At 34.6% G+C, this 72,089-nt stretch overlaps 2 protein-coding genes across 8 annotated transcripts; one reads left to right on the top strand and one right to left on the bottom strand.

Annotated features, from left to right (window-relative positions):
* Positions 1 to 23,767: 23,767 nt before the first annotated feature.
* Positions 23,768 to 31,094, bottom strand: LOC103495715 (biogenesis of lysosome-related organelles complex 1 subunit 2). The gene is made up of 2 exons (XM_008457345.2): positions 30,810 to 31,094; positions 23,768 to 24,060 (listed from the first exon to the last, which is right to left on the bottom strand). The coding sequence occupies exons 1-2, from the start codon at positions 30,909 to 30,911 to the stop codon at positions 23,797 to 23,799; spliced, it is 366 nt and encodes a 121-aa protein (XP_008455567.2). The 5' UTR covers positions 30,912 to 31,094; the 3' UTR covers positions 23,768 to 23,796.
* A 7,645-nt stretch (positions 31,095 to 38,739) lies between these two features.
* LOC103495716 (WPP domain-interacting tail-anchored protein 1-like) lies at positions 38,740 to 57,772 on the top strand. Of its 7 annotated transcripts, none has more exons than XM_051087937.1 (6): positions 38,814 to 39,204; positions 40,835 to 41,396; positions 41,610 to 42,601; positions 44,973 to 45,173; positions 56,926 to 56,988; positions 57,113 to 57,772. In XM_051087937.1, the coding sequence occupies exons 2-6, from the start codon at positions 40,865 to 40,867 to the stop codon at positions 57,206 to 57,208; spliced, it is 1,884 nt and encodes a 627-aa protein (XP_050943894.1). In that variant the 5' UTR covers positions 38,814 to 39,204; positions 40,835 to 40,864; the 3' UTR covers positions 57,209 to 57,772. The 7 variants fall into 7 exon arrangements, 5 of the variants coding, with proteins under 5 accessions (XP_008455571.2, XP_050943894.1, XP_008455569.2 ...); XR_538902.3 differs by lacking the exon at positions 56,926 to 56,988 and adding an exon at positions 47,670 to 47,759 and having other exon boundaries at positions 38,815 to 39,204; positions 57,145 to 57,293; XR_538901.3 differs by lacking the exon at positions 56,926 to 56,988 and adding an exon at positions 47,670 to 47,759 and having other exon boundaries at positions 38,815 to 39,204; positions 57,142 to 57,291.
* Positions 57,773 to 72,089: the final 14,317 nt, after the last annotated feature.

The raw sequence follows: 72,089 nt of genomic DNA, 5'->3' as shown, positions 1-72,089 counted from the left end.
AATTTAAAAGATAAGTAAATTCTTAAATTTAAAAATAGAAAATAAAAAAAAAACCTCAAATACTCATTAAAAATCATAAACAAATGTATGTAAAGATAAAATCAATTAAAATCCTAACTCGAACCCTATCTAGTTTTTTTAACGAAAAGTAAATAAAATAAAATAAAATAAAATGAAAAGTGCATCAAATCAAATGACATAAAGAGAAAGCAAAAATGATCCCTATGGCTCGCCACGGTCACTTCTTGTTAGTCGCCAGCTTCCCTTTGCTCTTACCTCTACCTCTTTCTGTAAAATTAAACAAGAAAGATTGAGTATAAAAATATACTCAGTAAGGAACTCACTACTAGTCCCGCTAGGTGCCTGTTAACTTCCTATTAGAGTCCTGTAAAGTGGTACCCTTAAACTGACACGTTTCCAAATACATGCAATTTGTGATCCCGTAGGAACATGTCTGGACTTCGATGAACCCAAAGGTACCCTAAGACAACTGGTCTTTAGTGTACCCGAAGGATACGTTAAGACAGTCGAGCTATTAGTGACCCCGTCAAGTCGCTCATAATCATGTCTATGTCTATGTCATACTAGACTAGTGATCTCGTCGAATTACGCAGTCGTAAAAGGTGGCGATCCCGAAGAACACCCATGTAGGTACGACTTTAATAGCTAAAGCTAACAGCACAACCTAACCATAACATGCAACATAACATACATACATCATAATCATGGCATAAGTATCGATCATAACATTTCTAATCAAACATTGTCATCACATACATAACACCGTAGTCATCCTCAAAATACTACCAGTAATAAACATATAAACAACCATCGTCATCAATCACACAACGTCATGAAAGTCATTATCAATAGTATTAAGTCAGGCATCTTAGCTAACATTAACGCATAACCATAAAGTACATGCGGTCTCTTAAATTCATTTCGAGGGTTTAGTAGTAGAATCTCTTACCTAGAGATTAGTTAAACCGAGATTTTCCTAATAGTCGTGGTCAAGCTTCTCAAGGGAAAAATCCTAAGCCACAAGGGTAAATAAATAAGTTTAAATAATTTAACTCGCAGTTGATTAAGGATCCAAAAATCCAGTTGATTTAACTTACCCAAAAATCGAGATCGAAATCGATTTAGAATTAATTGGACAAATTCCCAGCTCGGTTTCCAGTTAAATCTAGCCAATTTAATCCAACAATAACTTAGTTAGGGTAAAAAATAAACCTTAATTGGGTGTGTTAAAAACCCAAACAAACTTACAAAAAGTATAGGTGAAAAGGCCAAAATAGGCTTGGCGGCTAAAAAATAATTAGGTGGCTCAGCTCGACTCAAGCTAAGGCTAAAAGTGGATCAGACTGCTCGTGTCCAGCTGAAAGGAAAGGGCAGCTCAAGCGGTTGGGAGACGTTGCTCGCATACACGCACGCACGGCTCAGGCGGCTGGAGGCGCGACTTACACACGCACATGCGGTTCAGGTGGTTAAGGGCGGCTGCTGTCGGGTCAACTCGGATTTGCGCCTGCTGACGGTTCGTTGATAGAGAAGACGAAACGAAAAAGACGACGACGATGCTTTGCAAACGGCAGAGGCGAAGACAAACAGAGATGGAGGCAGACAAAGGCGGAGACGGCTCGACGACGAAGGCGATTTACAGACGACGAAGGCTCGTCGATGGCTTTTGAGTGAAACGGTGCGACAGGAGACGAAAATGATACGGCTCATGTTGTGGCTGCACGGTGCGGAGGCTCGTTGAACGGAAAAGTGGCGACTGCAGAGGTGAGCGACGACTAGGGTTGATGGAAAATTATTTAGGGTTTTTAGGGTTTGGTTGAAGAAAATGATGGGTTAGGTTTTCCACGCATCCCAAAGCCCTATTTAATAAATATATTTATTTTTTATTTTTTTCCTTTTTCTCTTTCCCAAAAATCTTCACACTCTCTCTTCATTTAAAACCCACAAAATCTTCTCTTTAAACTTAAATTTTCCTCTCTCTCTAATCCAATCACCTTTACCTTTCAAAAAATAATTATCTTCACCTAATTATATTATCCACGTAACATAATTACTCTAACTTAAAAAAAAAATCCATTAATTATACAATCAAATATAATTAATCAAATTCTCTCAATTACAAATAATTAGATATTTTTCCAAAATATCTAATAAATTCCAATAAAATTCAACAATTAAATAACACCTAAAGATCAAAAATTTAATCTTAAGATAATTAAAAATAAATTACCTTAAATTTGGGGCGTTACATAAGTACAATATCGAAAAATTATGTATCACTAACAATCGATTTAAAAAAAGACAACCAACGTAATAGCATTGAAACGAAATGAAATATAAGAAACAAATGTTTTTCTTTTCGAATGCAAACGACAAACTTCAATTATATCGTACAACTCTATTTTGAAATATAGTATTAAAATAATAAACATATTAATAATAACAATAATAATAATAAATTTCTTAATTTAAAATAATAATAATAATTATTATTATTAGGGGTCTTTTCAAAAATATAAAAAAAGGCAAAATATTTATACTCTATAAAACAATTTCAAAAACGGAAAAAGTCCAAAGGCCCACCGTGTAGAATAATAAAAATGACCCGTTAACAACACGCGCATAATATATTTGTGATCGTTTAGATTTGGTTATTGTTTGATATGCGATCGTTTAGATGTGGCTACAATTTATACGCGATCGTTTAGATGTGACTACAATTTATACGTGATCGTTTAGATATGATTTTTTTTCAAAATTTGCTACACGATTGTTTAGATTTCTTTATACGATCGTTTACTTTTTTTACACGACCGTTTACTTTTTTTTACATGATCATTTACTTTTTTTTAAATGATCGTTTACATTGGCTACTTCAATCTAAATGATTTTTTTAAAAGATTCTTTATACACAATCTTTTATTTTTTTACACGATCATTTTCTTTTTTTAAACGATCGTTTACATTGGTTACTTCAATCTAAATGATTTTTTTTCAAGATTCTTTATACACAATCTTTTATATTTTTTCACGATCGTTTATTTTTTTACACAATTGTTTACATTTGGATACTCCAATCTAAATAATTTTTTTTCAAGATTCTTTATACACGATCTTTTATTTTTCTTACACAATTGTTTACTTTTTTACACGATAGTTTACATTTTGCTACTCCAATCTAAATGATTTTTTTTCAAGATTCTTTATAAACGATCTTTTAGATTTTTCTATTTTTTGTACACGACGTAAAAAAAAAAAGAAAAAGAAGAAAGACTATGGAAAGAAATCATAGCGAAAAAAAGAAGAGGAAAAGTAGAAAGACGATGGAAAAACGAAAAAAAATGGAAAAGAAGAAAAACGATGGAAAGATTAAACGACGTAAATAAAGAATTGAAAAATAAGAAAGATGATGGAAAGAAATTGCAGAAAAAAAAGGAAAGAAGAAAGATGAAATCGCACGAGGAAGACGATGAAATAAATACACTACAAGAATTTTGGGCTCTGCCGACGGAAAAAAAAATGTGGGCGAAGATATGATGAGCTGACGAAATTTCATTGCGTGGGCACATCTTCATTTGTGCCGACAAAAATATACACATGGATAAAAGGTTGTAATTGCATGGGTACAGAACCGTTTTTGCCGACGAAAATATATATGTAAGCAACAAGTTATGTGGTCGAAAAGAAAATTTTATTGTTGGATTTCTGCCGACGTTTATTTTAGTTTATCGCCACATATCGAGTGTCAGTAAAAATTTTAAACATTTTCCCACGTAATTTACGTAGCCAAAACCCCACATTTTTATATTAATTTATGGCGATGTAGGATTTATACATGTGGCGACTTAAAAAACGTGGGCAAAAGTTAAAAAAAAAAAAACTAATTTCACACATTCTTTTAACTTTTCATTTTCCCTCTCTTTCCTTTCTCCCACACGCATTTCTCCCCCTTCTCTCACCATCTCCCACGACAAACTCATCTCCTACGACACACCATCTCCAACAGCACCGTCGACCTCCTTCTTCTTCTTTCACTGAACCTCTCCCGTTTCGATTTCTTCTTGGCCGCTGAAACCCCACCTTCATTTTTCATCTGCAATGGCACACCCATCTCCAAGGGAACCTCTCCCTTTTCCGATTTCTTCTTGATCGCCGACCGAAACCCAGCCTCCTCCCTCCCTTCAGCTTTATTCTTTGCCCGAAACCCTTATTCCCTTCAATTTTTAGCTCTACCCGAAATCCCCCTCTCTTCAGTTGGCCGAAAACCCCCCTTTAGTTTTCTTCCTTGCCCGAAAACCCCCTTCACTAGGTCGAACCCCTTCCCTCCAGTTTTCTTGTTAGCCCAAAAACCACTTTCCCTTCATTTAGCCGAAACGTCCCCCTACTTTCAATTTTCTTCATTGCTAAACAACTCCTTGTCGGAACCCTCCCCCCCCACTTGGCCGAACCCCCCTCCCTCTAGTTTTCTTGTTAGCCCAAAAACTCCCTCGTCCCCCTTCAGTTGCCGAATCGACCCTCCCTTCAGTTTTCTTGTTATTCCGAACCCCCCATCATTATTTTTCTTGTTGGCAGTAAACCCCCTGCCGATTTTCCCTCTCTGTTTTCCTTCTTGCTTGAACGCACCTGATTTAATTCTATTTTTGCCCACGTTCTGCAATCAGGTGCTCTTACTTTGTTAGCTTAGCTTATTGTTCTGTCTCAAAGATTTTTGCCCACTTAGTTGTTGTTTTCTTAATTTACTATGTTGCTGTCACTTGTTCTGTCACCCCAAACTTGTGCATATGGCTAGACAATTTTTTTAGACGATACTGAAATTTTGATAAGCCTTATTTTTTACCTGTATTTTATTTGTTATTACTACTATTAGTATGAATTGTGAGAAATCTTAGCACACTTATATTTTTTTTATTAATTGACCACATCTTGATAAAAATAATGTGAATCAACTATGATTTATGTTAGTTTTTTAGATAGAAAACAAAGGAATAAAGCATAAGTAGTAGGTTTTTACACATTTGCTTGCAACTTTCACAAATTATATAAAACGTGCTTTTAAGTTTTGAATGTTTCAGTTTGTGGGAATTAATGAGATATCTTTTGGTAATAGTAATAGGCTATCAATAAGAGCATAGTGATAATTAGCTACAAGTGCTTTGGTTATAAATAAGATAACATTGAGCTGTTTGACAAGGTTATAAATAAGATAATTAGCTATAAGTGCTTTCGTTATAAACAACTTACAAATAATGATAATTAGCTAAAGTGTCTACATTGATCATTTTTAGAGATTTTATGTATGGTTTTGAGTTAGAAAGATAAACTTAGACATTTTGGGTGTTTTTTAGGTCGGTTTGACATTGAATTATCCCTTATCCACTTAAGCTAATATTTTGTGGTAATTCCTACAGGGTTAACTTTTTGTTCATTCTATTTGAAGATGAATAGGGATTGGATTAAACTAAAAAATAGATTTTCAAGTGATTATATTCATGGGGTTGCTCAATTTATGGAAGTGGCTAAGTGTCATGTAAACGATATGGGGAAAACTAGGTGCCCATGTAAGTATTGTTAAAATTCAATGACACAAACATTGGACGGAGTAGAGCGTCATTTATTTACGTATGGAATATCCTCTATATATAATAAATGGGTTTATCATGGAGAAGCAACAAACTTAGCTCGATTTGAACGGGGTGCTACTTCATCAGAAGGAGATACATTAAGTAGATAGGCTAATGTTGGCGATAGAAGACGATGATATTTTAGATCTTTTAAATGATTTGCAAGGATCAACAATACCAAGGGAAGAAGATTTTGATGACGGGGATGGTTTTGATGATGAATTTCCAGAAGATGTCGATGAAATGGATACTAGTAACGTTTTTGAGGAGTTGACGAAGGAAGCACATAACTCGTTGTATCATGGATGTACCAAATTTTCATCGTTGAATTTTTTGGTGAAGTTAATGCATATCAAAGTTTTGAATTATTTGAGCAACAAATCGTTTGATATGCTATTAGAATTGTTGAAAGATGCATTTCCAGTCGGTACATATATACCTAAATCATTTTACGAAGCTAAGAGAAAATTATGTGACTTAGGGTTAGGATATGATTCCATCCACGCTTGCAAATATGACTGTGTACTATTTCGAAAAGAATTTGCTAATTGTCAAAGTTGTCCAATATGTGGTGAATCTCGATATAAAACAAATAGTGAAAAAGGAAAGAAGATTCCAAATAAGGTTTTGCGTCACTTTCCATTAATTCCAAGGTTAAAACGATTGTTTTTATCAAAACATATTGCTTCTGAGATGAGATGGCATAAGGATAAACGAGTTGACACAAAGGATGTTTTACGACGTCCAGTTGATGCTGCAGGATGGAAGCACTTTGATAAAGAATTTCCTCAATTTGCTTCAGAGCCAAGAAATGTTTGTTTAGGCTTAGCTTCAGACAGTTTTAATCCATTTGGGAATATGAGTACTGCATATAGCATGTGGTCAGTAGTGCTTATACCATACAATTTGCCCCCTTGGAAGTGTATGAAGGAATCCAATTTTTTCATGTCTCTGCTTGTACCTGGACCTAAATCTCTTGGAAAAGAGCTTGATGTATATTTGCAGCCCTTAATTGATGAGTTGAAAGAGTTGTAGAATAATGGTGTGCGGACCTTTGACTGTACAGATTAGGAGTACTTTCGTTTACATGCATGTTTGTTGTGGACCATCAATGATTTTCCTGCATCTGGTGACTTGTCGGGATGGAGTACGAAAGGATATCAAGCATGCTCTACTTGTAAAGAAGATACGTCATCATTTGGGATAAAAGGAAAAATATCTTTTATGGGACACCGGTGTTATCTTTCTTCTGATCATATTTGATGTCAAAGTCGACAACATGATGGTAAGTTCGAACACAAGTCTCCACCAGTTGTAATGAATAGAGATGAGATCTTACAACAAGTAAACTCCATCAACTTTTCAGTGTTAAGTAAGCATCCATCCAAGACGAATAAGAAAAGAAAGCGTACTATTAATTGGAATAAGAAAAGTATATTCTTTGAACTTCCGTATTGGTCTAAACTTCTTTTGAGGCATAAGTTGGATGTTATGCATATTGAAAAAAATGTTTGTGACAACTTGCTTGGCACTTTATTAAATATTGATGGTAAAACAAAGGACACAATCAATGCCCGTTTAGATCTAGAGGACTTGAACATATGAAAGGAAATACATTTGCAAAGACAAGGAACTAAGTTGATAAAGCCACATCCTACGTATACATTAACTGGTAGCGAAAGAATAGACTTTTGTAAGTTCTTAAAATCAGTTAAATTTCCTGATGGATTCGTCTCAAACATATCACGATATGTAAGTGTCAATGATGGAAAATTATAGGGACTTAAGACTCATGACTCTCACATTTTACTCCAACGACTTATTCCTATTGCTGTACGAGTATACTTACATAAGGATGTGTGTACAACTATAGTTGAGTTATGTAATTTTTTTCTGTGATTTGTGTGCGAAGACAATACGTGTCAGCGACCTGAATCGTCTCGAAGCCGATATTGTGCTCATTCTCTACAAACTTGAAAGAATTTTTCCACCTGCATTTTTTGACGTAATGATACATCTTGCAGTTCATTTACCGGCTGAGACAAAGATTGTTGGTCCAGTAATCTATAGTTGGATGTATCCTATAGAGAGAGAAGCTTGCATGCATTAAAACAATATGTACAGAACAAAGCTCGTCCTGAGGGTTCCATAGCAGAGGCATTCATTATGAATGAATGTTTGACCTTTTGCTCGATGTATCTAATAGGAATAGAGACAAGATTCAATAAGAATCCACGGAATGATGACTCAATGAATAGACAACTTGGTTGTGGGGACTTTGAAGTGTTTAAACAGAATGTGCGACCAATGGGGGGGTCAGTTGTGAGGACGCTATCTGAAGATGAGAAGAGCATGTGTCATTGGTATGTTCTGAACAATTTTTTTCAAATAGAATCATATCGCAGGTAAATTTTGTCAATTCATATATTGCATATGACTAAGTCAAAATTCTTTTTAATGTTGATACGATTACTAAGCAGAGAACATTTGAGCTTGATAAACACCAGAGGAAAGGATGTATTAGATTTATTTCGAAGGCACCAATTAGAATTTCCTAATTGGTTTAGAACACATGTAAGTGTTGTTTTTAGTTTCAAAGTATAGTGTTTTACTATTAAGCTATTACTAGTTATTCTAACCTACATAACATTATTTAGATGTATTCATTACATGAAAAAGGTGAAGCATCTGATGATCTTTACTTCATAGCATTATGGCCTATTAATGAAGTTTGCACTTACAGTGGTTGCTTTGAAAATGGATTACGTTTTCATTCAATAGAGCGTGATAATCGCCGGACTACTCAAAAAAGTGGAATCATGGCATATAGAGAAACCAAAGCCGAAGAAATGAATTATTATGGTGTATTGCAAGAGGCCTTGGACTTAGAATATCCTAAGTGTAGACGTGTATGTCTTTTTAAATGTAATTGGTTTGACACAGATGTCAAGAAGTGCATCGATTTAGGGTTTAAAATAACCAATACTTCTCGTTTTTGGTACACGGATGACCCATACATATAGCTACTCAAGTTGTGCAAGTTTTCTACGTTGACGACCCAAAACTACGCAGTAATTGGAAAATTGTGCAAATTGTACAAAATAAACAAGTATGGGATATCCCAGAATCTGAAGACGTAGAAGATGATAGATTTGAGTTATTAGAAGCATGTAGTTCAATTGGGGTTGATGAATCCATACACGATATCTCGTTTTGTAGAGGCGATGTTGAGCCTACTGTTTTTGATCATGAAGAGACAGATAATCAAGATTAGTCCCGAATTGACGATGACTTTATAAATGATGAAACTGAACAACTAGAATCTTCTAATTCAGATGGTAATGAATAAAAGATATATATTATATTCTTATGACATAATTATTTTAACATCTAACCACTAATTGTTTATTTTGCAGTGTAATGGTACGTCCAAATCAAGCATGATTGACATCGACTGAAGTTGAACAAACAAACACTCCATCAGTCGATCCTTCCACTTCATCAGGTATTAATATGATATGTAAGTTCATTTCTTATTCGTTGCTTAAATTATCTAATTTTTTTTACTTTTAGGATCTCAATTAGGAACTAAAAAGCGAGGAAGAGGTGTGAGAGGGTACGGTCGAAATATAGAACTAGATAAGTTTGTAGAAAAACATGGGAAGATCAAGACAGAGATTAATGAAGAGGAAGGAAAACCAATAACTACTTTTGCCCCTAAAATTGTGTTAAGCATTGGTACTGCAGTTCGAAACACTATTCCATTGAGTTGTGAGAACTGGAAGGCGGTACCTATGGGCGTAAGGAAGCTTGTGATTGATCGATTGGAGGTACGTTTATGATTCTTTTATGCATTCATATACTATTTTACATGTAAAAGCGATCCATTTATATATATATATATATTATTGAATATGTATACACATTTTGAATTTGATCCCACTAACATGGTTGTGAGAAAATACTTGGAAGAAAATATGCATAATACTTTTTGAGAATTTAGAGCAAATTTGCACAAATATTACTATGAATTTGATGATCCGGTTGAAGCCCGTGCCAATCCATCAAATAGGATAACACATGAGGATTTGAACATGATGTGTGATAGATGGGAAATAGATGCATGGAAGGTATGTTTTCCTTAGTTCAAAAAATTGTTTTACATGTATATTATGTACTTGTTCTTATCACTACTTTAATGAGAAAAAACGAGAGACAAACAAAAGAAGTCGCTCTACTGTCAAGTTCGACCATGTCACTGGGGCTAAGTCATTTCTCCAAGTTCGACATGAATTGGTAAGATGAATTGTAATTATCTTTTGTTTTATTGTATGAGTATTGTAATCTTAATTGCATTCTTTTTGTAGAAAAAGAAAAAAGGTTGTGATGTTGATGAGATAGAAGTATTCCATGAAACACACTTTCGTGATAAAGAAGGATGGATCAATGATGGCAAAAGATGCATACGTAAGTTTGTTTTATCATGACAAAGTAAATTCATGTGTTGTTAAATATATTTAATCTAACTATATCTTTCATATAGCTGGAAATGCAACCAATCATTACAGAGTCAACTGAAGCTGGTGTTCAGACGATTTCTAGTGCAAAAGCATGCGAATTTGTATTAGGGAGTCGCTCAATGCAAACTGTCAACCCAAGAAGTGGTGAATCGTTAAGAAGTAATGTGTCATCTACACGTGAGAAAGAGAAGAACGAGATGGCATACCTTAAAGAAGCTAATGAAAAGTTAACCCATGAACTTGCAAAATGGGAACAAAGGTGGGCTGACAAAAGAAAAAGTTGGATCTACGAGAGGAAGAGGAAGGGGAAGAGGAAGAGGATGCACCTTGAAATACTTAGGTATTTTCCTAAACTAAAAATTAAAAACTTTTATTGTTAAAGCATGTCTCAATATTATGTGTGGCTATCCTGCAGTTACGGTAGTCAATCATGCATATAATGACATTTAACACCTATTTAGCACACTTTTTAACACACTTTTTAGTTACACTTTAGTTTCAAAGTTGCACTTGGGCATGTAAAGGTCGTTTTAAGATTTAAAATATCACCTAGACACTTTTTGAGGACTTTTTAGGTAGATTTTGGGTTTGAAAATCATACTTAGGCCATATAAGTGTTTTTTAGGACTTTTTAGGTAGATTTTGTTGTAAGACTTAAAGTTGGACTTGGGCATGTAAATGTTGTTTAAAGACTTGGGCACATGAGCATATAAGGAATTAGAGATAATACACCTATTTAGCACACTTTTTAGTTAGACTTTAACTTCAAAGTTGGACTTGGGCATATAAGCGTCGTTTTAAGACTTGAGCACTTAGGCATATAAGAAGTTAGAGATAATACACCTATTTAGCAAACTTTTTAGTTAGACTTTAATTTCAAAGTTGGACTTGGGCATATAAGTGTTGTTTTAAGACTTGGGCACTTGGGCATATAAGGAGTTAGAGATAATACATCTATTTAACATACTTTTTAATTAGACTTTAGTTTCAAAGTTGGACTTGGGCATATAAATCTTGTTATAAGACTTGGGCACTTGGGCATACAAGGAGTAAGAGATAATACACCTATTTAGGTATATAAGGAGTAAGGATTTTTTCTATCTTAAATACATGTCATTTGTTTTTACTTGTTTCATACTTGATTCATTTGAAACAAGTAGTTACTTGTTTCCTTATTCATTTTAATCTATCTTTTTCAGGTTTATGTAGTACGAAGAAGTAAAGAAGATATTATTTTTTTTAAGGCTTGACTGAGTTACGTTAACCATTTTTTGTATATCTAATATATTTTTTTGTTCATTTTGGTATGCCAAAATGAAATTTAATATAGCTTAGGTTTATATATTTCGTTATTGCAATAAAAGAATTATGGTTTGTCATATTTTGACAAAGTATTCATGTTTGGAAATATTTTCATATTTGAATTTTTTGTTGAAATGTTTGATATATTTTGTTATAACCAAGAAATTCATTATATATTTGAAAATTAATTTAGAAGCATACAATATTAATGATAAATATGAAAAATTAAATTTAGAAGCATACAATATCAATAATACCTACAATATTAATTGATATGACACATATCTGCCGACAAATTTAGCGTGTGGAGAAAAAAAAAATTCGATGACAAAAATCTTTTCGTTGGCAGAAAAAACTTTTGCCCACGAAACAAACGTAGCCGAAAGGTTTATTTTTGCTGACGACATGATGATTGTGGGTAAAAACATCTTTCTGCCGACATTTTCTTCGTGGGCAGAAAATCTATCTTTGCCGACGTCATGATGATCGTGGGTAAAAATAGCTTTCTAGCGATGTTTTTACCGTGGCCATAAAGACTATTTTTGCCGACGTGATGATGATCGTGGGCAAATATACCTTTCTGCCGATGTGTTTTTCATGGCGAGAAATTTCTTTTCTAGCCACGATATGAATTTGCATGGGCATTTCTGCCGACGAAACGAAAAAAAAACGTGGACAAAGGAAAAGACGACGGTGTTTTGGCCATGTACCATGCCCACGCAAAAAAAAACGTCGGCAGATTCTTTGCCCACATTTTTCTTAAGAACTGCCCACGTTTTTTTTGCATCGGTAAAGACGAAAATTCTTGTAGTGATAGCAGGAGGAAGACGAAATGTTTTGTTACATTTACAAGAGTTTCACTTATTAGTATTATTTTATAATAATAATAATGATATCACACCTTTTGAGAAAGAAAGAGAATGAATAAGAGGGGATTGAGAGAAAGAAAGAGAAGGATTAAGAAGGAATAAGGTGGATTAAATATATTCCTTTCCCTCCCCTTATTCTTTGTCCCAAACATGGAAAGGACTTCCTTTCCTTTCCTTCTCCCAAATGGGCCCTAAGATGTTTTATTCCCCCCCCCCCCCCCAGTAGCGAAGGACATCCAATGTTTGAATTATCATCTTGATCGTTTGTTGTACTATAGTTTCATTACATCTTGTTATGACACCAACTCTGTCGAATAACATATAGACTAGTTGGGTGATAAGGGAATATTGTGTACTTAAGTTAATTGTACTTAAACTACTTTGTGTAAACTCTTACGTTGTTTTGAGGTACTTTCCTCCCAATGTTGCCCTGCTTCCAAATGTCTAATGTGTTATGAGCTAGTCATGTGTTATGATACATATCTTATGCGAAATTAGTTCATGCGGTACAAACATTAGTCGTTATAACAATAAGTTAGTGTCTTAAGTGTTTTACGAAATGAAGTCTTTAGTTAATTTAACTAAGTGTTAAAGAGGAAAGGCAATTTCGCTTACTAGGCGTCTAGTGTCACGAGCATGCTTGTCCAAGGCATTTTTTACCCATAGCCGCATGCCCGAACATCCTCAAATCACCTTATCTTTATGCTTTGTACTTAGTTTAGCCTATTGCTTTCATTTTGCTGTCGTCGACCTAGGAAGTGACGTTTCGACATTTTCATATGAAAGCTTGTCAAAGCTAAAAATGTTTAAAATGTAGTATAGAGGAGACATAATAGTTGAATCCCCGAGCAAGCCTTGTTGTACTCTTTGCAATCTAAGCTTTCTTTGCAATTTATAATCTTCAATGCTTTCTTTAACGATGTTTTCAATACTTTTCTTTCTCTCTCACGTTTTATAAAACCATTTTCTCTTAAAACATGAAGAAAGACTACATTGTACCGTGAGTTTGTCCTTAACTTCGAATTTTATACGGCTGACTTGCTCACCAAGTTAGAACAAGTGTCGCACAATCGACCATCCCGTGTTTTAAAAGTTGCAATTGACAAGTGGTATTAGAGTTTTGTTAGCTTCTTCACTAAGCGAGACACAAGTATGTCAGCAATTAAACAACTTTAGAAGTTGCAATCTAAGCGACTAACCGAGATTTAGGAGCAATTCTTGTATTTGAGAGAATTGCCAAATGAAATCAGATTTCTTCAGATTGACTAGAGGGGTTGGAAGAAAAAAGTCAGAGAAATAGACGCCTTGAATGCCCGAGTAGACAAGCTACCCATAAGTGAACTAATGCTGAGAGTTAATTCGTAGGAACATAAAACCGCCCAAGTGGGCTGTTTTGACGTGGGAGTAGTTCTTCGAGTTCTGTTGAGCACATGGAATAACAAGTCGAAGAGCTTGACTGTTCCCAAAAGACCGTGCTAAAATTGTTCAGCAATCTGTCAGACAATTTGAGAGCAATGGTTGAGACAATTAAGGTCGAGATGGCCGAGATGAAAATGCAAGTAAATTTAATGATGCAAGCAATGGGGAACCAAACCCCCGAATCAAGCATGTGGTTTTTCGAGCAGGCTCAAGATCCCAAAACCCAAAGCCTTCAATAGAAACTGCCATGCTAAAAAGCTTGAAAATTTCATCTTCAATATGGAGCAATACTTTAAGGCTAGTGGAACCAATTTTGAAGAAACCAAGGTGACATTAGCCTCTATGCATTTGTCTAATGATGCAAAACTCTTGTGGAAGTTGAAAGTGAACAATGTCCAACATGGTTGATGTACCATTGATACGTGGGAAGATCTTAAGATAGAATTAAGGGCTCAAACTCTTTCCTAAAAATGTTGAATTTATTGCTAGAAGAAAACTACAAGAAATTAAACACACTAAAACCATTAGAGAGTATGTGAAACAATTCTCTGGTGTTATGTTGGATATTCAAGACATGTTGGAAAAAGATAGTATTCTGCTTTGTAGAAGGGCTTAAGTCGTGGGCCAGGACTAAGTTATACAAACAGAAAGTTCAAGATCTTGTCTTTACTCTAGTAGCTGCAGAGAGATTGTTTGACTAGACTAAGGGTCCCAAAAGAAGAATGTGACCACACTAAATACCAGGAATAAGATCTCAAAGCCTAATCCCCAAGAAACTTCACAAACGATAAGAAACCACATATCTCAAGCTCTAGTACTCCTTGAGGAGCACATCAGTCAAATTTGAATCAAACAAGACCTATTTCTTGCTTCATGTGCAAAGGCCCTTATCAGGTAGTCGAATATCCACATCGAGGCTCGCTGATAGCTCTGCAAGTCTCCTAACAGTGTTCTAACGATTTAGAGACAAAAACAGAAGTGGAATGGAAAGATAAGGGGGACACCCCTTGAATGGATGCGTTAAAATTCTTATCGACAATTCAAAAGAAGGCATCTCACCAAAAGGATGCTTTTGAAAAGGGATTAATGTTTGTCAACACAGTGATAAACTCTAAAACCACAAAGAGCACCATGGTGGACTCAAGTATAACTCATAACTTTATTTCTGAATAAGAAGTGCATCGATTGAAGTTGAAAATTGAGAAGGATACATGCATGATGATAGTTATAAACTCTAAAGCCTTGCCAATTGTTGGAGTATTAAAAAGGGTATCTCTAAAATTAGGTGAATGGAGAGGAGTAGTCATGGTTCATATGGATGACTTTGACGTAGTACTCGGTATAGAATTTCTCTTACAATATAAAATCATTCCTATGCCACTGGCTTAGTGTATGGTAGTAATGAGTAGTAACCCGACAGTGGTCCAAGCAAAGATCAAACAACTGAGTAAGGTGATAATGGGTGATAATGATTTCAGCCCTACAACTAAAAAAATGCCTCAGTAGAGAAGAGCCAACCTTCATGGTCATCCCATTAGTGGATGAGCAAATGGAAACTGGTACTGTCCCAGTAGAGATCCAGAAAGTTCGTAACGAATATGTTGATATCAGGCTGCCTGAACTGCCAAAGACACTGCCTCCTTGATGGGAGATTGATCACGAGATCGAATTTGTCTCAAGAACCAAGTCTCTAACAAAGAATGCTTACCAAATGGCTCCACCTGAGTTAGCTGAGCTCATAAAACAGTTGGACAAGTTATTGGCTACCGGATTTATCAAACCTATTAAAGCAACTTATAGGTCCCCTATACTGTTTCAAAAGAAGAAAGACGAGACACTTCGATTGTGCATATACTATCGAGCTTTAAACAAGGTCACAGTTCGAAATAGATATCCCCTCCCGATCATAAATGATTTATTTGACCAATTGAATGGAGCTTAGTACTTCACGAAGCTTGATCTCTGGTTAGGAGACTACCAAGTTCGGATAGCATATGGGGATGAACCGAAGACTTTGTGTGTAACAAGGTATGAAGCCTTTGAGTATCTCGTAATGCCCTTCAGATTTGACCAATGCCCTAGCAACCTTTTGCACCTTAACGAATCAAGTATTTCGTGAGTATCTAGATCAGTCTGTAGTGGTCTATCTCGACGACATTGTGGTTTTCAGTTCTAGCCTTGAAGAATACCAGGTCCATCTTTGGTTAATCTTTAACAAGCTCCGGTAGACTAGTTGTATGTTAAGAAAGAGAAATGCGCTTTTGCTCAACAGCGTATTAATTTTTTGGGTCACGTCATCGAATGTGAAAAGATTCAAATGGACGAAGATAAGTTGCAAGCCATTAAGAAGTGGAGAGCCCCCACTTCCGTGATAGAGTTGTGTTCCTTCTTTGAATTGGCTAATTACTTTCATCGGTTTATTAGAGGATTCTCAAGAAAGGTTAGACCATAAACTGAGTTTTGAAGAAAGGTACGACTTGGAGATGGCCAGCCGAATGTCAAACTACTTTTGATGATTTAAAGGTGATAATGACGATGGGTCTTGTCCTTGGATTTGTGGACGTGTCTAAGTCGTTTGTAGTTAAGACCGACACATTAGACTTTGTCCTTGGGGGTGTCCTTACCTGAGAGGGTCATCCAATAGCTTACGAAAGTCGTAAGCTTAATATTGTTGAGAGGAGGTACACTGTCTTCGAGAAAGAAATGTTGGTTGTGGTCCATTGTTTAAGAACCTAGAGGCAATATTTACTAGGATCACCATTCATGGTGAAATATGACAACACCGCTATCTGTCGCTTCTTCTGCCAGCCTAAGTTGACTTCTAAGCAAGCGAGGTGGCAAGAATTTTGAGTTGAATTTGACTTCAAATTCGAACACAAAAAAGGATCCAGTAATTAAGCTGTCGATGCACTCAGTCATAAAGACCAGCATACGGTTCTGTGTATTCTAGCCCCCATGCATTTAAGTAAAGTTGATGTATTGATGAGTGATATAATTAGGGAGTTCATTTAGAAGGATCCCTCTGCCCAAGTTGTGGTTACTCTAGCCAAAGTCAGCAAAACAATACAATTTTGGCTTGAAAAAGACTTTTGTTGATGTAAGGGAATAGATTGTATGTTCCGAGAGCACGTGATCTAAGGAAAAAGCTACTGCACGAGTGTCAGGACACACTATGGGCAGGCCACCCTGGGTGGTAGAGGACGTATGCGCTATTGAAGAAAAGTTACTTCTGGCCTAACATGTGAGACGACGTCATGCAATACAGGAAGGTGTGCCTCATCTGCCAACAAGATAAGGTCGAGAAAGTGAAAGTTACTAGATTTCTCGAACCCTTGCTTATTCCAACGAGACCGTGGGAGAATGCCTCCATGGACTTCATTACCCATCTTTCGAAAGTGGGTGACCTTGAGGTCATCCTGGTTATCACTGATCAGTTCTCGAAGTATACCACTTTCATTTCCACTACCAAACTATGTTCTGCCAAGTCAACTGCACATTTATTCTTTAAGTATGTCGTGAAGTTGTGGAAAGTCCCGACAAGCATCATGAGCGACTGGAATGGTAGGTTCATCGGTACCTTCTAAATCGAGTTATTTACTTTCTTGGGGACGAGCCTGAACATATCCTCAAGCTACCACCCTTAGACTGATGGCCAGACAGAAGCGAAACAAATTCGATTCAAAGGACATAAAGACCAACATCTCATCAGGAAATATGAGAGGCCTATGGAAGTCCTCAAGAAGATAGAAAATGCATTATATAAGGTGGTGTTGCCTGCATGGATGAATCCATGCAGTAGTTCATGTAAGCAACTTAAAACCCTATCATCAAGACCTCGATGTCAAGCAGTGCAATGACTGTGTATGATCATCTGTCTATCTGAAGTAGATGGAAGAGAATGTAGCTGAAGAGATCCTTGTTGACAGAGTAAAGAAAGGTAGAAGGCCCACGAGGAGAATCCACAAATTCCTTGTCCAAGGCATTGTTTGCCCATGACCGCATGCTTGAACATCCTCAAACCACCTTATCTTTATGTTTTGTACTTAGTTTAGCCTATTTCTTTCATTTTTTTGTCGCCGACCTAGGAAGTTACGTTTTGGCATTTTCATATGCAAGCCTGTCAAAGTTATAAATGTTTAAAATGTAGTATAAGGGAGACATAGTAGTTGAATCCTCGACCAAGCCTTGTTGTACTCTTTGCAATCTAATGTTTCTTTGCAATTGACAGTCTTCAATGTTTTTTTAACGATGTTTTCAATGCTTTTCTTTTTCTCTCACGTTTTAAAAAACCATTTTATCTCAAAACGTGAAGGGAGGCTACACTGTACCATGAGTTTGTCCGCAACTTTCAAATTTGACATGGTTGCTTGCTCACCGAGTTAGAACTAGTGCTGCAAAATTGCCCGTCCCGTGTTTTAAAAGTTGTGATTGTGACACCTAGCGCATTATCTCACAGTGAGATAAGCCTTGAGAGCCTAGGCGATCACGCCTTCTTAAGGTCGCGTGGGCTGGCCTCGGGAGGGGGTGTGACAACCAACTTTTTAGTTCCTACAATAAATGATTTGAAGTTAGACATTTTAAGTTTTCATATCACTTAAAACAAGTACATGACTTGGCTTATTTTGGATTAGGCATTTGAAGTTTGGAAGTTGCGAGATACATGTGAGATACATAATAAGTAGGTAAGACTTTCTAAAACATGTCTAGGAGCACTCTAAATCACATAAAACAAATATATAATTGATTTGAGATTAGACATTTAAAATGTAGAAGTTGTGAGATACTTGCGATATACAAAAAAATAGCTAAAATCTTCATAAAACATGTGTAGAAACACCTTAAATCACCCTAAACAAGTATATGACTGATTTAGTATTGGGCATTTAGAGTTTGGAAGTTGCGAGATGTTTGCGAGATTCAAATACAGTTGCTAAAAACTTCGTAAAACATGTGTAGAAAAACTAGAAATTAGATAAAAACAACTATTTAATTGATTGAGGATTAGACATTAGAAGTTTGGAAATTGCAAGATTTTTGCGAGGTGTTTTCGAGATACAAAAACAGTAATTAAAAATAGAATAAAACACATATAGAAGCATCCTAAATAAATAAAACAAGTATATAATTGATTTGAGAGTAAGCATTTGAACTTTAGAAGTTGCGAGATGAAAAAAATAACAAAAGAAAAACTTGCTAAGAATGTGTCAAACACCCTAAATCGCTTAGAACAATTATAAACTTGATTTAGGTTTATACATTTAAGATTTAAACATTTCACACAAAGAGGAGAACAAAAAAAACAATCTAAAAAAAAGATGAACACATACCAGATAGCATGAGAGCTTGGTCAAGAGTGGCTAAAAATTCTATGGAATGGCAAGAGTGGTTGAGAGAAAGAAAGTTGGAAAGAAGTTAGAGAGGAGTTAGAGGAAAAAGAGAACACGTGAGAGAGAGAGATTTTTACGTTGGTTTAAGGAAAAAAGAAAATAAAATTTCATATAAAGGCAAATTGGACTATTCACTCCCTAATTTATCCTAAAAGCCTGCTTTTTCAAAACTAACCCGAAAAACTGTAACCCCTTCAACTTGGACTCTTTTTGGTAATTTTCCAAAAAACCAAGGCACTTTTTTTAAACTCATTACAATAGTTGTTCTGAAGACATCTTACCCGAGACCACTATATTTATTGAAAAAGTGGTTTTTTTCTTGTTTCGCTTTCTCCTTGAAATCTCGACGACCGTTAACCCCAAGATTCTACCATTTATAAAAAAAAAATTATAATTATTCCAAATCATAGGAAATCTTAACTAATTTTTCAAATCTTCTCAAATTTTGAATTTGCTATCGAATCTTATATCAAAATTTTACAATTTTTTTAAATCTTTTATCCTAATTTAAAAGTTCTTTGAATTTCAAATCTCAAATTATAGATTTTTCCAAATACAAATTTGGTCACATCGATGCCGCGAATGGCATCCAAGTCACTGCACAATTTGGACTTTCTTGGTGAAATCTCTTTAATAACACCGAAACTCTATAGATTTGGCTTTTTCGGTGAAATCTCTTATATTCCAAATCTTATCTAATTTTCCTCAAAATTTGATCTTTCTCAAAATTAAAAAATGTTGAATCAATTTGAAAATTTATTTTGATAATTGAAAAACTCATTTGAAACTTTGAAAATTCATATAATTTTGTGAAAACATAAATTTGCTATGATTCTAAAAATTATTTTATAATTTGTTATAATAGTTAGTCAAGATAACCGGATTTGAAGAAATCTTGAAGAGATAAGATTTGGCATAAAGATTACATACAATAAAAGTTAGCAAATAATGTGATGAGATGTGCTGAAGACCCAAAAAATTGATAAGCTTGAAAAAATAATTTTTTAACAAAATCTCGATATCGATCTCACCCTAGATGGACCAAGAAAAAAGTATTTGAACGTTTTCTCAAAAAGCAAGATAGTTTTTTACTGTGAAACCTCATATGCGTTATTTTTTACAATTTTTCCATGAAAATCAACATCTTTAGACTTTTGTAAATTTTTATCAATTTGAATTTGAAATAAAAAAAAAGTGTATTGTTTCAAATCTTAAACTTTTATAATGCTTCAATTTATAAACTCTTTCATATCTAGTTTAAAAACTTTCGGGTTAAACATTTAGGGCTTGTTTGGTAAAGAAGTAAATATGTGTTTGGTAGACAACCTGAATTCTGTTTTTGAAAACTATTTTTGAAATCTGTGATCCAAACAGTGCAAATTTTGAAAACAACATTTTTATGTTTTCATTAAATCGATAATTTGGATTTACATTTTATAATGCATAATTATATATTAATACACATAAAAATATTTAAAAATATAATATGACATGTTATGATATGGAACTGATCAACCAGGAGTGATCATGAAGTTCTACCATATAAAAATGAAACTCGACAAGATCAATTGAAGCAACTAAAGCTATGTTTAACGATAAGAAGATATCTGACAAAGATTTAGAGTTGGAGCATGAAAGGGTTTGCTTAGAAGCTAAGATTTCAAATTTCAAGAGTTGCAACCCTTCAAGAATGAAGGTCACCCAAGGGACACAATTGATTTTAAAATTTATATTCGTCAACCTAATTAATGTTATATGTATTTTCATTTATGAAAGCAATTGCAAAAGTTGTGTTCTTTCATATATATATATATATATATATATATATATATATATATATATATAACATTAATGTTGATCTAGTATTTTTATGAAGAACTATTATGTCAAGATAAAATGAGCATTGACATGGCGACATGAGGTGCTCTTAAGGATAAGACACCAACAGAAGCCAATGAGTTGATTTTGAGCATGGTAGCCGGTTCCTTAAATTTTGGAGAACAAGCCTCTTCAAGCGTGAAGCCCTCATCAAATATGTGTAAATTAAAAAGGTCTATTGTGAAGCTAAGTAGTTTAGGAAAAGAATTAGCCCAACCCTGCTTGCCAAATGTGCTCAGAGATTGACCACACTTCCAATGGTGGCCGTCGGCGTGCCCACCAAAGGGGTATAGCTAAAGTAAACTTTGTTGACAACCAACAAGGAGGTCGACCGTACTATTACAACAAATATGGTAACGGTAACTAAAAATCTGTTAGGTTTTATGTCTTAAAACTCATAAATAAGAAATGTAAATAACTAACTATCATTAATAAAATGTTATTGTTATCATTTTAATAAAAGTTATTGATTATTTAATATTTGTTTTGTATTAATAACCTTACGTACAATAAACTAATACCGTAGATAGTCAAATAAATCTTACATTGTACATAGAAACATACAGAGATCAATATTCAATATACAATCAAAATGATTTATAGCATAAGGATAATATTGGATATCTTATCTTGGTAACATTATGAATACGACCCACTTTGTACTTGACACAAATACAATGATCCAACGCATTCATATAAAAGATATATGAGTGGGATATCATATGCAATGAGTTTGCATAAGACTGGACCACAAAATAATAACCACTATATGTAATTTTGTATGTAATTTTGTTGACTAGTTAGGTTTTTATTTTAATAAGATGATTGATGCAACTTAGTTTTAATCATGAGTATATTATATGAACTCCATTTAACGAGGGATTGTCCTTTTGGGGACAAGATATAGGTGAGAGTAGTCAATTCGTCACTTAATAAGCCTACCATATTGGGGAACGAGATTGAATGGAGAGCTAGGAACATAATAATACAAGATGAAATTAACTCTTTCACAACATAGGGTAAGTAAATGAGCATTCCCTTAAATGGTGACTCCGAGACATAAACAAATGACCATACCCTCTCACTAGTACGATAGATGTTTATGTTTAATAGTTGGACCATAAATATCTTGTTCATTAAAGAAACACTAGTATTTAAAGATTTAAATGCAACGAAGGGGTAAAATGTTAATTTTACCCAACTAGTGTTACACACATTCATGAATGACTAATTTGGTGTTGTTGATTTATATGCATTGATATATATGCAATGAGAAGAGTGCAGTGTTAGTCTTTAATGGATTATATACACAGTTAACAAATATTAAATAATATGGTTAATAAGTTTAGCCAATTAATCTCAGATCGTTCAAGATCTTGATCTATATGTCTTCTTTCTAGCTCGTAAAGGGTTTTAAGGTTATTATATCTTGAATGGAATTTGAAATGTTCGAATTTACTTAGAAAAATAATATAATCTATAGTGATACGTTATAATATAAAATTTATATTTTAATTAAACTTAATTTGAATATTATTTAAAATTAATTTATGAGAGAAATAAATATTTGAAGGAGTTCAAATATTAAATTAATATAAATTGAATTCATATTAAAACTATAGGTTAAAAATAATGTGTATTTGAATCTAAACATGATTATTGAACCTTCAAAATAGTAATAAGAATAACTTCAATTAAAAGAATCGGTAAGCAACCCCAATAAAAACTAAACATGTTTTACTCGAGAAGGGTGATCAAAGATCAAGAAAAAAGAAAAACTTGTTCCTAACTTCAAGATTTTGAAGTTTCCACAACCTAATTGATCAAACTAGATCAAAAGTCCTAAACGTACATTCTAACACAATAATACAAAGAAAAACATAAAGCTTAGAGATAATAGTCTATGAAAATTTTCTTTCGAAATCAACTGCTATCTTATTACAATGTGAAATTACGACTCTATTTAAACTAATTGAAGAGACATTATGAAAGAACCCAACATTTCACCTAAATTGTCTAAGTTCATAAAAACCCTTCAACTTGTCTCGTAAATGTAAATACATAAAATTAAATAAGTACATAATTCATTAAAAATGTAAATGATGAAAAGTTGTCTTTTGATGCATGAAAGGATGCAACTTTTCAAGTTTATTGGAAAACTTAGTTTGAAAGTAACTCATTCAATGTTGCTAGTCATGATCAATTATTTGCTTCTCAAAATTAGTGAGAATACAACACATTCAAATTTTATGTGTGCCTTTTATATCTCATGTTTGTAATGGAGTTGCTCATTCATTCATTGACTAATTATTTGGTCTTTTGTTTTTTTTATGAAACTTATAAACAATCTTTATACATCTAAAATTCTTGATTTATTATCTACTTTTCATTGGTGTTTTAAAAAAACCAAGCAAAATTTTTAAAAACTAAAAAAATTAAATTATGTTTTTGTTCTTAAAATTTGACTAAAAATTCAAATTTTGTACTTAAGAAAATGGATATTTATAGTAAGAAACAAAAAGAAAATAAGCTTACTTTTAAAAAACCAAATACCAAATACCAAATACTAAAAATTCCAGTGTCAACTACAACAAGAGTGCTATTTCCCATAACCATAAAAGAACAATACAGACGTAGCAGGAAGGGAAACAAGATGCTAACTTTTTTGCGCCGCCAACTTCCAATGAATAAGATATCATAAAAAATTTCCACGATATAGAACCATAAACATAAAGAAAAGAAGCGATCTGAAATTTGAAGATGAAAAAAATCAATCTCTTCATTAAGGCGTGTTTTGACAAACAGACAACACCTTGGACTCCAACATGGAAACATGCTTATCAAGCATTGAAATTACAGCTTCAAATTCGGTCACCTGATGTTCTATTTTCTCAATTTGGTGTATATACTCATCAAACCCACCACTCTTTGACTTCAACTGCTCCACAAAAACCCTCATTCCAGAAGCCACATCCCCATAACCTTTGTACTCTTCAGCCACCCTCGAGTTCATTCTCTCTAAAAGTTCCAGCTGATTGCTTGATCCCTATATGAGAAAACAACACAACAAACCCACCTTCAATTTTCAGAAAAACATTCCAAACATATTCTTCGAGAGCTGATTCCCAAATCTCTTTGACTCATTGATCAGTAAAGCAAAGCTCAAGTTTTAGCATTGTTAACATAATGAGAAATTGATAAAACATTAACATAAATTTTCAGGTTTTGATAACAAAAGTCACTACATGAGAATTAAAAGGGCCATGGGAACTAAAAAGAAGTAGAACAGAAGATAGTGAAAGAGTGAAATGGCCACTCAAAGCCAGATATATACCAGGGCAAATGGCTTGTTGGTTTCGCCAACCACAATCAATGATGTAAAACAGTGAGGAGATTTTATTCAAGATCACAAAAGATGTCAAAATATAAGCAGCTACCTTTTTATATACAAGGATAGGCTGAAGTATTGATGTAAAAGTCTTTAACAGACCGTAATTAGGCCCCTAAGGTTAAACAATCAAGAAAATAATCCATTGTGGTAGAATACAGTGACCATCCAAACAACAGTACAACAAAGAACTATCAATGCTTCACTTCATCCAAATTACTCATTCACAAACTTATATCCGTGAGTATCCAAGTCAACTTACGTGCATCTCAACTAATCATACAGGACAATCCATTTGACACTGCAACATTTGAGTGTCAAAGAAACTTTTAAGATATTAAATCTTGAGTAAGTGACCTCTACGGATTGAACACATGACTTCTAAACCTTTTATCAATAGGAAGTTCCCTTGTTACAACTGGGAACCCAGGATGGTCTCAAATTACCTAGTCAAGGTTGCCAAATTGGTTGAGAAGCCTTTTTGGGATACTTTCTGATGTAATTTCAAAGTAAGCAGTTATTTTTCAATTGAATTCTCTGCCAAATGTGGCTAAGAGATGCTGTATTTATTAAGTTTTCTGAAAGTTTGTTACAAGGCAGTTACAAGGAAACTGTTTATGAAACAGTTAAGGATACTAACTGTTCTAACTAACTTGTAGTTTAGTTAGTTCTGTATTTGATCATTTCTTATTACATCATTTCCTCCCCCCTAAGGGACAGCTCGTCCTCGAGTGAGTTAATCAGCAAGTCTGAAGCTGTCTGGCGCATGATATGGTTTTAAATCAGCAACATTGAATACTGGATGTATGTGGATGTCTAATGGTAGTCCTATTTTGAAAGCATTATCTCCGTACTTCTCCAGTATAGGAAAGGGGCGAATCTGTTTGTCTTTCAGCTTGTTATAGGTGCCAGTGGGGAATCTGTTTTTTCTCAAGTGTATCATTACTAAATCTCCTTTGGAAAACTCAGCTTGCCTTCTTTTCTTATCTGCTGATTTTTTGTAGGAGTATGTGGTTTGCACCAGGTGATCATAAACTTCTTTGTGCAATTTCTCAATGTCGCCTATCATTCTTTCTGCTTCTTTATCAAGGTTCACGGTTGTAGGTAGTGAAGTAAGGTCAAGAGTCAACCGTGGCTGTTTAGTGTATACTATCTTAAAGGGGCATTCACCTGTTGAACGATTTTTCATATTATTGAAAGCGAACTCAGCTTGTGCAAGTGCTAGATCCCACTGTTTAGGTTTTGTGCCACTGAGACAACGTATTAAGTTGCCTAGTGTTCTGTTGGTTACTTCAGTTTGGCCATCTGTCTGTGGATGGGCTATAGTGTTGTAATTTAGTGTTGTGTCAAACTTCTTCCATAGGGTTCGCCAGAAGTGACTTAGGAATTTAACATCCCTGTCGGATACAATTGATTTAGGTACTCTATGTATTCGGACCACCTCTCTAAAGAAGAGGTTAGCTATATAGATTGCATCATTCGTCTTCTTGCAGGCAATGAAGTGGGACATTTTGCTAAATCTGTCTACAACGACCATAGCAAAATCAAAATGCCTTTGGGTTTTTAGTAGTCCTACTACAAAGTCAATTGACAAATCTTCCCAAATGGAAGTTGGAATGGGCAGTGGGGAATACAACCCTGCATTTGTGCTTGATCCTTTAGATCTTTGGCAAATGGATCTTCACGAAGTTATTTGAGTCTCTTCTTAGCTGGGGCCAGTAGTATCTTTTAGAAATAATTTCAAATGTCTTATTCTGCCCAAAGTGTCTAGCTAAGCCGTCGGAGTGTGCTTCTTTTAACAAAGCTTCTCGTAGTGAGGTATGAGGAATGCGCAACTGTTCACCTTTAAATAGGAAACCTTCAACAATGTGGTAGTCATCAGCATTTATGTAATTGGAGCATTCTCCCAAAGTCAATATCTTCTTCATATAGGTTGGGTAAGTGTTTAAAGGCTATAATTTCAGAAGATATAAGTGTAAGCAAAGAGCTCTTTCTACTTAAGGCATCAACTACCTTGTTTTCTTTACCCGAGTGATGTTTGATTACAAAATCAAATCTTTGAAGGAAAGAGATCCAGAGTGCGTGCATTCTGCTGATATTTTTTTGGGATTGGAGATACTTTAGGGAAAAGTGGTTGGTTAGGAGTATAAACTCTTTATAGAGTAGGTAGTGTTCTCATTACTTTAGAGCTCTAACGAGGGCATATAACTCATGTTCATAAGTGCTCCACGATTGCCTTGAAGAGCTTAGTTTCTCACTGAAGTATTCAATTGAGTGGCCTTTTCGGGATAAGACAGCTCCGATCCCCATGCCACATGCGTCGACTGCAACTTCAAAAGTTAGTATGAAGTCTAGTAGCTGTAATATAGGACTAGAAGTCAATCTTTTCTTGATATCATTGAAGCTCTCTTGTTGTTATAAAGTCCACTTAAAGTTCCCCTCCTTTAAACAATCGGTGAGTGGAGCAACAATGGAGCTGAAATTTTTAATAAACTTTCTGTAGAAAGAAGTCAATCCAAGAAACGCTTGTATTTCTTTGGTAGAGGTTGGCGTTGGCCAAGTCTGGATGGCTTCAATCTTCTTAGGTTCCATACTTATCCTCCCTTGCTTGATAATGAACCAAGAAAAGAGATCTCCTTCTATAAGAACACACACTTTTTCTGGTTAATGTATAGCTCTGTTTCGGTTAGAACTTGGAATAGTTTTCTAAGATGGAACATATGTTCATCACTTCCATTGCTATATACAAGTACATCATCAAAGTAAACTACTATGAATTTGTTGAGGAAAGGATGGAGCACTTGATTCATCAATCTTATGAAGGTTCTGGGTGGGTTGGATAATCCAAACGGCATAACCATCCATTCAAACAAGCCTTCATTAGTTTTAAATGTTGTCTTCCATTCATCACCTAGTCTGATTAGTATCTGATGGTAGCCACTTTTTAAATCTATCTTAAAAAAGATAGTAGCTTTACCAAGTTGGTCTAAGAGATCACCAACTCGTGGAATGGGAAATCTGTACTTCATAGTAATGTGGTTAATAGCCCTGCTATCTATACACATTCTCCAACTACCATCTTTCTTAGGTGTGAGTAGAGCCGATACGGCAAAGGGACTCAAGCTCGGTTTGATGTGCCCTATCTCTAGTAATTCTTCAATGTGTTCATGGAGGATCTGATATTCATGAAGACTCATTTTGTAGTGAGCTAAATTCGGTAGTGATGCTCCTGGTACGAGATCAATCTGATGTTGAATATCACGGAGGGGTGGCAGCCCCTGTGGTTCTTTCTTTAAATGAGGGAATTCTTCAAATAGTTGTTGTAGCCTGGACTCCTTGATTTCAAGTTGTTCTTCATTGGACTTGTCAACAATTATCAGTCCTAAAAGGTCTTGCTCCCTTCCCTTTAGCAATTTTTTCCACTAATAGTGATAAAATGCTGCCCCTTGCTCTTGTGTTGCTTTGTTCCTTCACTGTTTTTTCTTGCTAATGGGAGTAGGACCACTTTCTTTCCCATCCATTGAAACTCATATGTATTTTCTCTCCCCTTATGTAAGGTTCGACATGTTGCCATGGTCTCCCTAAGCACCGGCGGATTTAGCATAGGCCCAGGGGGGCTCGAGCCCCCCCTCAACTTTATTGTCTTTATATAATATATATATATATAAAGAAGACTATTTATTTATTAATATTTATCCTTAGCTTAGTGGTTATTCAGACTGTTAGCCCCCCTTCCCACCCACATTCAAATCCTACTAATGTAGTTTATTTTCCATGTTTTTCTTTTAACCCCCATCAATATATTTTCTAGATCCGCCACTGTCCCTAAGAGTAGGTGACATACGTCCATTTAAATCACATCGCAAACAATTTGGTCCTTGTATCCGTTCCCAATAGAAAGGGGAACCGTGCAAATTTCGTTGATCGTTGTTTCTCCTCCTTTCTTTACCCAACCTATCTTGTAGGGATTCGGATGAGGTTCAACCTTCAAATTTAATGCAGTCACCAGCTTCTTTGCCACAACGTTCTCACTACTTCCACTGTCAATGATTTCATCACATACTTTCCCATTTATGGTGCATCTTGTCTTGAATAGACTATGGCGTTGTGGGTTTGTTTCTTCCTTTGGAGCAATGAGGACTCTTTGATTGACACAAGACTCGGTCTCCACCATCAGCTTCGATTAATTCAGCCTCTTCTTCCAGTTCTTCACTACTTTCGCTCACCGAATCTTCTTCTTTGTCTGCCAATGCTATTTTCTTTCGTTGAGGGCAAGTATTAGACAGGTGGCCAGATTGGCCACATCGAAAACATTTGCCTAGTGATGGTTGATTGTAATTATTTTGGACCTTGCCTTTGTTCACAACTTCCCTCTTCTTATCATTGGCTAAATCTTGTGCTTTAACCTCTTTCCCTTTCCCTTGTGTCGAAAGTTGAAGGCTGACCGTTTGTCTTGTTAGAATAGACTGACCTCTTAGTTGAGGTTGTCTCCCAAGTCGTCTTCAGGTTTACATTCTCGGTTAAAATGATATTCATCTCTTCTACCGTCTCGCAAAAGAAATTGTCTCAGATAAAAACTGAAATGGTTGAAGTTTTATCTTCTCTTTTATGTCAAATCGAAGGCTCCCAATAAATCTTGCAATTTGATGCTACTCATTCTCACTTAGATTTATCCTTGCACTCAGCCGATGAAACTCTTCAATGCAGTCAGCTACAGTTCGTGTACCTTGACGGCAGTTTTGGTATTGATTGTATAAAGTCTGCTCATAATTTGGAGGTAAGAATCTCACTTTCAATAGTTTCTTCATTTTTTCCCAAGAACGGATGGGTTGCTTTCCACACCTTTGTCTACTGACTTCTAGTTGATCCCACCATGCCGACGCTCCAGCCTTCAGCTTTAATGCTACTAAATGGACTTTCTTTACCTCGGGAGTATTCATATAATTGAAAAGAATTTCAGTATTCTTCAACCAATCAAGAAAAACGTTTACCATCGTAGCTTGGGAGATCAATTTTCATTTTGTATTCTACTGGTTCCCTCCTTCTTTCATCAAATTGAGGTCGAAATCTTCTATTCTGGTTAAAAATTGGCCTTTCTTGCTGCAGCTCATCATTAGAGGAACTCCAATCTTGAGGTTCTTGATCAATTTCTTGGTTTCTTGGAAAAGGATTTTGATAGTCTTGAAATGGTCTCCTTCGTTCTTGGACATCATATCTCCTTTCTTGATGATTTATTTCAGCCCTACGAATTCCGGCACTACGTATACCGTGCTGCCCTAGTCACGAACACGTTCTTGATCTTCTTGATGAAGATCCTGAGGCGGTGTCAATGCCTAGTCTTTGCAGGATTTCTTGAAGTGTATTTTCGATTCTTTCTACAGAAGCTTCCACGGACAGCAAGCGTCTCAAGGTAGTTCTTAGAGAGAGGACGGGGTTTTCTTCCGCCTCTTGGTTTTGAGCAAATTGCTCTGCTGCCTCCGGATTAGCACGTCGGACAGCCATTTGACCCAGAAACTTTTGGCGCTCTGATACCAATTGATGTAATTTCAAAGTAAGCAGTTATTTTTCAATTGTATTCTCTGCCAAATGTGGCTAAGAGATGCTGTATTTATTAAGTTTTCTGAAAGTTTGTTACAAGGCAGTTACAAGAAACTGTTTATGAAACAGTTAATGATGCTAACTGTTCTAACTAACTTGTAGTTTAGTTAGTTCTGTATATCATCATTTCTTATTACATCACTTTCTGGAAGGTTCAAAATGAGATTTTCAAGAGTCTCTCTTTCTCCTTCATGGTGAATTATGTGTGAGGCTTATTGAGGGACTCAATGCCATCTTTTTAGCAGTTGCTCCTTTGCTCAGCGGTTTTAGAAACACATTCTGAATGATTTTGGTCTACCGGATGGAATTTGGTTAGGTCTGAAATATTTTCTCTCCTATCTTCCATCTTCGTGGTGCACCATTCAAGGATGACCAAAAAACAAACTAAAATATCGTTGGCTTGCAACCAATCGGTCTTGTTTTGGTCTCTTTGGCACGGATCGTCGGTGAAAATTTTTCATTTTTTGATAATAAATTATGGATCTGGTGTTTTCAATGCTTTTTACTGGTGTAAACGTTTGCATTCCTTTAAAGCTTCTAGTCTCCCTTCCTTAATTTCTCATTGGAGGGCTAAAGAACATCAAAGATTGATCCTATATCAATCAAGGTTTCAACTACTAAATCATTAGTCAAACCTTAAAGCATGGGCAATTGATTTCCCAAACCTTACAAAGCCGGAGCCACTTCTCTATGAGAAAAAATCAACAACATCGACGAAAGGGCAAAATCAAATCAGACAGAGAGACCTAATCCATATATTCAGCTATAAGATGAAACAGAGAGTATTAGGGGTTTGGAAGATTACATACAAGAAGGTCCGATTTGATCATTTCGGACACCCTGGTGAAGAATTCATTAAGCGACTCGGCGAGCTCGTCTCTGTTCGGTAATCGCTCCTCTTTCTGGGCCATGAAATAAGATGTAAACCGTTGAGTCTTGCAAATAGGGTTTCACAGGCCGTGAAACTTGTGTCTTTGTTGGTGGAATTTTGATCAATCGCCGTCGCCGTCGGCTCGTCGGGACACGGAACAGCCGCTGGACCTTGGACGACAAGTTAGTGACAACAGCCAAGCGCTATTAATTTGAAAAATGTACTTAGGATTCTATATTATGGGCTAAATTATAAAATAAGAATTGATTAATTTTAATCCTTGGTCTACGAAGTTAGTTATTTTTCAAATATTTCATATTAATCCTTCCATCTTTTTTCTCTTCTTCATTTGTTTATATCAATTTATTTCCATCGTCTTTTTTTTTTCTTCTTTTTTGTTTACGTCGTAACCAAATCTAAGAGATCTTGTATACAAAATTTGATTTGTTTGTATCAATTTATTTCTATCGTCTTTCTTTTTTTCTTCTTCTTTGTTTGCGTCGTACCCAAATCTAAAAGATCGTGTATAAAGAATCTTGAAAAAATCGTTTAGATTGGAGTAGACAAATCTAAACGATCGTGTAAAAAAATGTAAACGATTGTGTATCAAAAGAATCTTGAAAATTTCTTTAGCCAAATTTAAACGATCGTGTACCAAATTTTAAAAAAAAAATTGTTTAGATTTCGCTATCCAAAATCTAAACAATCAATCATCTAACCAAATTATCGTAAAGATTTGGCTATCCAAATCTAAACTACCAAACATAAACGATCGTGTACTAAACAATAGGCAAATCTAAACAATCGTATACCAAATATATTACGCGTGTGATTGATAGAGTGGTTGACAAGACATTTTTGGTATATTCTTGTGGGCTTTTTCCGTTTTCGAAATTGTTCTATACAATATAAATATTTTGCTGCTTTATTATATTTTTTAAAATATCCCAGAAAAAAAATTAGTTTTTTAGTCCCTAACCATGTCTATTTAAATCTAGTCATTTATTTTTGTTACCCATTTAATTCTTAAATTTTGATTTTTGTTTCAATTTACTTCCTAAGTATCAAAATGTTACAATTTTATCCTTGAAATATAAATTTTGTTTCAACTCTCGTATATATTGATGCCAATGTTTATGAATTAATTTAAAGTGATTGTGAAATTTCAAATTTAATTTTAAAAATTGTGAAATTTAATTAATTATAAGGATAACTTACATAAATGTAACAAAACAAAAAATAATTAGGGTTTGTCTAACAAAAAAACAAAATGTCATGAAGCCAGTAAAATATTTTCATAATTTTCAGATTTGTCCTTGAATATTGCATAATTCGTAACTTCTCTTTCATATTCTTTTTTTATTATTATTATTTATTCATATTCTCTTCCAGATTTCTTCATCTTTTCTTTTAGATTTTCTTTTTTCTATTTTTAAATGATTTATTTTTCTATTTAAATCTCATATTTCATCTTCACCATTTTCAGTAAGATTCTATAAAGCTACTTCATCTTCCTCATATTCGAAAATATCAAGATTGTTTAAATCTTATTTTTAAGTTATAATATCGTTAACTATATAAAACTGACTATTTCAATTATTGATGACCTAAGTAACTTAATCTTAATCCTAAGTTAACTACGAACTTCTGTTTAAACGGAATTATCCTTAAATTTGCCTAGGTGAGGGCAACTCAACCGCGATTACCCAATAAGCCTTTCATTTTAGGGGTAAGACCAAGCGGATTGTTAGAGACATAGGATGCAAGATAGAATTCACTCTTACCTGTTTTAGAGATAGTATATAGATTGTTCCCTTAAGAACTGAATCTAAATTTTGAACAAAGACCCCCACCCTCTCATTGGCGAGAGAGGGATTCGATTTATAAGTTGAACCTAAAACCAATTATTCAATAGTGGATCAGTAGAACTTAAAGAGCAAGATTTAGTCTCAGGAGTAAAATTATATTATGACCTAGCCAAAACTTACGAAGAAACTGTGAACTGATCATGGTTACATCATATGGACAAAAATATATCTATAGTGAGGGGATTGCAACTTCGAGTCTTTGGTGGAATGACCTGTTTGTTAACGAATGTTTATTAGCTCGGTCTAAAAGGGTTTAAACAGTTAATCTTGGATCGTTGAAGTCATATGTAGGTCCATTAGGCTTCCCTGCTAGCTCATATGGAATTAACTTAGAACAATATGATAGAATAATTTGAATTAGGTAAAGAGAGAAACCAACAAATATATGTGATATTGCCGTCGTTTATCAAGTTGAGAAAGATCTTTATATTTAAATGTGATTTAAATATTAAGAATATGAATGCAAATTTATATTCGGAAGCTCAACATTGATGGAAATTGTCAAAGTTGTAAAAAGTTAAAATGATGACTTTTGACTTTGAAAGGTCAAACTTTGACAAACTTTATATTCAAATGTGAATTAAATTTTAGAAGAACGAATGCAGATTCATAAACGAGAGGTTGGAATTAGTCAAGACGGACAAAATGTTAAAAAGTCAAAATGTTGACTTTTGACTTCAAAAACTTTAAAAAGTCAAAGTTTGACTTTGACTTGAATGATCAAGTGACCATATTGTCCTTAGACTAAAGTTAATGAGAAAATCATACATTTTTTGGATAATTTCACTAACACTTGGTTAGATAAGTGGCTACATAAAATGTAAACATCTAGCCCACTGGGTTCCTTTAATTGTTAGTAAAATGTTAGGTGTTGAGATTTTAAGAACAAATTACATGCATTTTTCATGTAATTTGGTTATAAATAGGTTTCATTTCAAATTAGAAAAGACTTTTTCAAAAAATTGTAATTATGAATGACAAAAATTTTACCAACAATTTTTCTCTCTTAAATCTCAATTCTAAAATTCCACCTCCAATTTCCTTTACCTATCGGGTCCAACAACTCGGTTCTAAGTCTGGAGAATAGAATGGTGGTCCCCGATTCGAGTTCGTGGGAAAATTACGAGGAATGGGAATCAATTAAGGTATGTTTTCCTTTAACCTAATTTTATTTAATAAGGGTAGTTGGTGCATGTTAATTTCTAAATTATTTAGATGTAATTATAGTAAAATTGGTCCTATTATTTTCGTTGCGTATGTCTCGTGTTCCTTTAAAAGATTCATCTATGTGGGCGATGGCAAAACATTTCCATTCGAAACTATTGAGAAACTAGTTGTTTTTCTAAATTTGAATGAGACTTTTATTGTACCATCATTTAGATGGAACTTAGTTTCTATTTCCAGTTGGACAAATTTGATTTTTCTTGTTCTTTTGGAAATAATAAAGTTAGCATTTTTCAAAACTCAAGCTTATTAGTACCAGTTCTTTAATTGACAACCTATGCATGCTTGATTCTTATGTTTCATCTAACAAGGTCCTGTTGTCTAAATCATGGAGTATAAAACGTAAATTAAATGAGAATTTTGCTATGGTGTGGCACAAGCGTTTAGGTCACATCTATAAATAGAGAATTCAGAGACTTGTGTCAGATGGAATTCTCGATTCCCTTGATTTAAGCACATTTGAAGTTTGTTTGTTTTCCCTTATTATATTTACACAAACATAAGAAAATTAGGTGCCAACAGATGTTCAGACATCGTAGAACTAATACATACAGACATTTGTGGCCCATTCCTTACGACTTCTTGGAATGGACAACAATACTTTATTATGTTCATAGACGACTATTTAAAGATATGGGTACCTATATTTAATTCATGAGAAGTCTTAATCTTTGGACATTTCAAGTCTTTTTAAGTTGAAGTTGTACTTCAACAAAAGAAATAAGGATGTCAAGTCTGATTGTGATGATGAATACTATGGTAGATATGATGGATCAGGTGAACAACGTCCAGGACCCTTTATCAAATACCTAGAGGAATGTGGAATCATCTCACATTACACTATGCCAGGGAAACCCATCATGAACGGTATAGTGGAAAGGCGAAATAGGACAGGTAAGAATATGGTAAGAAGTATGATTGATCATTCTTCTTTACCACAATCCCTATGGGGTGAGGCACTAAAAATTGCAATAACATATATCTGAAGGAATGGAATTCACATAATGAAAATATATGAACGTCGTGCAAATGGAATTCAATTTGGAAAACAAAAAAGAATTCAGAGAAAACAAAAGTAAAGTTTAAACATGATTCCAAGGAGGAAAATAAAAAACAAAACTAACTTTTGTAGAATCTCCCAAGAGCTCATTAAATCTCCCAAGAACACCACGGAGAGATGAATGGGGAAGTGATCAATTAACTCCCTCCCTCACGTAGAACAACTCCCCATTAGTTCAAAATATATTAATTAAAATTAATATAAATTTAAACCATATTATATCTCATATAATATAAATTTTATATTATATCATATATAATATAACCAATGGTTTATATCTCTCATATGACTTATAGTTCTAATATGAATTGAATCCAAATTAATTTTAACATATTAGTACTATTATTTGAATCATATTCAAATATTAACTTCTCTCATAAAAATTTTATATTATAATGTATCAAGTATATTTTAATAATTGTATCATATACAATTTAATCAATTTGAACAATTTAAATTAAACCAAAATAAATTTGATTCTCATTTATCCTTATTGAGCTAACAAGAGGACCTTATAGACCTACAGATTAAAGCTCTAATAATATGAGATTAATTAATTAAACTCTTAAATTAAATTAAATTAATCTCCATTCATTAACTCTTTAATTAAATTAATCTCCATTCATTAACTATCATTTATTCCACTAAAAAAAATGGTGAATTCCTTCTTGTGTAGTTGTATTTCCAACTCCACAACGAGATGAATCCTTAAAATGTTAAGCATATTAAGTCGGCGACATAGGTCACTCTCACCTATGCAAATCAAAGGACCGCTTTCATATGCAGAAGTTTACAACTCACCTAGGATTCAGGTTAAGTCACCTATGGTCATACTAGTAAAATCTGGTCTTAACTAGTAACAATGTTAATAAGAGAGGCTATTCGTTTCATGGTTCAGTCTTATACAAACTCTTTGTATAGAATACCTCCGCTCTAATGTCTCAACATGAATGATTATGATCAAATCATTTGTAACATTTTATAACAATTGCAACGACTGCAAAGTAGGCCGTATTCGTAGTGTCACTAGGATAAGGTAACCAACCTTATCCATCTACTACATACCATTTAGGTTTCACTTAAACATGATCAACTTGTATGTCTCTATATACATGTTTAGGTTACATAAGATAACCTTGGATGTTAGTTTATTAGTTTTGTGGGTTAACGCAACTAAATGTCAAATAAAATAAAATACTTTATTTTATTAAACAAATAAAATGCTTGTATAATGCAACTACAAATTACAAAACCATGGGCATCAACCTCAACAATATCCTTAATATGATATCTAGTAAAGTAGTAGCTAAAACCCTTTATGAGTTGTGGATAGAAAAGAAGTATAGTATTAGACATCTTTCATGTCTAGGGTTGTCCAGCTGAGGCTAGGCCTTACAAGTCTAACGAAAGAAAATTGGACCTAAGAATTATTAGCTGCTATTTTGTTAGGTATTCTAAACATTCTCGGAGTTCAAGTTTTATGATCCCACTTCGAGATCGTTTTTTGAGACTAGAAATGTCAGGTTCCTTAAGGATGTTGAGTTTGATGGGGAAGATAACATAAAGAAAGTTGTCTTTTAAGAGGAATTAGTTTCTCTTCCTAATGTGGGCATAGATGATGTTCAAGTTCCAACTCCTAACTTCACTATTGAACCAATTATAGAACAAGACAAAATGAAGTCCCTGTTGAACTTAAAGTTCAAACTCAGCAACCTTAAGAAGTTCCACTAGAGAAAAAAGAAGTGCAATTTCATATGATTATATTGTGTTTCTTCAAGAACATCAGGATGATATTGACATAATGGAAGATGATCCAATCAGCTTCTAACAAGCTCTACAAAGTTCTAACTCTCAAAAGTGGATAAATGTTATAGAAGAGGAAATAAAATCAATGAAAGACAATGGCGTTTGGGAACTTGTCAAATTGCCATTAAGAGTGAAACCCATAGGTTGTAAATGAATATTTTAAACCAAAAGAGATTCAGAAGGAAAAATTGAAAGACATAAAACTTGACTTGTCGCAAAGGGTTTTACTTAAAAGGAAGAGATTGATTACAAAGAGACTTTCTCTTTGGTTTCATCAAAAGGCTCTTTTAAGGTAATCATGACATTGATAGCTTACTTTGATTTAGAGCTACACCAGATGGATATGAAAACCGTGTTTCTCAATGAAAACATTGATGAGACAAATTATATAGTACAACTAGAAAACTTAATGTATCTAATAATTCAAAATCTATGGTCTCAAACAAGCATCTCATCAATGGAATCATAAATTTCATGAAATAACTACCTCTTTTGATTTTGAGGTGAATATAGTGGAAGATTATGTATATCACAAGTTTGGTGGGATTAAATCTAATTTCCTGGTGTTATATGTTGATGACACACTCGTAGTAAGTAATGATGTAGGTTTATTGTATGACATTGAGGTTTCATAGAAGAAATTTTGAGATGAAGGATCTTAGTGATGCTTCTTTTGTATTAAAAATTGAAATACTGTGAGATTGCTCTTAAAGTATTTTGAGATTGTCACAAAAGAACTACATTAAAAATATGAGTAGATTTGACATGAAAGATTGTACACTAGAAGATATCTCTATTGTTAAAGGTGATAAATTTTATTTAGGTAAATGCCTCAAGACTACACTCAAGATTAAAGAGATACAAAAGGTTCCCTATGAATCGGCTGTTAGAAGCCTAATGTATGCTCAAATTTGAATGTGTGTAGATATTTCGTTCATAGTTGGAGCTTTAGGCAAATATTTGAGCAACCTGGGCGTCAATCATTGGAAAGCAGTCAAACGAGTTATGAGGTATTTATAGAGACCAAAAGATTATATGCTCACTTATCAAAGATCAGAAGTTTTGGAGATCATTGAGTATTCTAATTTTGATTATGTTGGATGCCAAGACACTTTATGGTCCACTTCATGCTATATCTTCAAGTTGGCTGGAGGAGTTGTGTCTTGGAAAAGTGTTAAACAGACACTTATGCCTTCTTTTACCATGGCTGCATAATTCATAGCATGTTATGAGGTGTTTAATCATAGAATATGATTGCGAAATTTTGTCACTAAGTTGTAAATAGTGGTTGACATAGAAAGACCACTAAAATTATTTTGTGATGATAAATCGGTAGTAATGTATTCTAATAACAATAGAAGCAATACAAAGTCAAAACATGTAGACATAAAGTTTCTAGTTGTGAAAGAAATAGTTTTAAATGAGCTAATTTTGATAGAACACATAAAAACAAACTCTATGCTAACAGACCCATTAACTAAAGGTTTACCACCTAAAGTTTTTCATGAGCACATTTCTCCATGGGTGTAGTCAATTTTCTAATTCCATGGTTTAGTGAGAGTTTGTTATTGAGAATGTTCTTTAACCTTAATTTATTTATTTTCTATATAGAATAAATTTGATGGTTTATATTTTATTATCTGAACTTATTTATCATGCATGTAGTTTTGAAATGCGGTTTAACATAAAGTTTTTTAAGATGATCTCACTAAAGAATTTGGATCAGTTAGGAAACAGAGGTTTACAAATTGGAAACAGAAATTGTAGAGTTTTTTAAGAATTATCTCATTAAAGAATTTGGACCTCCTTAGCTTACAAATTTGCTAACATCTCCAACAATCTCCATCACTTTCTCATTCCCTATTTATATCTAGTTTTGTAACTATTATTCTCACACCTCATATGATAGAAATTATTTATAAAGATATCAAAATCCACGTTATATCTTTATTTCTTCTTTCGTTGTCTTTCTGTTGTATGGGTATATTTATACTTCTTTTATTCTCAATTTCCTAACATAATTTTACTAAAAAATTCTGTTTTTGAGTTTGTCTAAGAAATGGTAAGGAGAATTAGTATTGGACAATTGTTCCCGTACTAAGCAAAAATGAGCTGTATAAAACATGATGGCGCACAAGCCGCGAAAAATGGAAGCTTCTGACGAGACCACGAACCCACGAGCGGCGGTCGGACGGACGTACGTTACTGCTGAAGACGACCCAGTGGCGACCACAATCGGACGTGACAGCGGCGACAAAGAACGGACATTCAACTGCCGTCGGATCACAAAGCTTTCGACGAACACCACCGATTCTTGTTGCGTACACCCCCAAGCTTTTGACGAACACCACGGTGACGATCGTGGGCCACGAGAGGTACGATAGTTTCTTTCGTTAAAGAAAATTGAGTGTGGTAAAAAAGTTTGAGGTTCTCTGATGGGAGGAATCGAGGACAATATTTTTGGACCTCTTACACGGGGTTTGAGTATTGGTACTGGTTTCAACCAACCCGACAAATGTGAGGGTATGATGCCTTTCGGATTACTGCTCTAATACCATGTTGGTATATAAGAGAAGATTGTTTCTATTGAATTGTAATTTTCTGTATCTGGGTCCCAACGGGAAGAAAACTAATACAAGGGAGAAAAATTCTAGGATATTTCCATAATGGTCAATAATCAATTGGTTCAAGCGGCCATCTACCTAGGATTTGATATCCTATGACTAAGAATTACCTTGCCGAATGCGGTAGGATTAGATGGTTGTTTAGCGAGAATAGTTGAGGTTCATGGAAATATGAAAAAAAATTATACAACATTGAATTTAGTATTAAATACAAGTCCCCTATTTGGTTCAAATTTAGTGTTCGTGTTCCACTTCTGTCTTCTTGAAAAAATCGGTGGCACTTTAGCCGTTGGATTTCATCGAAATTTCTATAAAATTGTTGCAATGATAATCAAAACCTAGGTGGGAATACATTTAATAGCATGTTCAGGGCACGTTCTTGGAAGTTTTGTGAAGCATTTTAGTATGCAGAGCTGTAATATTCATATATAATGTATAAAAGCATTCAATTGATGGAGAACCACCCTACAAGCCAACCGTTATCCTTCTTACCCCTCTATTCTAAACATTATTAACTGTGTGTGATTATTATTTGAATACAGATCGGTGGCATCATGTCTTTTTTTTTTGAAAGGACACATACTTTTCATTGATTAATGAAAAGAGACAGTCTAAATGTACATAATACAAAAGACTTTACTATCGGTGGCGTCATTTTAAAGCACCCAGACAATTTCAATGTCATATATACTGCAGATTGTATTTAAATAATATTGTTCCTTTGCATAGTCATCTTTGCAGCCAAACATGGCTATTTCTCTAGCATTATAAACATTATGTTGTAGCTTGTTGGACTGAGAGGAAAATTAGATTGCATTCCTTTACTGGCTCCCTGATAGCATGCTTCTCTGTGTCATTAGGGAATCGTGCAGACTAAAAAAAAAAAAATAGTTAGAAAATATTGTGCAATCAATATCTATTATTGACTGCATCATATAACAGTTGTGTATACTAGTTTCCGTCCTAGGCTGGTTTTATTGTTGAGGATATGGTTAGTTTCTTGTAGTATAGTATTATGAGGGAATAAATACTTGACTATTTTGAAATTTCTGGGAATGGAAACTGAGAACACTTTTTAGGTTAACTTGAATGACCACCTCAACTTTCTTATCTAATACTAGGGAGGTACTTACGGAAGGTTGCTGCACCCAAATGGGGGAGTAAATGATAGCTTACCTTTGACTACTTTGATCTGTTAATTGACTCCAGTCTCTCATTGTACGTCACTGTGCTGCTTTGAAAAGCTGGAATCTCGTAGTTTGTTTTATTTCTAACGTTTCATTCAACATCATAGAGGAGGGTATCAGTATTTTCTGCATTTGAATCAGCAGAGTCATTTTTCTTGCTACTTGAATTTTCTTTCTAATACTGGGCTATTCAGGTTGTAAAGTCAACAGGACAATAGGACCCAATGGATATGGATGCTGTATCGGAAGCAAGCACATCAGTCATTTGTGATAATACTAGTGGTCTGGGGGCAGATGAACATGACAGTATATCTCGAGCTAGTGGAGATTTAGCAAATGGCAGTGAAGTCATAACCAGATTGGAATTGGATGTAGCACGTGCATCCGAAAAGTTAGTTAACTTAAATGTTCTCATGATGCATATTGCTACACGGGAGAGCGAGTTTGAAGCTTTTGCTTTCGAGAATGATCATATGTTTGATGATTCTGTTAAAAGAGCATCCGAAATTGATCTCCTAGCTGGTTTTTTAGATTCAGAGATGGACAGGGTGGATGCTTTCTTGGCGAGGATTCAAAATGATATCTTTCATGCTCACGAATTGATACCTTTCTGCAAATTCTCCAGTGAAACTTTAATGTATCTGGAAGAAAAGTTGCAAGATTCTAAAGAATCCTTAAAACAATCACATGAACTGATCTCTGATATTAGAATGCAGTCAGCAAAGTTGCAGAAGAATCTACGTTGTTATTATAATGGTAAGTATAAAACGTGATTGAAAATATATCACAACTAGACCACCATGCTAATATTATTATTCATGATCCCCCCTCCAAAAAAGAAACCTAGATGTTCTTACTGATGCTATCTAAATCTGCTGGAATGATCTTTTGAGGGCATCCCGTATGATTACCTAAATCTATGCATAATTATTATAATCATTGTATCTTTTGATGTATGGATACTGACAGGAAACGGTGATAGGGGAACAGACTTACAAGAGGCTAGTCAATTGTTGGAGAGGAATCCTGTAATAGACATGCGAACAGCTGAACATCAGATACACATTCTGAGGATGCTGGAGAAATCTCTGGCAAGAGAGATGGATCTTGAAAAGAAGCTGACTGAAACAAGTCTAATGGATGATGAGCTGAAACTGAGGCTCCATTCTTCACAACAAGATGTTTATTCTTTGGAGGAAGAATTAGAAGATGTTTGTGGGAGATGTTTTGAAGCAGAAAATGCATCAGAGGTCCTCACAGGAATTTCAAAAGAATTACTTGGTGGACTTCAACTTTTACAATTCAATATAAATGGTTCAATACAGAGAGAAGCTGAGTTGAAATTAAAATTTGAAGGCTCCATGGAACAACTGAAAGCCAAAGATTGTGAGTTGCTTAATTGCAAGAACAAGAATGCTGAGCTGAAGAGCACTTTACACTTGCAAATTGATGCCTTGAAATCCAAATTGATGGAAAATGAACAAAAACTGATTGATACCAATTTTGAGACTATGACTTTGAAGGAGAATGTGAATTTTCTTGAGAAACAGCTTAAGGAATCTGAGGAAAAAATTGAAGCACTTAAAAGACAGTTACGAGAAACAGATATGCAACTTCAGCAGGCTGTGGCTTCAGCTGAAGCTAGTCAGGAGAAGCAAAACATGCTATATGCTACAATCAATGACATGGAAAATTTGATCGAGGATCTGAAGTTGAAGGTTATGAAAGCAGATGGTAGAGCTGATCGTGCAGAGGAAAACTGCATCCTATTATCTGAATCTTATGCGGAACTTAATGAGGAACTGAGGCTTGTTCGTGGTAAACTTGGTTGTTTGGAGGCATCTTTGCAACAGGCAGAGTATAGAAAGAAGGCTTCAGCGAAGGACATTAATGTGCGCACTAAAGTTATAACCAATTTGGTTATGCAATTGGCTATTGAGAGAGATCGTCTTCATAAGCAGGTATCTTTTAATCCCAAAGAAACCAAATAACTATGCCTATAACTCGATTACATTATTCTTAATTTCTGTTGTGGGGTTATGTAGATTTGTAATACAAAAAGTCACAATCGAAAAAAATGCGATTGCGCTTTTTATTGCTTTTCTTCTGGGAGAAGAACAGGTGATGGCGATGAGAAGTTTCTGTGAATGTGATGGAACACCAAAATATGTGTTCGTATGTATTGATATAATTCTCAAAAGATTACAAAAGAGAATCGAGACTTCAATTCTTATCAATCAACAAGAACAAGAGGAAAAATACAAAAGAATTAGAACAGAAGCAAATAACGAAAGACTCCTCTACTTCTCCTTTCTCTCAAGGAACTTGGCAGCCTAAACCTGCAAAATGAATTCTCCCTTTCTCTCCCCTCCTTCCTTCTCTTTTAATGCAAGCCAAAATTACTAACTGTGGTCCCCACCAATATGGTTTCCACTCATACTATTTTCCCCCTTATACGCATGTACTACTTTCTTCTTCTTCCTTCTACTATATTGCAAAACCATTGGTGGCCTATCATTACACTCCTCCAAATTCACCTTGTCCTCAAGGTGGAAATGAGGAAACAATCATCAAAGTTCTCCCATGTTGTCTTGTGCGGTGGTATTCCTTCCCAGTCTTTTGTTGAGTCTTTCTTTCGATTCCCAAATATTTCAGCTGGTTTGGTCATCCATTCAAGATTTTCATTCAAAAATGGATTCAATTGGTGTACATCACTAGCATGATTTCCGAGCACCTTCTTGAGTTGGGATACATGAAACACAGGGTGAATTACTGTTGTAATGGTAATTCCAGCTTATAAGCAACTGACCCTACTCGTGCAATCACCTTGAAAGGGCCAAAAAACTTCGAAGATAATTTTCCATTCCTCTTATTTCTCAAGGATACTTGTCTATGCGGTCTAATTTTCAGAAATACCATCTCCCCTTCCTGAAATTCAACATGCGTCCTTTTCTTGTCTGCATAATTTTTCATTTTTTCTTGTGCTATCCTGAGATGTTCTTTTAACGCTCCCAAAATCACGCCCCTCTCCTTCAATTGCTGGTCTAGTGTTGAGTTGGGAGTCCCCATATCTCCATAATAAATGAGTGGTGATGGTAGCCGGCCATAAACAGCCTGGAAAGGTGTGATCCCAATCGTTCGTTGATACATAGTATTGTACCAATGCTCAGCCCAATGCCAACCAGTTTGTCCACTCTCTCAGTTTCTCCCCACAGAAACATCTCAAATATGCCTCAACACCCTCTTCACCACTTCTGTTTGTCCATTCGATTGAGGATGATAGGCAGGACTTCTATTCAATTTAGTTCCGGACAGTCTAAACATCTCCTTCCAGAAATTACTCAAAAAGATTTTATCACGGTCGGACACAATGGACTTGGTATAGCGATGCAATCTACCTATCTCTTTAACAAAAGTTTCTGCAACAGATTTAGCAGTATAAAGGGTGTTTCGAAGCTAAGAAATGAGCATATTTACTTAGTCTATCTACAACAACCAAAATTACCTCATATCCTGCAGATTTAGGAAGACCATCAATGAAATCCATCGTTATTTTGCTCCATATTGTATCCGGAACTTCTAGAGGCATTAACAATCCAGCTGTTGATAAGGCTAATGTTTTGTTACATTGGCAAACTAGGCACTCCTCATAGTACTTCTGCACGTCAGTCTTCCTTCCTTCCCAATACAGCTCCCCTGTGAGTCTTTTATAGGTTCTCAGGTATCTTGAATGACCTCCAAATACAGAGTCATGGTGAGTGTGCAGTATGTTAGGTAACAAAGCTGATTTCTTCGATATCACTAATTGATCCTTATATCTTAACATGCCTTGTTGCATAGTAAATCCGACGTTACTTATTCACCCTTTTCCAACTTCTCAATGATTTCTTTCAATCGTTCATCCTCTGCCACTTCTTTTTTAAGAACTGATATTGTCTATTTAAGGCTGGAGCAGTAATGTAATTGAGATGTACAGATGGAGGCATCCTTGATAATGCGTCTGCTGCCATTTTTTCAAGGCCTGGTTTGTACATTACTTCGAAATTGTACCCTAGTAGCTTAGCAATCCACCTCTGATGTTGAGGCTGAATAACTCACTGTTCTAACAGAAACATTATAGAGTGTCGGTCAATTTTAACCACCAACTTTAAAGGCTTTTAGAAGTGGATTGTTGTTCTTTTTCTTTTTTTGACTTTATCAATATAAAATTGTTCCATCAAGTATGATAAATAAGGATAGAAAGAATGTGTGGCTGGAATATTAAAATAAGTAATTTGCTAACTTTACATCTTAGTATAAACTGGTATTGTAATATACCACATCTTTTTTCAGCTTTCTTTATTGGCAATGGAAAACAAAATATTGGGAGCAAAGTTGCAGCAAAAAAATCAGGACTCTGTCGTTTCAGATCAGAGTAACACTGTTGAAACCAAAGAAATTGCATCCAAGCAAGATTTTACTACTGCTATGACTACTGCCTGTCCCAAAGAAATCCAGGTAGATCAGACAAAGTTAACTGCTGCCAGCTCTGAGGTAATACTTTACTGGATGATTTACCATTAATTTTTCTGGACTTGTTGATATGGGGACCATCTTCATTTGTTTGTCATAATAAACTTGAAAATTTTTTCCCACTAAGCAATAATGCTTTTATATATAATTTTATAAAACACTTCACTAGAAGATGAAAAGTTACGGCCAAAAAGGACTGTAATAGGAGTTTTGAGGAAAAAAAATCATTAAACCTTGATTTTGGGGGCTTTTTCCAAATGTAATTTGATGATTGAGAGCCTTTCTTTTTTTCATTCTTCATTCATTCACCACCTCCAGGTTTGCATTACGACTAATAATCTGTCTTTCTTTAGTGAAGGCAAACTGATAATTCAAAATAGTCAAATTAAACCTAAGGATCAATAGGTACACTAGGACATCTCAACTAGGTTGACATCCCTTTAGTGCCCTTGTCATGTCCAAACGCTAATTATAAAAAACGGATTACAGCCAAACACAAAGCCAAAGCAAGCCTTTCCCCATAGGCTAACAAGATACGTTCTCATAATAGTAATAGAAAAAATCACTTCCTAGCGCTTGAACTTTATAGGAAATCACAAATAGCATGAAAAGGACTCTTTGTATCGTTTAGAAGATGAAGGCCTGCCAATTCAGTTGTATCGCTTGAAGAGAATACTCTTGGAAAGCTTTGGATAAAGAGCACCATAATGGGGCGTTTAATCGGGCAAAAATCAAGGGATTGTTCCAGCTTGCAGGTTTATCAAGGAAGACTCGCTAATTTCTTTCGAACCATAATTCTACTAGTAATGCCTTGACCATGTTACACCGTAGAGGAGAGCATTTTTCTTCATGACTAAACCTGTCAGAATTTGCAGCACATTATTTCTGATATTATTGTCAAAAACCCAAACAATATTGAATGTTTGCAGTAGCCGCTTCCACTAGATTACAGCATAAGGACAGCCAAAAGTAGGTGCTGAAGATTTTCCTAGTAATTGAGACAAAGGGGGCACATGAGGGGTGAAGGTAATGGGATGGGAGCTTTTTATGTAATGTTGAAGCACAGTTCAGACTTCCAAACAGCCTAATCCACACTGAAATATTAACTCTCTTCAGACTTTTATTTGCCAAACTCCTTTACAGTGCATTGTCATTAGGTGAAGCCGTGGATAGAGGATTGACTAGAGATTTAATAGTGAAAGAGCCGCTTGGCTTGAGGAACCCAACTCTTTTGTCTGAGGAGGTATTTAGCAGTTTTCCTTCCTGTGAACTCAACAAAGCCAGAACTTCATAAGGTCTTTATCAGATAGATGTCGATCACCACTTGCTTTTTTCTTGAATCAGAACCATATCTGGATTTGAGCTCTTTAATAGTGTTTTCAGAGTCAATTGTTTTGATTTTCTTTGAAGACCTCCCGTGTTCATGAAATAATCTTCGTACTTTCTCCTTTCTCAAATTAATTCAATCTCACGTGCTGTTAAGAAAGGAACCAAATCATGAGGGAAGCTTGCAGCTGCTTTCTTGCAAGATTCTTTGGATTCTGAAGAAAGAAATAACTTGGATAAATCTGGCCCCAATGTATCAAGAATCTTGGCCTCCTCTTGTTCCGTTTGATCTTCCTCCAACTCTTCTAAATTCTCGATCTCAAACTCTTTGCTGCTTGCACTGATTATTGATGATTCATCTTCTGAGAGTTTCTTGCATAAAGTTAATGTCTTGAAGTTTGAGTTAGAAATTCTGAGTTAGAAATGTTGAAGCTAGAGGAAAATATGAAACAACTCACTTGATTCATTCTATACAAGTATACATGGAAACCCTAACTAAAGACTAGTAAATTACAATAATGGACAAACGACTAATAAGCTCAATATATATATATTGTAACACTCCTCCTCAAGCTGAGCATATATATTAATCATGCCTAGCTTGTTACATAGGTACTCTATTCGAACTCCATATCCCCTGATTGTTCTCCAGTCTTCACATATCCAGGAGACACCAAACCTTGTTGTATTTTTTCTCGAATAAAATGACAATCAATTTCAACGTGTTTAATACGCTCATGAAATACTGAGTTAGATGCAATATGGAGAGCAACTTGATTGTCACACAACAACTTAGTCGGAATTGTAGCATTAAAACCTAACTCAATCAAGAGTTGATGTAACCACATTATTTTCACACACTGCTTGTGCTGTTGCTTTGTATTCTGATTCACTTGATCGTGAAACTACGTTTTGCTTCTTACTCTTCTGTGAGACCAAATTGCCACCAGTCTTCTTTTGATCCTGCCCAATCAGCATATGAAAAACATTTAATGTTCATATGGCCATGATCATTATATAACATTCAGGTGCAATCTTAAGGTAATATAGAATTTGTTGTACTGCATCCCAATGTTCCACTGTAGGCGAGGTCATAGATTGATTGACTCACAATGCTTACTGAATAAGCTATGTTTGGACGTGCTATTGTAAGGTAATTTAACTTTCCAACCAACCTTCTATATCTCTCAGGATCCTTAAATGGTTCTCCATCTTTCAACAATTGGAGACCAGGTATCATCGAAGTATTGCATAACTTGGCTCCCAATTTTCCTGTCTCAGGTAGCAAATCAAGTGCATATTTTCTTATTGACATAATAATACCCTTCTTGCTTCTCATTACTTCAATTCCCAAAAAGGACTTCAACACTCCCAAATCTTTAGTGTGAAATTGACTTTGGATGATAGATTTGAGAGATAATATACCAGATGTATCACTTTTGATTATAACAATATCATCACATGTACATTAAGTAGAATAGTTCCACTAATAGATCTTCAGTAGAAAACTGATTGTCTGATTTGCTTTTCTTCATTCCAAACTGCTCAAATGTGTTACTAAATTTTCCGAACCATGCATGCGGACTCTGCTTCAACCCATGTAATGTAAGGATTTGCAAAGGCGACACACTTTATCATTCTCCCCCTTAGCAACAAACCAACTTGGTTGCTCCACTTAGACTTCTTCTTGGAGATCATTGTGGAGAAAGGCATTTTTAAAGTCAAGCTGATGGAAAGGCCAATCTTGAGATGCTACCATATAAATGAATAATTTGATAGAAGTAAGTAAGCAACAGGAGAAAATGTATCAAAATAGTCAACCCCATATGTCTGAGCATAACTTTTAGCCACATGGGGTGCCTTTAAACGAGCTATTGACCCATCAAGATTAACCTTAATTAAAAATACCTATTTGCACCCAATAGTCTTTTTCCTGCAGGAAGTGACACAAAATCCCAAGTACCATTATCATCTAAGGCGCTCACCTCTTCAATCATTGCACTACGCCAGCTAGAATGAGACAAAGCTTCATGAATGGTCTTGGGTATTGAGACAAAGTCAAGAGGTTTAACCAATGAACATGTAGGATATGATAATCGGTCATAAGATACATAAGACACAATAGGATAAGTGCAAGAATGTTTACCTTTACGAGGAGTAATGGGAAGGTCATCACTTGGTCCTGAATTCGATAACAAATAGCCTTTTGAGACAGAACATTTACTTGGAGGTTGCTGCTGACGAGAGTAGAATTTAGGTGTTGGTGAGCGATTAGGGGCAAATGTTGGAGGTAGAGCAGGGGAGGCAGTTGGAGATGTGAGAGTATAAAGAAAAAGATCCTCCTTCTCCTTGCCCTTACTCATACTAGGCAAAGGGGTAGTGAAAGACTTATCCTCAAAGAAAGTAACATCTCAAGAGACAAAATATCTATTTAAACTTGGACAATAACATTTGTATCCTTTTTGAACACGGAAACTAAGAAAATGCACTTCAAATACTTGGGGTCTAACTTTGTTAAATTAGGATGAACATCTCGTGCAAAACACGTACAACCAAATATTTTAGGCTTAATAGGAAACAATGGTTTTGTTGGAAAGAGAACATGATAGGAATTTGACCTTGAAGAACAGATGAAGGCATGAAGTTTATAAGAAAACAAGCTGTGAAAATTGCATCAACCCAATAATGCTTTGGAACATGCGTTTGAAAGAATAATGCTCGCGCAGTTTCAAGAAGATTCCCATTATTTGATTTGGCAACCCCATTTCGGGATGGAGTATTAGCACAGGATGATTGGCGAATGATTCCATGTGTACACAGGTATGAATTTAGTGCTTCTGAACAATACTCACCAGCATTTTCACTTTTCAAGGTTTTAAGGCATACACCAAACTGAGTTCAAATTTCAGCATGAAAATTGCTAAAATGAGAAAGTAACTTAGAACAATTTTTCATAAAATATAACCAAGCCATGCGAGAGTGATCATAACAAAGGTAACAAAATATCTAAATCCAATTTTGGACATAACTGGACTCGGACCCACCCCAAATATCAGAATGAGCTAACTCAGGGAGAATTTGCCCGTTTGTCAACTCTACGACTAGAGCTAAGACAATGAAATTTGGCAAACTGACATGCGTCACAATTCAATGAAGACAAATTATAAAACTGAGGATAAGCTTTCTTAAGCGTGAAAGGGATGGATGACCAAGACGACAATGGGTATCAAAGGAGAAACAATTCCAGATCAAGCAACGGTTGTTGACGTTGATACTTGGTGATCAAAGCTGTAAAGTCCTCCAGATTCGTGTCATTTCCCAATAATCTTCTTTGTTACAAGATCTTAAAACAAACAATAGCTCGGATAGAATGAGATATAACAATTAAGGTCACGAGTGATTTGAATAATAGAGAGCAAGTTAAATGACAATCGAGGTAAATGGAGAACAAATGACAGAGAAAGGGATGAGGTGAGATTTATAATGCCAGATCCGATAACATGAGACTTTGATCCATCTGCTAGGGTAACATTGGGATTACCTGTCATATGAGGAGTAGCACTGGAGTCTATGACCCATTGTGTGGAGGAGGAAAAGAGACCGTGATTCATGTCACTTGAATTATCAATGGTTGTAATAGAGGCACATGCTAATGATGAAGGAAATGCTTTCAACAATTTAGTTGACAAATTATGGATAGATGGAGCTTGTAATTGAGCCAAATGAGACATCACTGTGGGATCGAAAACCAAGATCTGGGTAGCTTCTGACCCACGACTGCCAGATTAGAACAAAACAGCAACAAATTCGAACCAAAAGGGTATTTTTTCAAGGACCCTTGCACTCGATTAGATTTCGGAGAAACCAAATATACAGATCCATTGGAAAACAAAAATGGAGAGGAACCAAGCTGACAAAGCATAAAATAGGTCTCCATGCGCTAGCGCGTGGATCTTGCGGCGGAGGAAGAGGCGGCGCGTGAGTTTCCTGAGAAGATGTGAATAAATGAATGGATTCTAGAGGCACTTCGAGCGACACACCTCAGGAACCAACTTGATGGGGTTTGAAATTTTGTCATTATTGTTGCTTCGTTCCCAACATATCCGTTCTTTTTTTTTTTTTGTACTTCTAATCAGGTTCTTTGACTAAACTCGAAATTGAATCAACAAACCATTCTAGTTGGTGCTTGCATAAATTGAGAATTTTCTGGAAATCTACGTCTTCAATGTGAAACAGCCCCTTTTCGAACCAAATATAGTCGTATGAACCTATGATTTTGCAACTCTACACTTCCATTTTTGAGTATGTTGAATACGCCTGAAGTTTGTTAAGGAAAGTCGTGGCTGGAACAGAGGGGGAGGGAGATAGAGAGAGAGGAGAGGGAGGAGAGAGAAGAGGGAAGAGGGAGGAGAGAGGAGAGGGAAGAGGGAGGAGAGAGGAGAGGGAAGAGGGAGGAGAGGGAGGAGAGGGAGGAGAGTGAGGAGAGAGAGGAGAGAGAACTTACCTTTTCCTAGTATTTTTAGATCATAATAACATAAGGGAGCCTGAAAGACAAGAACACAACTCTTTTCACTAAGAGTAGAATTATTGTTAAAAAGTTGGTGAGTGACTTAGTTGTAGGAAGTGTATGAGAATCTTGTCCTTCGGTAGTTCCTTCTTGGTCTTTTTCCCTTGTAAAAGCAATTTATCTTTTACAAGTGAGAAACTTTTTCATTGATAGATGAAATAGAGTAGTAACAAGTCCAAAGACCTAGAGTTACAAAAAGGCTCTCTAATTGGTGATTAGATGAGAAAAGCTATAAAGAGAATGTCACTTATTCTTGCACAAGAAGAAAGCAGTAGAGTAAATTTTCATAAAAATGATTAAAAGAGTCAGAGAGCTCTTTTAAAAGATGCCCATTCCTAGCACTCCAAAGTCTCGAGAAAAAAGCACAACTATGTGCAAGCCAAAAAAACCTTTTTAGTACCACATAAAAATTTGTGTAGGGGAATTAAACACAGAATACCAACCAAAAGCCTTCAAAATATTACTCAGAATGAATAAGTAAACGGACACACCTCATTGACCACTGCAATTTCATTTAAAAGCCTATCCTAAGTGGATAGTCAGTCCAAAGGAGGGCCGGGTTTCCTCATTCATGGGTCTTTTCTTTAGCTTGTCATTCCAAATAGTAGGCTTTGATTTCTTCCTTATTGGTGTCATATGAAAAGGAATCAGACTCAAATAAAAAAAATGGAAGGTTTTGGCTGCAGCAAGAAAGGACAAAAAATCAGCCATTTTGTGATTGAGATCCTAGGCTTTTTTCTTCCGAATCAATTAGGGCACTTTAGATTGATTGAGTGGGATCTGGGAGAGCCTCCTTTTTCTTTTTAGGGGAATTTGAAGGCAAGGGTTCTCTTTATTAAGTTATAGGCTATATGAGTTGATTAGCATTTGCTTAGATCGTCACCTAATGAACTATAAAACACTTGAAGTGGTAGAAGGCATTCATTGATGTAACTGATTAACTGTATTGATAGCCATCAATTCTTCCATAATACATTTAATGTTATCGTGCAAAGAAGGATCAAGCGGCCAAATCCGATTGTTGGGAGAGTCTACAATCTAATAGTGCATATGTTAGACCACCAATAGTTCTACAATATAGTTAAGAGGAAAAAAAGAATACGTGTGAAGGAGAATACAAGTGAAGGGAACCACAGGATAGAGTTAGAAAGTATAAATAGAAAAGTAAAAGAGGGGGAAAAGGTGTTAGCATCTGGTGAGTGATTTCTGTTGTATCCTTGAGAGATAGGTTAATAGATTCAATTCGATTTTCTTTTCATTGTAATTCTTACATTACTATCATCAATAAAGATTTGAATTCATCTTTATTGTGATTCTGTGTTGGAAATCAAGTTCCAACGTATTGGTATCAAAGCAACAACCTGGGAAAACGAAAGAAAATGGCGAAAAGGAATGAAGAACGATTCGAGGCTGTAAAGCAAGAAATTTTTGAGATGTGAGCCGATTTGCAGAAGAGTCCTGCAATTGAAGAAAATCTAACCTCATTAGTAAAGAACATGGAGCGATTGAAAAATCAAAGTGAGAAACAATAGCAACAGCAACAGTTATTCTTGAAGAACATAGATCGATTAATTGTTCAGGCTGACAAATAGGAGCAACAACATCTAGTGTTGAAGTATATTGAAAGTCTAATCAAGGAGAAATCGTTGACAATGTCTGAAACAGAAGGATCTTCTAGTAAATCAAAAGCGAGCGAAAATAAGATGGAAGAAAGTGAAGCAACGATAATTGAGTTGGTTGACAAAGTGAAAGCAAATAAGAAAGACGAAGGGGAGAAATCGTCCGATTGAAGTAAGTTCAAAAAAGTGGAAATTTCGGTATTTAATGGAAACGATCCCGATTCGTGGCTTTTCGAGCGGGTCGGTATTTCAAATTCATAAACTCACTGATTCCAAGAAGATGACAGTATTTGTGATCAGTTTTGATGGACCAACACTTGACCGATACCGTTCACAGGAAGAACAAGATAAGTTCAAGGATTGGGCATATTTGAAGTTACGATTATTAAAAGATTTCGTTCAATTCGAGAAGGCTCAATCTACAGCCAATTCTTCGCAATCAAGTATAATTGTACGATAGAGGAATACTGAAATCTTTTTGACAGATTGGTGGCGCCATTATCGGACTTACCTAATAGAGTATTGGAAGAAACGTTTATGATCGGTTTGATTCCGTGGATCAAGTCAGAGGTGGAGTTCTTGGAACCTACCAGGCTCGCGCAAACGATGAGGCTGTCCCAAAGAGTTGAAAACAAAGATTACATGAAGGGAAGAGAGCAAATGGAGTTAAAGAATGTTCGTTGTGAATAAAATAATGTAGAAGAAGAAATCATAGAAGAAGATGAGTACAAACAGGAGTTGAACATAATTGAGATGGAAGAGGGAGTCAAAGCAGTGGTGGAACTATCCATCAACTCTGTGGTTGGATTATCAAATCCAGGCACGATGAAGGTTAGAGGGAAGATTCATGGAGAAGAAGTAATTGTGCTAATTGATTGTAAAGCTACACACAATTTCATATCAGAGAAGGTGGTGGTTGCCTTGAAATTGCATACAAAAGAAACCTCCAATTATGGAGTAATCCTGGGATCTGGAACAACTATCAAAAGTAAGGGTGTATGCAAAAATGTGGAAGTAATGTTGAATGAGTGGAGAGTAGTGCAGAGCTTTCTGCCACTTGAATTGGGGGAGTTGATGTGACACTTGGGATGCAATGACTCTATTCTTTAGGAGTCATTGAAATGGATTAGAGGAATCTTTCAATGACGTTTTTCCATGGGGATAATAAGGTGATCATTAAAGGGGATCCAAGCTTGACGAAGACTCGAGTCAGCTTAAAGAGTCTAATGAAGACGTGGATAGATTCTGATCAAGGCTATTTGATTGAGTGTAGAGCCTTGGAGGGAGAAATATCATTTGCAGACTTATAAAGAGTAGATGAGGTGCCAACAATCCAAGAGTCCATTCCAGCTGTACTTTCAAGTTTGAGGATGTCTTTGAGTGGCTTAAAGAATTGCCTCTGAGAAGAGCAATTGAGCATCATATACATTTAAAAAGAGGGACGGATCCAGTGAATGTAAGACCATACAAATATGCTTTTCAGCAAAAGGAAGAAACTGAAAAACTGGTAGGAGATGTTATCATCTAGGGTTATTCATCTCAGCACAAGCCCCTACTCGAGTCCAATTTTACCAGTGAAGAAAAAAGACGGAAGAAGCTGGAGATTTTGTGTTGATTACAAACCCCTCAACAATGTGATCATTCCAGATAAGTTTCCTATGCCTGTTATTGAAGAGCTAGTTGATGAACTGAATGGTGCAACTTCTAAGATAGATTTGAAAGCAGGATATCACCAAATTAGAATGTATAGTGAAGATAAGATCTACAACATATAGAAATAGTGCTAGAGATATTGAGGGAACACAAGCTCTATGCTAACAAGAAGAAGTGCAGGTAGCCCAGAGAAGATTGGCAGAATATTTAGGCCACATCATATCTGGAAGAGGATTGGAGGTAGACCCAGAGAAGATTAGATCAATCAAGCAATGGCCAAAGGAGAGGCCGAAGGAGTGGATAAAGTGGATTCATTGGGCTGAATATTGGTTCTATACTACGTACCAAGAGATCCTTGGGAGTAACTCCATTTCAAGCTATGCATGGAAGATCACCACCCCGCTAATTTACTATGGGGATAGAGAGACTCCGAACTCAACCCTTGATGAACGGTTAAAGGAAAGGGATATTGCTTTGGGGGCACTAAAGGATCACTTAAGAGTAGCGCAAGAGAAAACGAAGAAGTATGCTGATCATAAGAGAAGACATGTTGACTTTGAAGAAGGAGATATGGTATTCTTGAAAATCCGTCTGTATAGACAGGTATCAATCAGAAAGAAGAAAAATGAGAAGCTGTCTCCCAAATTCTTTGGTCCCTACCGCATTATTAAAAGGCCCTTGGAGAACATATGATGTACAGGAATTAGCACCTTATATGACTGAGAACCATGAATGGACTGCTGTACCAGATGAAGTCTGGTTACAAGAAAAATGATGCAGGAGTTTGGGAGGTTTTGATGAGCTAGAAAGAGCTATCACTACATGAAGCAACATGGGAAGTTTATGACGATTTCCGGCAATCATTTCCAGCAATCATTCCCTGATTTTCACCTTGAGGACAAGTGGATTTGGAATGGGAATGCAATGTTAGACCATCAATAATTGTACAATATAGTAGAAGAGGAAAAAAGGAAATAATACGTGTGAAGGAGAATACAAGTGAAGGGCCACAGTTAGTAAGTATAAATAGAAAAATAAAAGAGGGGGAAAGGGAGTTAGCATCTGGTGAGTGATTTCTGTTGTATCCTTGAGTGATAGAGTAACAGAATTGGGAAGAGTTCTCTGTTCATCGAATTGAGATTACATTTAATTCGATTTTCCTTTCATTGTAATTCTTACATTACTATCATCAGTAAAGATTTGAATTCATCTTCATTGTGATTCTGTGCCAAATCAAGTTCAACAGCATATTATCTTTTCCACTTGGGTCAAGAGCTTAGTTAGGAAGATTAAAGCTAGTGGGATCATCGTGGAACAAAAAAGTCTTTGGGACTATTCCGGATAAATTGGCCAAATTGAATGGGGTGTTTCTTTGCAACAAAATGATGAGGGAACTACGTTGGCAGATTCTTTGTTTGCAATCATTATTCATCAATGTTAAGCTATAAATGTAAGATTATGTGACTGAAGGATCAACGTGATAATTCTGAGGGAACTTGAAATTTTCACATTGAATATTTGGTTTTAGTGATAAAAATTGATAATTTTTGGTTGCTAAGTTCTTTTCATTGGATCGACGTGGAACTATGGACGTTTTTAATAGATTTGTCACTTTTCAATTAAAATGATAGCTTGTGAAATTGCATGTAATGGCACTAGAGTCTGGTCTGCCCTTGGGTGAGGAAAATTGTGAGCAGACGTGTAATGAAAAACTCTCACGGGGATTGAAACTTATAAGTCTACCATTATGGCTAGTTTTAAGTTTAGCTTTTAAGGATAGCGATGCTGATGGTTCAGGTAGGCAAAGATTCATGACCTATGTGGTCGGCCACCCTATTTGACTAGTATATCAATCTAAATATGAGCTCCGTGAATGATATCAACTTTTCAAAATCATAGAATAAAAATGAAAAGCTCCTTTTCTTTAAAGGGAAGTTTTTATAATCATAGAAAAGTACAAAATCCTCTTATATACACTTGTAGAGTAGTTATTTCTAATAATTGACAACCATCACATTTATGGCTAACTATCTATTTTTCAATGAATAATTTAGGAAGTAAATTTAGAAAGAATGTAACTATGCAACAAATAATATTGATTATGGTGGTATAACATAATGCAGAAGAAGAAAATCCCTAGTGGTACAACACTTGAAGGGTAATTTCTAATGTTTTAACTGTTTTGCTATGTTTTTGGTCTATTTATCTCATTGTATTTTCATTTGTTGCTAAGATTCTTTTTGTTTTATGTCTTGTACTTTGAGCATGGGACCCATTTCATTATTTAAATGAAAAGTTTTGTTTCCGTTCAAAACAAAAAAGAAACCCATATGGGTCCAAGAAAATAATAAAGGGCTAGAGGGAATGAGTACAAGCTGTGGGAGGCTATCTGGGCGAAGATAGTGAAAATATCGTATGTGTTTACCTTGGCAATCAAGTGTAGGAGGGTCAAATAGTTGTTTAATAAGAATAATTGAGGTGTGCATAAGCTGACTTGGATACTCATGTATGATGTATATAGTAAAAAGAAGTAAAGAAAGGATATATTGTCCATTTTGTTAAGCTGTTCATTTCTTTTCCTGTCAACTAGTCAATTTTTATTTAATAGGGAGGATACAATGTCATCAATTTGTTGGGAGGATTGTACGACCATATGAAATCACTTTTCAAGGTCTGTTGAAGTAATTGAGACATGGTTTTTCATGTTCTCAGTATTCTCCCTATTTGTCTTCATTCATTCTGTTGTATTGTTTTCTGAAATTTAATGGTGGCGACTGGCGGTCTTTTACTGAAAGAGACCATCCTCTCTTTTTTGTTTTTTTAGAAGACTCAGGATAATGTCTCAGTTGGTGGGAGTACGGCTAACTCTGCTGCTATTGAATCTGATCTAGAGACCACGAGAAGAATCGATGTAGCCGTATTGAGCTCAAAGCATCTATTCCTAGTACTGCCTATTTTAATCATAATTGCTGCGGTTTACTTGTCTTCACTTCAAGATTAACGAATTTACATAACTCAGAAACAACTTCATTGGCCAAGGATAGGGTTATTTCATTTTGTATCCTTAACCTCCAAAGAAACCATTGACAGGTAGATTTCCGAATTTTGCTGGTTGTATTGAACTTTGTAACGTCCTTGATGACAGTGGAGAATTTTCCGACTCTTGTCAATGACTGATATTAAAGATGGGACGAAATCTGACTGACAATGAGGAAGTGTGCTGCTAGGCTAATGATATGACTACTTAGATGGGTCTGACGGAAGAAGGAAAAGGAAGCATTCGCTTTAGCTTATACAGGTTCTAGTTTCAACCTCATTCATTTGTTTTTCCCTATAGGTCACTTTTCTCTGGAAACAAGACTTGTTCAGTACTCTTGAATAACGTTTCTTTGATTTCTGACTGCTGTTGGATCTATTAAATTGGCATGATGTTAATACAGTATCGGATATGATCACCTCTGCCTATGTTTTCTGTGAAGTTGCTAATGGACAAAACCTAAACAAGAATAGAGTGCTTTAACTTTGGCTAATATGAATTTTGGTTGAATTATATATTTAGTCTAGTTTGTCACTGAACTGTGAAGATTTCAATTCAATCAGGACTGGAATGGAATCTTCAAAGCTTAGAACTTAAATGGAAACCATCATCAACATTTTGAACTAAACTCTTTTTATTTGGTAATGATAAAATCTTTTGTACTTCCTTTTGTTGTTGAATTGTTAAATAAAGGAATTTTGAAGACGACATGAGACGACTGAGAAACGCTAAGATCAGCCTTCCTATTTGAAAAAATTGTAGCATTTAGATATTGTACACAAGTTTAAATTTACCATAGTTTGAATAGGAAAAAAAAGTGGAAAGGATTGAATGGAGATTGTAACGACCCAACTGTTTGTACTAAGCCGAGGTCATTACCTTGAAGATAAATAACAATTTTGATAATTTCTTGAAAAGAGGAAAACTAAATTTTTATCAAAAATACCAGGCATGAAACATGCTGTGTTTTAAGATCAAAACATTGAAAACAAACAATGAAAATCAAAAGCCAAATTGAGTCCCATATGACATGTCATAGGTCTTTTCTGTCGCTTGTCAGTTTTTTTTTTTTTTTTTTTTTTTTTTTTTTTTTTTTAATTTTACCTTTGTCTGAAATATTAAAAATAAAAAAAGGTGAGTATAAACATATACTCAGTAAGGGTTCGCTACTAGTTACGTTAGGTGTCTGTCAACTTCTCATTAAAATCTAGTGATGAGGTACTCAAAACTATCATGTGTTCGATGGAGCACATGCAATCTAATGATCCTAAAGGAACACTCGTCTGTCGATGAACTCGAAGGAATACTTATTATATCGGATTTAGTGGTCCCGTTGGAGCACATATAAACATGGCATGACAGACTGGAGGTCGATGCATTCAATCTTAAATATGTGAAAGGTGGTGATTCCAAGGGATACTTATATAGGTACAACCCTAATTACCAACTTTATATGAACACTACAATCCATAACATGTAGCAAACATCATAAACATGACATGAATACCAATCATAGCGTTCTTAACCATGTGATTAACATATCGATCATCATCATCATTAACATAATATCAGTTATTATCATTAACATAATATTGCATTATGCATTTTAGCTACCACCAATGCATAATCGTAAATACATGAAGTCTCTTAAATTAATTAATGTTGGAAGGTTAGTATTTAAAATTTCTCAATTTAACTTATCCAAAATTTAATATTGAAACCAATTCAACCCTGATTAGAGAAAATTTCAAGATTAAATCTTTCAAAAATTAGCCACTTGAACCTTTAATTTAAGGTTAATGGATGAAGAAAAAACTTCAAATTAAATCTAAAATTAAATTTATTTTTGAACAAATAATTAACATTTGATGGGTATTCACAAATTAAAATAATTATGTCCAATCAATAATCCAACCCTCAATTGGTGATCTAGTAGAAGAATCCTTACCTGAGCTTATGTTAAGTTCTTGCTGCAAATGAAACAATAATTTCACCTATCCTAACCAAACTTAAATTAATAATTTTTTACCAACAACAACAACACCACCACCAACAGCAGCAGCAGCAATTTTCCTATTTGATATATAGTTTTGACATCTATTTTTGGTATAGTCCAACTATGGAGGCTTCTTTCTATGTTTGCTATTTGAAGTTCCTGACTATTGACTATAGAAAATTCAGAACTATGAGAATAATCTTTTGTTGTTTTTGTAGTTTTGGTTATGTAAGTTTTAAAGAGTATTTTTTCAACTAATTTAGACATTAAAGATTTAAGGGTTTTTTTATCTTAATAAAATTCTAATTATCTATGGTGAAAATAAACAAGATGCTAAAATTCTACAACACTGGAACACCAAGCTTACCAATGGACTTATGTTTCTACTGCCAGGAACACAAGGTTTACCAAAGTGTTATTCAACTTTTAGGACAACTTGATTATTGTCACAAAAGATACTTAGAATAATATTAAGATAAAACTATTCAATAATTAATGGTAAATGAGATGCTTATACACTCTCTACTGATTAATGACCATTACTATAAAGAAGTATGATAAAACGAGGTGTAAGGAGAAAGTATGAGATAGTAACAAAGAAAATAATGTGGACATGTGATAATGAAGTGTGTAATGAAGAGAAATGAGGTGGCACTCTTATGATTATATATGGTTTTTGCATGATTGATTTGTGGTGTAAGGTTGATTAAAGAAGTATTATGAAAAAGAGGAAATAAAAGATTTAAACACTTACTTGAATCAAAATAGAGGATTGGAACGGCGAGGTAGATATGGAGAGTTTTATCTTTTGTTAAAAAATATCACAGTACAAGTTCTTTTTTCTCTCTTAAACAAAACTCGAAGGATATGCTAAAAGATATCTCCCTCATTCTTCTAGGCTCCCTTTTACACACATGATGGGAGTTGGGACTTTGTCTTATGCACTTTATTTTACATGAGACATAGAGACTTTACTTTACATGACAGGTAGAGACTCTATGACACATACAGACTTTATACATGATACGTCAACTCTTACTTCGAAAGTAAAATGACACGCTTTGTATTTTACAAGACTAGTTGACACGTATTGGAATTTGAAGGACAAGTTCTTGATATGACTTCAGCTGTTTCTTCTACTGATTTTGATCAGCTGGTTTTGTCCGGGTGTTGATATGATTAAAAAAATTGGCAAAATCATCTTGATCTTCTTCTTCTTGAATATTGGAAGTGCTTTCTTCTTGACTTGTTATAGATGGGGAAGAAACCTGTTGAATAATAGTGTTGAGTTCGTCTTAATTTGTAGCTTGGGCTATGACGGCCATTAACTTTGATTTTTGAGTTAAAAATTGCTGGCTCTTTTACAGATCTGGCTTCATATTGTGAGGATATATTGAAAACCATTTTTCTACCACATTCTTTGCAGCGACTGCTGTATTGAATATCTCCCACCATTTAATTCGATATGTGCGGAATAGGCGAAAGATGCCATTGGTCTATGTGATAGAGTATTTCCAACAGAAGATCCAAGCGATATGAAAATAGTTTAAAAAACATAGGCTTTGATCAAAAGAGTTCGGGAAAATATTGTTAGAGAAGAATTTGAAACTTTCTAAAGTTGGACATGGTAGGATAGCCTCATTTAGGCCAAAGATATTCCACCAGTCATTAAACCATAATGGAAAATTTTGAATACAGGTTTTATCAAACATAATGAACCAGAAATGATTAAAATTATTAGCCAAAATACATTGTACCAAGCTTGCTGATAGTCAATGTAGGAATAGTTGAGGGAGAAATTGGTGTGAAAATCTTTTTTCAGTGTAAATACTTTGATTCCATTTTGTTGAAGTCAAGACTCGTAAAATCTTGATTTTCAAAAAAGCAACTTTGGGTCTTCTTTGTTTTTGGTATGAATTATTTCAATGGAATCGGTTTCCACCAGAATATATTCATAAAACAAACGAGTTTTTTGAGGATGATTTGGAATGAAATGGAAATTTGATGGAAATATTTTTTGGATTTGTTTCCGACACAGATTTTGCTAAATATTTAGGTTTTAAGGGGTTGTAATGAAAGAAGTTTGAGTTTTATTATGATAAGACAAAGTATGATAGTGCATTGTTTTGGATGGATTTATTTTAGAATTTTGAGAGTTTGGTTGCTTGGTAATGGCTTGGGCATATGTAGAAGGAGGAGTAGATGACTCCTCGATTTTTATTGTAGCAGGATTGGGTATTACAGCAGAAGGTCGTGAACGGATGGAAGATCCCAAGAGTTTCAATGGAGAATGGTTAATAATTAGGGCAGAAGGCCGTAAAGGGATAGAAGATCTCAAAAGTTTAAATTTGTTGGATAATGGTATTTGTTGGAGCTTTTTTTTTTTCCTTTTGATCCTCTATTGAGTGTGAGGATTCTTCTTGAGTAAATTAATATTGTGAATAGGAGGCTTTAGTTTGAGAAAGTGTAGATTCTTGCTTTTGTTCATGCTTTGTCTTTTCTTTCTTTTCTTCTTTCTTTGTTGTGTTCATTTTTCTCTTTTTTTCTTTGTCACTCTTGCTTTGTAGGAACTCTTTAGTGAGATAATCAGGAAGGGAGTTAGTGCTTCCTTTTATAGCCTCTATTTTGAAATCAAACTAAGAAAGTATTACTTTCCATCTGACAAAGATTTGTCAAGAAACTAAATTTTTAACATTCTTTTGTAAAATATCTGTTGCAGCTTTGCAATTGACGCGTATCAAAAAGCTTTTGTTTATTAAATCACTTTGAAATTTGTTTGTACATAACACAATTGATAAATTTTTTTTGATGGTTGAATAATTTTTTTGAGCTCCTAGCCAGATACTTGAATGATATCTAACTAATTGCTCTTGACCATTGATGGACTGTTTGAGAATGCCACCATACCCTACGTCTGATGCATCTATTTCTACAATGAGTGATGCATGTGGATTGACAATAGATAGACAAGGAAGACTCTTTACAAGACTTTTAATGGATTTAATGATGCATGTATGCTTAGGAGTCCATGGAGGAAGAATTTTTCCTAAGTCGTTGATATAAAGGTGCACAAGTTTGTCTTAAATTAGGAATGAAATCTGATATATAATTTAAACATATTAAAAATCTTTGTAGCTGATTGTTATTAGTGATTTCATAAGGAAATTTGTTAGCAAACTCGATTGATCTTTGTATTGGTTTTATTTTTCCTTGGAAGATGTTACCTAAAAATCTAATTTTTTGTTGGAATAATTTTATTTTGGGTAGAGAGACGACTAAACCATTTTGTTTAATTATTTTATGAAAAATTCTTAAATGTTTAAAATATTGTTCCATGGATTGAGAAAATATTAAAACATCATCAATGTAAACAATTGTAAATTCTTCATATGGATTAAAAATATCATTCATTATATTTTGAATTTTTTTTAATCCAAATGACATTACATTTCATTCATATTATCCAAATGGAACAAATGCTGTTTTATACAGTCTTTCTCATTAATTTGGATTTGCCAAAATTCAGACTTCATAACGATTTCTTTTTATATCATTGAATATTGAAGAAAAAAAATACAAAGAGGAAAAACAAAATAAGTATAAACTTCAAAATAAGGAAGAAGAACCAAGTCAATAATGAAAATATCATAACAAACAAAACATCCATATTGATGGTCTACAAAGACACAAGAATAATCTTCAAACATGCAAATCCATTCCACAAAAGTTTGCTAGCATGAGTGGGAAGAGATATGTAATTATTAAAAACTCTTGAAGTGCAATGAAAATCCTTAATAATTTTTTATCCTTGTTTGTCAATCATACAAAAGAGAATTTGTGGGAAGTGTAGATGAAGGAACAAAGAAAAAAAAAAGTCCTTATCTATCATTTTTTAAATCTAAAAATTAGTTTTCAGAGAGATTGAGTTGTGTGCAAAAGAATCTAAGAGAAGACTCTTTTTATAGCAACAAGAATGACATTACAAAACTACTAAAATTCCAAAAGTTTTGAAACCAATGTAATTATAAATTAAAGGTAAAGTCATAAATTTTTAGAGTAGTTTTCTTTTTAAAAATAAATAGATAAAAGACATTTCAAATTCTACATTTTTAACATTTGATTACATTTAATGATAATTAATGATTAGAAATCATTTTTATTAATAAAATTCAATTAAAAGGGTAATGATAAATGAAAGAAAAGCTAAAAAAATGTATTTGATTTAAAACGACAAAATTATCCTTCAAATTAATTATGAAAATAGTTATCAAGGAAGGGTAAAATAGAAAGAAAAAGTTTCTCCATATAGGAGCTTTTATATATAGTATAGATTTCTTCCTTTAAAAATTGTATTCGTCTCGTCTTTCTATGGATATAATTAATAGTTTTATAGATTGAAGAGTTTTGAGTAGAATGTATTGTTTTAGTGGATATAGGATTTACAAATTTAAAAATAATTTCTTGATCTAGGATCTTTGAAACTATTCCCTTTTTATTTACTGAGAAAGGTATAGTTGAGAAAGGAATGAGGTTCCTAAAATTATTTTTTCATCTAAGTCTTTGACTAAAATAAATGTATTTTTGAAACAATAACCTTGATTACAGATGTGTGCATTTGAAAGTTTATAGTGAATATTTAACCTCTGGCCATCAGCACCATGTAATATTTTTTTGGAGGTTTTTTCAAAGTATCTAGTAGGTACTAATCCTTCTTGTATACAGTTCTGATCAGCTCCAAAATCAATCAGAACTTTTGAAGTCACTTGATATTCTTTATCGATAACAAGGTTAATGACCGAATACCATTTTGGTAATTGAACCTTGTTAATAAGATTGATAAAAGAATCTCGAGGGATATTTTCGGTATGGGCCTTTGTAGTTGAAGGTTGGACGATAATTTGTTGAGTTTGGAGGGATAAAAGTTCAAATTTTATTTGAGAATTTTCTTTTCTGATATAAGAAATTTCTTCTTTGATAATATTTATTTCTCTTTAAAGATCTGGAATGGTTATTGGTTTTGTTTTGGGTTTAAAACGAGAAAATATATCTTTATGGTTATAATGTTGAATACTTTTGTTTGGGCTCTTGAATAATAAGGTCTTCTAATTTTTCAAAGTATTCCTTTTTGGTTTCTAGGTCTTCAATTTGACTAATGACTTCAAAAAGAATCTCTTGATCTCTTGAAATGACATTTATACTTTTATTGCATGTATATGTTTCTATTTGATTATCATTAGAGAAGGATGATTTCTCGAAATCAATATTATTGGAATTTCCTTGAATTTCAAAAAATTTGGTCATAAGAAGATTCTTCATTATTATCAGAGGATGATGAAGGGTCTGAAGGATTTAATAAACTCAGCAACGGAATCTTTAAATCTTATTCTATTTCTAAATTATTATTTTTTTCCTTTCATGGGGCAGTTGGGGGCTATATGTTCTTTTTGTCTACACTTGTAACAGATAACTTCTTTTCTTTTCTTATTAGTCTTGTTATTATTTTTATATTTTCTTTTTGGTTTCAATCTGTAATTTGGTTTATTCCGGTTGTTTTGATAATATCCGTGAGTCCTATAAGGTTTTCAGAAAAATTTTCTTTTGTATTTTTGGGTTGCTTTTGTGCCGAAGGAGTTTGTAGTTTATCGTAACCATATTGGGCACAGAAGGATCCAAGTTCTTGGCGTTGTTTTAGGAAATTATTTTTTATTTTTGCTTTTAATTTAAGATCCGTACATAAAGCTAGTCCTTCATTATTGATAAAGTTAATGAGTTCAAGTTAAATTATCAAATGGGATTGTTCCTTGAAAGGTTTGTCTAATGGTTTGGCGTACCTTTTCTATGAATAATTTTGGTAATCCTGAAAGGAATTTTTCTTTCCAATATTGATTATTGCAGTCTATTCGAGTAAAGACTTTGCTTAGAAACACATCTTTGTCCCATCTAAAATCTTGGAGTTTTGGGCAGGTAAGGTTTGAAAGGATTTCAGAACTTTTTTCCTGAACAGGTTCTCCTGTAATTTTTTTTTTTGTAATGGTCTAAATTAGAGTTGCTACAACATCTTGTGTTTGGTTTATAGCGTTACCACTTTGTTCAATCTTAACGACGATTAAAATTCGTATTTTGTCACTCGAGGGTGCACAATTATCCCACCATCCTTTTAAATTTTCGGTAAATCTAGTAATGAGAATCTACGCAATTTAATGGTCTGAATATTGATATATCTTATAAGCAGTAGCTGCTAAGGTCATTTCATGCCTTAGATTTAGAATTTGATGTTCAGTCATACCATCTATGTTTCCTTCATAGATGCCGTCTCCTGTATATTGAACTTGAGTCAATTGGTTTCTTTCTTCATATTGCATATCTGGGAATGAGGATCGAGAATAATAATTGGTTAATTTTAGATATCTTTGATTTGTTATTTTTTGAAGAGTAAGATTTTGGAATTGTTCTTCGAGACTATTGTCTCCAAAGTTATCTTCAGTAGTATGGTTTTCTCCAACGGTTTCATTTATAGTATTAATTTTTGATGTGGATGGGTTTTTAGAGGTCTTTAAACTTAAATGTTGTAATTGAAGATTAATTTTATCCAAAATACTATTGGATTCTTTACTTGAGAAATTAACTAGTTTTAAATCTTTATCATAAATCTCAAAGGGTTAAAATAAAGGTTTTGTTCTATCTATAGGTTGAGGCTGTGATTTAATAGGGTAATGATGAGATTTAAGTTTAGATTCTATTATGTCTACTTGGTAGGATATTGTATGTAGAATTTTATTGGAATAATTATTTTGTAATTGTATGTTTTTTATATCCTTTAAAGTTGGTGTTTTTGTTTCAATTTCAGGGAAGTCTGTCATTTTAAAAGGATAAACTATTACTTCTTGGTCTTTGTTACTTTGAAACCTAATTTCTTCCGAAATTGGATAAGTAGAAGTTATTTGTCTTTTTAGACTTGTTGTTTCAAGTTGGTGAAGAAGAATTTGTATTAATAGTTTGACGTTTAGGGAATATAAGATTTTGATAAGAAGTTCTATATTTCATCCATTGGAAAAAATATATTTATTTTAAGTTCTCCCATAGTTTTATAATATTCTTCATGTATTTCACTTTGTTCAATTTTATTAAAGAACTAAAAAACATATCTCTTAAAAGTTTATTATTATTTGACCAAAACTCATCATCTAGATCTACTTTATTTATTGAAAATGGTTTGGAAATAACATTTAGTTGGTTAATATTTTGCATATCAGAATGAGTTGGAGATAAGGTTGGATCTTTTTCGTTTGCATAAAAAGGTTGCGGTATTGTATTATCAAACCGTACTCCTTGAAGGTTTAAAGAGGTGCTTGGACGGGTAAGTTTATTGATAGAAGAGATTCTAGGAAATTCTAATCTTGCCGATTGGTATTGGAATTGTATTTCTACACTTCCGTCTTCGTTTTCAACTATTTCATTTAATTGATGGAACAATAACGACAATAACAACAATAACAACAATAACAACAATAACAATAATAATAACAATAACAATAATAAGGGATCTTAAAATATATAACCAAACAGCAAAATATTTACACTGTATAGAACAATTTCGAAAATTGAAAAAGTCCACAGGCCCAACGTGGAAAATACTAAAAATGGCCCGTTAACAATGCGTGTATAATATATTTTGTACACGATCGTTTAGATTTGACTATTGTTTGGTATACGATTGTTTAGATTTGGTCGTTTAGATTTGGTCGTTTAGATTTGACTACAATTTATTTTTTCAATTCTATCGTTGAATTTTGTTACACATGAAGGATAGCATACAAACGCAGTGGAAAAAGATCGAAAGATTACTCTAATTGCATCTAAACTTATTTTAGAAATTAACATGCAATTAAACAAAAAGCCCTAATTACACTAATTAGGGTTTAGGAAAAACCTTACCTTTGTAGCTTCTCGATACTTTGAAACCTCTTCAGAACACGATCCTGGACCTCCACTAGAATTGACCCCATATCTCCGAATTTAGAGCTGGGTTGTGGGACCCGTTGAATGAAGGAAATATGAGGAAAGATAGAATTTGGAGGTTTGAGAATTTTTTTAAGGGTGAGATGAGAAAAAAGTTTCTAAAATTCAAAAAACTAAAGCAGTCTTTTTCAATTTGAAAAATAAGCTATTTATAAGAAAATTATATGTAAATTTTTTATAAAATCTCAACATCTAATTTTCCACTAACCTTTAGTGGAATTAATCACCATTCCATTTTCTCTTAGTGGGCTTGGTGTCATCACCATGAGTTTCCACATAGCCGACTAAGAGTTAGTGGGATTATCCAACAAATTGTTGGATTTTCCAACTAACTTTGATGAAGGGGCAAAATGGTCATTTGATCTTTCTAGTCAAAGTCAAACTTTGACTTTTCAAGTCAAAAAGTCAACATTTTGACTTTTTACCATTTTGACCTCCTTGACTAACTCTGACTTTCCGAGCATTAATTCACATTCATTTTCTCAAGATTCTAATTATTTTCAATATATTATCGGTTAAAGTTTGACTTTTCACTTTCGGAAGCATAATGATTCTTATCTTTAAGATCCAAAAATGGAGGGTTACACTTACAAGAATTACTATGTTGTTAGTATATTCTCGACTAAAATAGTGATAACTAAGTGTTATAGGAGTATGAGATATTCAGAAGTTAAAATTTAGTGAAGATTGTCTTGGTTTAAAGGAGGGATAATCAACTATCCTTTGGTGGAGGCTATTCTAAACCTTTGAAATATTGTTGCAAAACATAATAATGTTCGGTACTTTATTAATATTTGCTAAATTAATTGGTTCTTAAAGGATTGTAGTTTTTCACTAAATAATTATTTTTTTATTTTTCAGCATAAATCGCTCAATAGTACAACTCTTAGCTTCTGAAAAACTTAATAGCGATAATTATGCAACATAGAAATTAAACCTTAATACAATACTTGTTATAGATGATTTAACGTTTCTCTAACTGAGGAATGTCCTTAAGTCCCTATTGTAAATGCTAACTGGAATATTCGGAGAACATATGATCGATGGGTTAAGGCCAATGAAAAGGCCCGTGTCTATATTCATGCCATCATATTTGATGTTTTGGCAAAGAAACATGAATCCTTAGCCACGACTAAAGAGATTATGGATTCATTGAGGGAGATGTTTGGTCAGCCTTCATGGTCCTTCAGACATAAAGCAATTATGCATATTTCCACCAAGTAAATGAAGGAAGGGACCTCTGTTAAAGATCATGTTATAGACATGATGATGCAATTTAATATCGCTAAAGTAAATGGTGGACCCATCGATAAGGAAAATCAGGTGAGCGTTATTTTAAAGTCTCTTTCAAAGAGTTTTGTATCATTTCATACGAATACATCTCTAAATAAGATAGAGTTCACTCTGACTACCCTTTTGAAATGAGCTCCAACATCTCTAGAACCTTACCATGGGTAAGGGGAAGGAAGCAAATGTTGCTACCACAACGAAAGCTAATGGAAGGATCGTCCTCTAAGACTAAAGTTGAATATTCATAGATGAAGAAGAAGGGAAAGGGGAAGACTCCCAAGAATAGTGAGGGAAAGAAATTTGCAAAAGGTAAATGTTACCACTATAACCAGAATGGGTATTGGTTGAGAAATTACCTGAAATACCTTACTGAGAAGAAATCTAAGAAGGAAGCACAAGGTAAATATGATTTACTAGCTGTTGAAACATGCTTGGTAGAATATGATACTTCAACTTGAATACTAGATTCAAGAGTCACTAATCATATTTACTTCTCATTTTAGGAAACTAGTTCTTGAAAACTTGCAGAAGGCGAGATCATCCTCAAAGTTAAACCAGGAAAAGTTGTCTCAGCTGCAGCAACGGGAGATCTGAAGTTGTTTACATAGATATATCATACTTAAAATGTTTCGTATGCTTCTCAAAGTTGAGGAATTTAATATCTATCTCTTGTATTTCAGAAAAAATGCATAGAACATATTTTAAAATAAATGAAGTGTTCATTTTTCTAGAAAAATTATTCATTTTTGTTCTGTACTTATAAACAACTTATATAAGTTAAGAACAATTGGAGTAAAATTTATCTTTAATACTAAAATGTTTAGCATAAAAGATAAAGATTTCTTCTAATACCTATATATGGTACTTAAGATTCGGTCGAGTAAATCTCAATGTAATTGGGAGATTGGTTAAGAGCATACTTCTAAATTAGTTAGAAGATAAGTCTTTACCTTCATGTCTTAAAAGGAAAAATGGTCAAAAGATCTTTTACTAGAAAAAGTCTCAAAACCAAAATACCAGTAGAGCTCGTACATTTGAACCTCTGTGGATCAGTGAATGTCAAAGTTCAAAGAGGGTATGAATATTCCAGAAGACTAGTCCCCCCTAGTTGAATTCGTCATGGAATGGAATATGAACCTATTGAGTCGCTTCTCAAATTCTTTGAGCGTCTCATTGATAAAGACACTAAAAAAAAAATCTTTCCATTAATTCCATTAAGCAGCATGCCAAATCCCAATATGTAACAGAGGCAAGTTACCTGGTCAAAGAGTGCAAAGGGAGCTTTGGTTATACGAAAATATCTAGTTTTTCCATCTAAGGAAGTGTAGTCGCTAAAAGGCAAGTTGAACGAAGGGCCTAGAGAAGTCGGGCCTGAGCAATGAAACTCTATTGGACCCCTATGATGGGATCAAACAAGTGCACCAATGGAAGTCGGACTGAGTCCGAGTCTAAAAAAGTGCTCATCTTCCCCTGTCCTTACGGATAGCGGGAGCAAGAGAGATTATGTACCAGAGCCCTAACCATCGAGATTGAGACATAACTAATGTTAACCCGACCTTGATTGATTAGAAAGAGCTTAGCAAAGGCATCCACGAGAAAAGAGATCATTGAATTGGGCCTCATCTTCAGCTCCTCTATGGCTTCCTAGTAAAGTTCTGCTGTGTGCCTATCCTCTCTGACACTGCCATCACATTGAATAGCGTACTTCAGAAACCTTTGATAGAAGAATATCAAGAAAAAACGAAGTGAATATGGAAGAGGTTAATATAGATTTTAGACTCCTAATTAAGCTACGAAGGACGAGTCTCTGGGATATATATTAGCTCTTTTATCCATAAATGAATATGACCCTGAATTCAACTCAAATTCTTTGAGCCTTATAATTGCAATTTAAGAATGGAAGATTGAAATTATCATAAAGAAGAACGCTAAAAAAGAGTGGGAATGTTATGAAATAGCTCGACCTACAACTAAAAGAGGTTTAAAGAAAAGTGAATATGGATATAAAAAAGGAATGACAGCTCGACTGAAAGGAGTCCAAGATTAGTATATAGAGCGATGCTCTCGTCAATCAATGAACATCCATAAATCAGGGGAAGGGAGGCAAGGAGAATAAGCGCAAGTGCAAGAGATTTCAGCATTTGCTATCCTTGTACAAATATTGGTATTTTAGTCGAAAGAGACTCAGCCTCTTCTGTAACCTCTGTCTCAATAGAGAACTCCGCTCCGTGGGCTTTTCTTATGTCTTATGTGCCACTTCGCTATGGTCTCATCCTCTCATTTAGTGTCTTTCAATTGGAAGTCACCCTACTATTTAGTTCTATCTTCCTCTTGTTATGCCACAACCCACACCCAACCTTTACTCATTCTCGCTGACTATGTCAGTCTTTAGTTGGTTCTGTCTCATTCCTCTTCTGTTACACATCAACCTCCTCCACTTTTTCGAGCATATGAGAACTTATCCCTTCTCATCAACTTTGTTGCTTTGCACCTGGGCCTAGCCTGATTCTGATTGAGTTTATGAATGAAAGGCAGAGTACTCGATCTTGACTTTTTGACTCCTAGAAAGAGAAAGCCTTTCTTTGGAAGAGTGTGTTTGTATCCTCGATCCGCCTTCTAAGAGCTACGTGGGACTCCCCTACTCTTTCAAGCCCTAACCCAACTACGTCTTCTAACTATCGGGAAAAAGTGGCTCCTCCCCAACTCTTTCTGTTGCATATGAATACCCCTAGTAAACTTGATCCATCAGACTCGGATTCAACTTATCTATTTATTTTCTTCGCTCAGAGACAAACTAAATTCTATATCCGGGAAGGAAATTAGCTCTTCAACTTCAGAATTAGAAGGATAGGGTGAATAGACTGAAAGCGAGATGGGATCGACCCTTGTTCATTGAGGCGACCTAAGGGTGGGATCCATTTCGGAATAAGCAAGAACTCCCTTCATTCGAAGAAGAGAAAAGAATTTGAAAAGCGATAACTATTACTTATCGGGGAAGCGGGGAAGAGTCTTCCTTAGTTTCATCAGAACAAGCTAATATCCATCTGTCTCAGTTTCATTATTTGTCTATCCTAAAAAAGAGAGGTTAGAAGGAGCTGCTCTCCTCTATTGGGGGAACTGAAACCGACAACTAATACTCTTTATAAGGTTCTAGGATCGACTACATGGTATTTCGTTCTTTCCTTAGTTTGAGAAAAATAGGTCACTTGGTTTCCGATATTCTTCTTGCCCTGTGGCCTAACTCGGTAGTCTCGCTGGAATGGAAGAAGCCCACATAGCGGTAGCATGATAAGGATCATGATAAAAGTGAGATTTCTCAAAGCAGAAGTGCAGTTCCAGTTTCATAGGTTGAATGATCATATTGAAAGAGGGACAGACTAGCCAAAAGTAAGAACTCTTAAGAAGAGGAGCAAAAGGGGCTTGAATCAAG

The sequence above is a fragment of the Cucumis melo genome, chromosome 7, assembly GCF_025177605.1.
Source record: "Cucumis melo cultivar AY chromosome 7, USDA_Cmelo_AY_1.0, whole genome shotgun sequence".
Lineage (NCBI taxonomy): Eukaryota > Viridiplantae > Streptophyta > Magnoliopsida > Cucurbitales > Cucurbitaceae > Cucumis > Cucumis melo.
The sequence above is the reverse complement of the archived record's forward strand: the minus strand, read 5'-3'. Positions and strand labels throughout refer to the sequence as shown.

Bases quoted from the DNA above. Each gene is read 5' to 3' on its own strand.
- LOC103495716 (XM_008457346.3), top strand. From the start codon at position 40,865: ATGGATATGGATGCTGTATCGGAAGCAAGCACATCAGTCATTTGTGAT. The intron at 41,397-41,609 runs GTAAGTATAAAA...GGATACTGACAG, and splicing joins TCTACGTTGTTATTATAATG to GAAACGGTGATAGGGGAACA. The intron at 45,174-56,925 runs GTAATACTTTAC...TTTATTTAATAG, and splicing joins TAACTGCTGCCAGCTCTGAG to GGAGGATACAATGTCATCAA.
- LOC103495715 (XM_008457345.2), bottom strand. From the start codon at position 30,911: ATGGCCCAGAAAGAGGAGCGATTACCGAACAGAGACGAGCTCGCCGAG. The intron at 24,061-30,809 runs GTATGTAATCTT...TTTCTCATATAG, and splicing joins TGATCAAATCGGACCTTCTT to GGATCAAGCAATCAGCTGGA.